This window comes from Sipha flava, unplaced genomic scaffold, assembly GCF_003268045.1.
Source record: "Sipha flava isolate LNK unplaced genomic scaffold, YSA_version1 220_pilon_pilon, whole genome shotgun sequence".
Taxonomy (NCBI): domain Eukaryota; kingdom Metazoa; phylum Arthropoda; class Insecta; order Hemiptera; family Aphididae; genus Sipha; species Sipha flava.
Window position 1 is genome coordinate 1 of NW_020272849.1, and position 72,089 is coordinate 72,089.

Below are 72,089 nucleotides of genomic sequence, written 5' to 3' on the forward strand. Positions count from 1 at the left end.
CCCCCCCCCCCCCCCGTCGGCTCAAACGTCGTTGGTGTCGGGATCTTTTAGACTGAAAATGTGCTAGTTTAGCAGTCACGTCATGGGTCCTATCACTGGATAGGTTCCCAAATCTTTGTTTCTTGTCCGTCATATATTGTTAACATATTTGCTTATTGTATTTTTTCTTTTTATACAGATTGTAAATTTTATATATTTTAAAATAAAAAATAAAAAAAAAAAAAAACTTAATTTACAAATCAAATAATGAATATTAATTAATTTACTTAACTTTTATATTATATTCAATTATATTTTTCTATTATACATATATTAGTATGATATCAATCAAAATTGTTTGTATACTTTTTGATAACTTAAAAACTATATTCATTATCCTTTTGAAATGTTAAGTACTTTAATGAAAAAAAAAAAAAATCATTTTTCTATAAATGCATCATTCATTATGTACATATTAAATAGTTTTGGTATAACGATAGTCATAGAAAAATAAATCAAAGTATGTTTTATAAAAAAATATTAATATTTTGTTCACAAAATACTAAATATTAATAATCTTTTATAAAAAAAAAAAAATGGTAATATATTGATTATATATATATTTATTTCCGTGGTAAAAGTTATTAGTTGTGGATGGGCAATAGGTTTACATGTTTGTCCGTTTAATGTGACACTCAAAACGTTATAAGTATCGTTATTATATTTAATTATTCATTCTTGGTAAAGGTCATATATATGCACACATAGACAAACTTAACGCTGCACGTTTAACATAAATGATTCCTTTTTCTATAGACCATTCTACAATTCAACCCTAATGTTGGACCAAATCTTCCATGTTATATAAGCCAGTTGAAAGGCGATTCGAATTTAATAATCGGACTTGGGATACCACCTTATGGAATACTTATAAAGAACACATGTGGTAAAAATTAATGTTTTTATACAATGCTTCTTTTATGGAAATATGAGTTACACTACGATTATATAATTGAAAAACATTCCGTGAAATAAGTTTTGTGTGTAGCACAAAAACAAGAATCCTCTTAATTGGAACAAATGTATCTGGAAAATGTGCTTTCACTTTATTGTACAAGTTTCACAATAATTCTTTTAATGAAAACGAATTTGATTTTTTATCTAGACAAAATATATGAAAGTTATAAGTCAATTATGTATTATATTGTTTATTATTAATAAATGTAAATTAATTATTTTGTAATGATTTATATCGCGGAGTGTTATTCACAGTGTGTTGCGGATTGTACTCACGGACTGACTGAATGAACGTCTGACCAGCCGGTATATATATATCGGCGTCGATTGTCTAGAACATTCTCGAAATTACCTTAACGAGATAATCATCGCATATTCTAGAACATGGGATTTCCCCTTATCCACTGACAATATTGTAAACAACTTAAACGATTCGCGGTGCGTTGTTTACGTCACCACAGATTTTTAATATTACCTCTCCGATGATTGTGTCGGTCTGCCTCTTGACAACCGTAATTGACTCTTCAAGTGTGGAATAAGGTGACCAATTTATATTTTAAAATTACAATAACTTTCTTTTTTAACTCACTTATATTAATTTTATTTAAATTACTTATACACTCATTAATACACTTATTTTAAACTTTTATAGAATGTTTTACAATTTATTTTATTTATATTATCAGATTAGACGATCTGCGTATTCTTTTACGCTCGCCTTTGACCGTCTATACAAAAGAATAAGAAGAACGCATCTCCTTTGTGTTTTAAAATGTTGCTCCTTATATTTAATGTCCCCTGTGTGTGTGCGCGTGTATGTGTTTACGTGTGTGTGTGTGTGTCATATTTTATCTTTAGTACTTATGACCTATTCTTATATTTAATGTGTATTGATTATTATAATTATAATTATTTAATTGTACATTCAATTTTTTTAAAACAATATGAATGCTTAGGTGCATATCATTACAATTTACAATGTATTATTTGACCTGGTAAGCGTTAAAAATGTAATAAAATAAATTAATTTAAAATAAGAAATAATCATCATCCAGTATATCATTTGGAGTTGTTTTGTTTAACATTTAGGATTGATAATTTACAAAAAAATCCATAAAACTTTTTATTTTAGCATATAACTTTGCTGAGTTGAATTCCATTGTTGATTTTTACTACGTTGAATCAAGGAGAATAAATCCATGTTTACCTGACGTATTCAACGGCGTAGTCCCCGTTGGAAAAACCGAACACGGCACAAATTATTATTTGGGACTGGTAACAATTATTAACTCAATATTTAAATACATTTAATAATAATTTAAAATATTTTAAACCATAAAAGCAATTTTTGTTTTTTTATTAACAAATAGGATTTTGATAAAACAAAATTGTGGTTTTTAGATTCAATTGTTATTGTGTATATCTTTTGATTCATTTTTATTTTTATTTCATTTCTGTTTATATGATTGTACTGGCTCTGATAATTCACTTTTTGAGATGCTACATCTGGCATGTCTTTATTTTAGTTTTTATCAGTTGTTAAAACATTTATAAAAAGAGAAGAAAAATTAAACAAAAAATATCAAGTATAATTATAATAGATTAGACTAGGTTTTCGAAGAAAATTAATTTTGTTCAACATACCTAACTAAAAAAAATAATAAAACATTAAAGATCTATGAAATTGTTATGTTTTCTACACTTTTTTTCGTATAAAATTGATAACATTATAATTATATCTGGACAAATCATATTGAAAATCTTTAAAATTTAAAGTACACAGTTGTTCATACATACTTGAAAAACAAATAATGTATATTTGCAGCATTTATATAATTAGGAGTTTTTATGACTTTTAATTTTAACACCTCATACATTTAATATAAGATTATTTTACTTGATGTATTGTTTTAGATGGAAGAAAAAAAAGTTTCATGACATCTTTGGAATAATAATTATTGAATAATAATTATCCATCATTATCAACCATCTATTTATATATACATCCGAATCTTGTACATTGGCGTAACTAGGTCTAAATTATTGGGGGCTGAAGCCCTACAAATAAATTTAATCAATATGAGCAATGGGGAGCTTTGCCCCCATACCCCCAATTACCGTAGCCACAGAACAATAATTATTAACTGAAATAATAACAATCATAAAATATTATTACCATGCTATATTATCAAAAATCATGTACCTACTTCTATGTAGTATATTTTACATAAAATATGACATAATACCACCGTAGTATTCCATCATCATCCGTCACATTTATTAGATAACAATATTATTATTAATTATGTAGAATTGTATGAATTACAAAATAAACTATAATAATAATATTTTATATTTATACAATTTACTTTTGAATAATTCTCTGCGTCATATAGGTACTTATATTATTTAGAATGCATCTCACTATCCCATGCTTAAATTATCATTAAATTTTAAATAATAAAAAAAAATTAGAGGAGCTATAATATATTTGAGGGGGCTAAGCCCCTCTAAGTCCCTTCTTAGTTGCGCCAATGATCCTATATCTTACATGATTTCTTATCACGATATGTTTCTAATTAACAGAGTATTCAAGTAAAACTCAATAGCAAAATCTTTGCAGATTAATGTTTCGCTGACTTCCTGTAAACATGTTATTATTCACAGGAAGAAATCAGTGAAATCCTTTCAGAAACACAAATAGATAAGAAAAAACTCGTATACGTTCTTCAATTCGGTCCCTATGAAAAAGATGTCCCAAAAATGAAATCGTATCATCATGTAATGATCATTATCATGCATCATTACATATTTGGGCACTTTTTTTTAAAACTCGATATTACTCATGTTCTAGGTGTGTACAAATCAATATAATTGCTCCACGTGGTGTATTGAAAATACAAAGAATTTTTTTTCGAAGGTAAATAGTAATGTTTATTAGTTATGCAAAAATATTTTTAAAAACTAAGTATGGAAATTGGAATTTCACTTGAATAAACTATATAAATACTGAATAAATACTATTAAATATTTAATAAACATAATTTTTTTTTTTTTTTGTAATTAAATAAGCACCTTTTTTTCAATAAACATAATTTTTTTTTAAATTTTTTTTTTTTTTAAATTTAATTAGACTATATTTTCAAATGCATGGGTTTGTTAAACAGCATCAGTAAATCTGAACCAAATTGTTTACATTTTAATTGGCACTAAATATTCATGAAAAATTATATTAAGAAGTGTTTGATGAAAAAAAAATTGCATTGCCATTTGAATGCAGGAGCCGATATGTCTTGGTATACTTCTGTCTGTAGTGAGCTGTCTTAGAAAAAAATCATTCAGTACGTTTTGTGACGAAGTCTATGTTTGTCGCAAATTCCTTTTCAATGGTACAATGTAGATAACTGTTAAAGAAAATAAATTAAATACATTTGAATGCTCAAGGTTTATTTATTTACTGATACAGACGAAACTTACTAGTGGCAACTGCGTTGTAAATTGCTAATATATATGCATTACGTATATCAGTGCTTAGTGCAATTATTTCTTTATTGTAATTAACTTAGATTATTAATTGAAATAACGCTAAGTTAACTATAAGTTCATTTTTAAGTTAATTGATGTAATTCTCATATGAATTAACTTAATTGTTAACTTTATTGAACATAAACTCAATTCACTTGACTTAACTGAGTTAAAAAATATCATTAACTTGACTATCCATCTAATTTTGTAACACAATATTATTTGAGTATAATTACGCTATTCCCCATCTTTACTTAATGGGAAGGGGAGGCAATTTTTTCTTTTTTTATATATAAATTTGGCATAGCATTGAAAACGTATATTTTATATTGCATAGGAATTTGTACCTGTTATTTTATTTTTTAAAATTATGTTAATGTTTTCTTATAATCAGGGCTTTGCATCCGAATTAATCCGAATCCTGTAACACCCCTAAAAACCCTTAAATAATCAAACACCCAAAACCCATATAACCCAAATGATTTTTTTTTTTTAAACACCCGAATTAACCGAAACCCGAATAATGTTTTATTTTACAATCTTTATGTGATATATCATTTTGTATGTATTTTTGTGATTATTTCAGTTCGTCATTTGTTGTTCAATAGTAAAATTGTTATTCACAAGTATAGTTTCACAAATAATATACAAAATTGTTAATTAATCTAAATGTATCTAAATAAAGAATATAGCAATACATCATATTTACAGTTGTGCATCAATGGTATATTATGTTGAATATTCAAGTGTGAACAACTGGGATACTATTTTTAAAATCATCCCAAGCGGATACGTCGTATTATTATAATTTAATAGGTAATAGCATGGGGTAGACACAACACGGCGGCAACGAAATCAGCGGCTATTTTAATTGAGGTACTTTTGTTATCAGATTATAATCAGTGATAACTGATATTCGTTATTAATTTTAATTTCAACTATGGTAATTGTTCAATATGTGATCTACCAAACAATGTGAAACAAGGTGACCAACTGGGTACCAAGAAGTTTTTACTTGTGGATCACTTTTTAGATAGTATGTCTACCATAATACAGGCCCATGTCCAGGATTTCAGAATGGGAAGTGTTTAAAAAAAAAAAAATGTATAAAATAGATTCATCGATGATTAAATAGTATTATACAGATATTTATATAAATTCTTTTAGTATATTAAAAACGTTTATATCGATATAATACTATAAAATGCAAATCATTGTTGTAGTAAATTTACAAATACAATTGTAATACATTTACAAAAATACAATTTATATTTTTTTGATAATGATAGAAGGTTGGGGGTTGATCCATGGTCATACCATAGTATAAGACTTATAAGCCCCCCAAATCTCAAACTCTTATTGCACCTAATACCTTGAAAAATAATACTACTATTAGTAACATTTGAAAATGCGCAGTAGCTTATAATGAATATTACTACCGTTTCATGATGGAATAAAATGTTACTAACTTCCTACTGTACCTCAAATAAAATGACTGACTGATTTCATTATTGTCCTATGCTGCCCATGTAATTTGTTATCAGTGTCCATTCTGTTTCATTCTGTGGTAATAGGTATTCTACGAATCACCGAGTTTATTTATTGTAATACTGTAAGTCTGAAATAGAACTGATGTCTCACGTATGATTACCTAAATTGTTGTTCGCGTTATTCGATTTTATTTGTCAGTGTATGGCGTGTAGTACACATGTCTATGTCGTGATGTCGTGAATTGTAAATTTTTGTTGATGTAATAATTTCATCGTATCATTCATAAGTACAAATTATTATTTTATATCCTAGCTAGTGCATTTTAGTGCACACTGTGCATGCACCACAAACCATAAGCGGAAATTTGGTGAAATTTGTGAAGAGGCTGAGCATTATTTGCTTATTATACCTAAGAATACCACTGTGCGCAATTATTTGTTTCAACAAGGCAATTTACGAAGTTTGACAATTTGACATTTTTAATCAACAATTTAAACAAAAAAACAATTAAGTGCCTTATATTAAACATTTTTGGCGTAGGTGTTCTAAACAGATATTATTAATTAATTAAATAAAACAACCTGTACAGGTTTTATTATACATTATTAATATTACATTAATTGTGATCGTTCCAAGTCATGAAAAGAAGTTAGTAAAATTTTACGAATTTGATTTAATTTTTATCACAGAATATTTTTTTTTAATTCAGTTATTAAAAAATGCATTTTACAATTATAATAATTATTGTATTTTTAGTCTCTTAACAATTTTTAGAACTAAAGAGGCTAAGACCTGTACTTTATATTTCTGGGGGGCTTAGTCCCTTCAAGACCCCCCCCAATTCCCACCTATGCCACAAACACAAATGCAGAATACAAAATAGTTTGTTTTTTGTCACATACGATATGCCCACAATAACTAAGAGTAGGACATAGTGTTAGTATTTTAATTTTAATAGATATTATAATTTATAAGTTTTATACACATATAAAATAACCCCCTCTTCCCTGAAAATAAATCGTAGTTACACCATTGCTTGAAATTAACATAATGATAGTTTGGTCTAAAAACTGTTGCATAGTTGTATAAGAAATTTATATTTTATCACATAGGCAGGTAACAAAATATATAAATATTTCATTAGTGTAGGGGGGCTTACCACCCTCCACCAATGAAAAATAATATTTTTCCTTGACTACTTAACACCCGTATTAACTAAACGGTTATTAACAACCAAACGTTTGTTTAAATGTTGTATTGCGGTGTTTGAACACGAATATATGCAACACCCGAAACCCGAAACCCAAAAAAATTATTCGGGTGCACAGCCTTGCTTGTAATACGTTTATTGATAAATAAATAAATTTTTATTCTTTTTATTTATATTTAAATAAAATATAGCATACTTTCACCTCGTGTTTTTATTGATTAGTTATATGAATCTATAGAATAATTTATTTTTCTTAATTTTTTCCAGGGCGTTTTTGTGCGTAAACAAAATGCCGGATGTAGTATCGCATATTTTGAGCTTGATGACATACAGAATGAATGTGGATGTGGTGCTTTTATCGGAGTGAAAAACATTGTGGCAGGTTACCGTGGAGGGGAAATGCAACCATGCGCAAAATTTGACGTCAAAAGTTCGACACTGATATAAACCAAGCCTTATCATTTTTAATTATGTTTTAAATTTTCATCATCATGAACGCACTTTATATATTTATTTATGTCATTGAAATAATATTTATCAAAATATACAGAAATATTTCTTAACGGTTCGTGTTGTATCAAATCAATATGACAAATTTTTACTTAATTTTTTTTTTGTTTCTGAGTAAAATAAAGAATAAATTGGTATTATCGTGGTGATGTATTTTTTTTTCTGTATTTCTATACACGATTTCGACCGAAAGATTTAATTTGATTATTACGGCTAGGGATATTTCTGATAGGAAATTATTTCAAGTTAGTTCTTTGATGAGAATTAATTTTACAATGAAAAATTTACAAAGTTCTATAAATTCTATTATATACATTTTAAACTGTAACAAAATACCCTATTTTTTGTGAATATGTTGATACCAAAAACTCATTTATCGATATTTTGTGGTATACCTACCCACTTTTAATTAAACACCATCGATATCACAGAAAAAAACACATTTATTTATAGTTTATACAATCTGTGAATGCCAGTTCATGTCATGTATTTACATTGGTATTGACAAAAGTCTTGACTCACATTTAGTTTTAGAGATCATGACCCCGAAAAAAGACTACCTATAGATGATTAGTATTGCAATATGTCACATATTACCAGTTAAAATAATAAAAATGTAACACGTAGAAATCGAACGATATGTAATATATTATGCCGTATGCTAACAAATACGAAATATTATTAATGTAATTGTAAAATAATAAAATGTAACACATCGTAAAATTCACACTCGTAAAATATAGAAATCTAAATATGAACAGAAATAAAAAACCGTGTGCACGCGCAAGCGTATGAGTCACTCTTTCTACCGAATTTCGTTGAACAGTTAATAATAAATACATGAATACAAATTTATGTAAGTATATATGTATTTAATATTAATTCATTCCAATTTATTTAATAATTGAAAATTTTCTTTGCGTAACACCTTATAAGCTTTCCGCGTACCATACGTTGAGAAGCGCTGCGATCGTTGGTTTATTATTCGTTAGCTGGTTTATTATTCATTAGTTGTTTTATTAATCAATAGTTAGTAGTTAAACCGACTTATTTTCTTATCATTTACTACTGACTAAGTCGTTAGTCGTTACTGGGTGGTCTCAACAATCTGCTTAAATTAAATCAATTTAATTAGTGATGGGTTGAACTGTTCGAATTTTGAACCGAATCAAACCGAACCCTTGATGTTCAGTTCGGTTCAAAATTCGAACTCGGCATGAAAATAAATTGAACCGAACTATCAAGCATCTTTTTCTGTTCAAAAACCAAATATTTGAAATATTTGTATAATTCTTCAAAAGTTATTTTTGAAAAATAAAAATTGATAATGATTATTTAGAAAAAATAATTAGACCATTGGCGGTAGAAAGTGATAATCTCTAGCGGGCACGTTATGCATTATTTATAATAATAATGCTATTATTATGATAATAATGTTATTTTTCCAGTGGCATGTTTTTATCCACCCTCCGTCGACCAAAACATTAATAAGTTGTATATCGCCAATATAGGCATTGTATCTACATTCATAAATTAGCTATTTTTGTTATTATTATATTTATTGTAGAGGTTAAAATCTTTTTTGGGTTGATCCATGGTAATATTCCAATAACGCGACTGTGTTGTTAATAAAAACATGTTTACAACTCACGTCTTGCATTATAAATTGTACTAATCATTCTATATTTATGAATTATAGGTATTATTGCTATTTTTTTTATATTTTATTAAAATGTACTGATTGTATTGTCATAACACTCAATACTCAATACTCAATGAATATTTTATAAGCTACAAGACAACGTGAGTTTCACGTTGAGAAGCACAATCCTAAGTAACAATCAAGTATTCAATAAATAATACACAAATATTTATTTTCTAATATTGTGAAAATTAAATAAATATTCAACATTAGTTTTTGATTGATTAAAAGTTTTTTTTTATATTTGCCCAATATTGAATAATCATTGAATGAACCAACCCAGACAGTAAAAGAACATTTAAATAAAAAATAACAATAAAATATTAATAAATTAATATTGAAATTACTATAACGTTTCCATTTAATTCCAAAAAAAATATTAAATGTTAATTTAACATTTTCAAAACATTTTTTGGCCACAAAAATAATGTTTGAACAATGTTAAAATCAATAATTTTGTTTTAATTTAATTTAATGTTAATATATCGATTATACAATATTATTAGTACTCTAAAATATTATGAAAACCTTGATATTAAACTATTACAATATTTAATTTACAATATTATTTTAAAAACTTTCTGGAATATATTTATTCATTATGTTATCAATGTTTGTTTAAAAAAGTATATTTATTAAATATACAATGAAACCTCTGAATAATATAATAATAATATAATAAAATAAGAAAATAATTTGCCACTGTACCCCAAAAAACCTTCTTCATTTGAAGATATCTGTTAAAGGATAGGGTTCACTGTATATACTGCATACAACATTGCCATGTTTAATAGTATTGTGCAGACCACACTTCAGAACATTAGATGGAAGGTACCTCAAATTCTTGTTAAGTTTTTTTAATAATATCGAAAAAAAGTTGTTGTATAATTTAAAATTATAACTTTTTATTAAATTTATATTGTTAGGAGTTAAGATAAATAAATAATATGCATGTTAGTTAATGAAAAAAAAAAAATGAATATAATTTATCATGATACATTTATAACACTTTCAATTTAGATAGCAATATATACTTTTTATTATTTTATTGCTAAAACTTATTAGCAAAATACATTTTTTTTTTTTTGATAGACATAAGCAATATACACTTTTATTTATTTATTTATTATTTTTTTTTTTTTTTTGCTAAGACTTTTTAGTATAAAAAAATGAAATTAATGAAACTATCAAATAAATACATAATAATATATAATCATAACATATTGTAATACATAATCATAACATTGTTAAATAACATATTAATTTTCTTCTTTTTTCTTTTTTCCCCTGAAAGAGGCATGAGATAACCTAATTGCCAATGGTGTATCTATTTCTTTTTCGGTACACATTTTATACTTCCCATAGATTCTTAAAGCATCTGAAACATAGAAGTTATATAATCAATATTGATACTTATACTATACTATTTAAAGTGTACTCGTGTCAAATTACATGAACAATTTATAAATTTAATAAACTAATCATGAGCTTCTAAATAATCTTTAATGCACTATAACTTTTGCGTTCATATATATTTTGTTCAATGAACATTTAATGATTTTTTATGTCTAACCTAAGTAAATCAAATTGTTAATATGAATCATAGACAAATCGTCCTGTTTAATATCAATTCATTTAGATTGATTTAATTTTTTATTGAAATTATGACCCAAATATACCATTTATTATCTATAGCTATAGTAAATATTGACTTACCATTTTATATTAAATATAATATTATTACAAAATATAGAGCAGAAATGTATTTAAAAAAAATATAGGACACAGATGTGTATAAAGACTATGACTATACTTTTAATGAAATATAAAGTGTATAATATAAAAAATATCTACTTTACCTATGACTAAGCGATAACAGGATAAATTGGCAAAAGATATTTTATTTTTTAATCCATATAGGGAATAGTTGACAAGAAACTGATCACTGAACAACCTCATCATAATACGTCGGACACTATTTCCGAGATCTTTATTACCCATTAACAATGAAATTCTATGAACTTATATAAGTATATATAATATTATAGTATGAATAATACAACAATATATTTATGTAAAAATTATCATTATTAATATTAAATAATTACCTATATTCGCCTAAATTCTATGTCTTTTATTTTATTTTCCAATGCTCTTAGTTCATTATCATTTGTTATGGAAAATAATAAATATATGTCAATTTCATCATTAAATGAAGAGATTAAAGAAGATTTATCAATCATCAGTTTTAAAATATTTTCATAATTTGAATGAGCAGTATAAATCAAACTGTTCATTTCATGTTTTAAATGTATTAGTGAACTTAACACCAAACTTTGAAAATCTAATTAAAATGTAAGAAATGTATTTATTTAATTAATTATTTTTTTATATAAATTGAAACTGTTAGTACCTGCAGTAGATGTCAATTTGGGTTAAAAATTATTTGTGTTTGGTTTACTATTTTTAGTTATGATACCTTCGACCTTGTGGCCTTTAAAATTAAACAATAATTTATTATAAATAGGGTTGTAAAATTTCATGAAATTTATTTTCATGAAATATTTCATGAAAATGTCATGAAATATATAACTTGAGTGAAAAATAAAAATTTTGTTTTATTTCAGTAAAAATATAATGCTTTTTGTTTTATTTTTTATGGAATACCTTTTGTATTATTAATTGTACTAAATAGAAATAAAAATTAATTTATATAAATTAACAATTAACACTATATTAGTTTATAGTTATTATAATTTATAAATATTGATTTAAGAGGTAAGAGACCAATAGTCATTGAAACACCTGAAGAAATTTTACAAAATATAAATGAATTTATAAATAAGTTGCCAGTAGTCACATTACTCATCAGCTATCACATTATTTCAGATGTTTCTCATCAAAAAAATATATCGGTACCTAGTGAGTTTAAAAGTTAAGCACATATTTATAAAATTTATTGTGAATATTGTGAAACACGCAATATTATATCAGCATCTGGAAATGTTTTTAAAGAAAGATGAAAATTACAATTCAATATTGGAGTACAATATTAAATTATATTTATATACAAATAATAAATAAAATAAATATATATATATATATATATATATATATATATATATATATATATATATATATAGACAATATTTCGATCATATTGGAATTTATTGGAATATTTTGAGGGATTAGGTTTAAAGAATCTTGTGAAAAATTTATTGATGAAGAGACAGGATGAGTCTCAATTTCCTGATATCCTAATACATATGTATTTTCTTCATCTAATATTCTGGATACACCAATTTCCTGGAGTATATCCAGTTCATTTTTAATTTTCCTTCTCTTAGTTCGTGTACTTTTAATCATTTTAATAAAAATTAATATTTACCTATACGCCTAAAATTTAATAATTATTTATTTCAAATATTAAGTTAATAAAGCAACTAGGTGTATAAGAAAAAGAATTGAATATAATATTTTACATAGGTAGAGTAATTTTTAATAACTATTATTCTTAGTTTGATACTTTCAGGATACCACTATTACTTTAATAACTGTGTTCGATTACTATCTTAATCTATATATAATTATATATGTTCAAAGTACTCTACACTTAATAATGTTTAGATGTTAATTTATTTTATTTTATTTCTAAGCTTTTTATGTTGGTTTTTAAATTAAGAGTAGGTGCATAATATTTATTTTTAAATTGAAGTTGAGTTATTATTGCAATAAATTATGAATTACAGCCTACAGGCAATCCCTAAAACACTATTAAGTAAGTATAAATACCTAAATATTATTATTTTGGATATTGGAATTTTAAATAATTAATCTTTGTAATATTATATAAATGCAGATATCATGTAAACTATACCTACAATTGAGAAAAATACGTTATCTAAAGCCAGTAGGTATTGTACTAATTTAACATCAGTTGGTCAAAAAACCATACTAATAGAAATTTTTTTGTACCAGTATAATACCTGAACTAGTCTTAGCATCTATTATTCAATTTTGTGTAGCAAACACCTGGAAGTACCATTATTTTAAATGTTATCATATATTAAAAGTTGCAACTCCAGTTTTACCCAATTGATAATAATAGATTTAAGAGGAATAATCTAATTTTTCAATAAATTAAAAAATTGAAAATAATATTATGTGAGTAATTTTTTATTTTTGCAAATTAGAAAATTTCAACTTTAAATTAAGTAAAAAAGTAACTTAACTTTAAATTAAGTTAAGTTATTTTTTTCGAAATTAACTTTTAACTTAACGAGTTAACGAAAAAATATAAGTAACTTTTAATTTAACTTAACTTTATTATTTTAAAATAACTTAACATAACGAGTTAAAAAAAATCATTAACTTGCCCAACCTTGCTTAGTTGTACATCACATATTGAAGAATGAATTTTGTTAATAAAAATGATTCAAATGATAACAAATTACGTCTTAGCACTTAAATAATATTTGTATTGCATACTTACCTAATTAATATATTTTATAGTAGGTAATTAAATGACAATTCAATTAATGCGGTTTATTACTTTAGTTGTTTCGAGCGGTCATATTCCACAGTTCTACACGCAGGAAATATAATATAACTTGTAAATATGCCCGACCCCCTGCGTTCGCTGCTTATTATTTGCGTCATTTGGTTTATTCACTTACGTGGATGACACCTTATTGCATTTTCTCAATATTTTTTTTTCAATTGGTTATAATTCAACCTGAGTTGGGTAATAAGCTTATTTTTTTCTACGTACATGTCCCCAACCCACCCATTTAATTTTTCGCACTTTTTTCTGTGCCAAAATTTAGTGCTCTATTCCTGCGAATTCCTGCGACCACTTTCGAAATTCCTGCCCCGAAATCCCCGCCGAAAAATCCATTTTTGTATAGGTGGGGCTGGAGACACGTGTCCCCAGCCCCACTCGGGTTAAGTGTTCATGTTTTTGCACTTTTTTTTTGTGCCAAAATTTAGTGCTCTATTCCTATGAATTCCTGTAACCACTTTTAAAATTCCTTCCCCGAAATCCCTGCCTATAATTTAGATATAGTTTTTTTTTAATTAAAATAGTTTATATTTTTCGTTTTAAATCAATTCAGTGTGTAAACTGGAATACATTTATTATTAAATAAAGGTATGAGGTTTATTAGTTGTCAGCCTACTTCAATTTAGATATTATGTTGTATTCACCGCTTTTTTTCGTCGTATTTTTTATTTATCACTTACAGTATAAATCACTATTTTTTCCCCAGGCAATGCCAGGTAATTCAGCTATCTATTTATATGTATAAAAATATACTGCTAGCGTAATCACAGATAAGTAACGAATTTAAAACACAGTTTGAAACATATAAGAGTATAGGTCCCAACACTGATGTTTATGAGTCATAAACAACAACAAAATTTCTAACACTGAATTCCGAAAGTTTCTTGAAAAGTACACACTACACGCTGTTCCTAGTGAAAGTACTTTAAGAAAGACATACATAAATGACTGCTATGACGAATGTATGTCGGAAATAAGGCAAAATATTACAGGAAACAAAATATGGGTGTCAATCGACGAAACAACTGATGTGGAAGGGAGGTATATCGCTAACGTAGTTGTGGGAACATTGTTGTCAGATGGTCCTGGTAAAATTTTTCTTTTGACAACGGAAGTACATGAAAAAGCCAATTACTCTACAATTACAAAACTATTTGATAATGCAATGCTTTTACTGTGGCCTAATGGTATACGCCACAAGGATGTATTGTTATTTTTGTCTGATGCAGCACCTTACATGAAAAAGGCAGGTGACACTATAAAAGTTCTCTATCCTAAAATAATACACATAACATGTTTAGCGCATGGATTGCACAGAGTTGCTGAGGAAGTTCGTGTAAATTACCCTAAAGTGGATAAATTAGAGTCAAGTGTAAAACAAATTTTTTTAAAAGCCCTTCACGAACTATACTATTTAAAACTGTAAATCCTGGAATACCTCTTCCTCCAGGGCCGATCTTAACTCATTGGAGAACTTGGATTGAGGCCACATCTTACTATTGCAAATACTTCAGTAAAATTCGTGATGTAGTGAGACAGCTATTGATGCTGTATTAATAAAAAAAGCGCAAATCCTTGTCAACCAGCGTTCAATGGAACCTAATTTAATTTTTATAGATTCAAACTACGGATTTTTATAGGCAAAAATTAAGCCACTAGAAACTCAAGGGGTCAAGTTATCTGAAATAATAAAAGAAATTACACAAACTAAAAAAAAAATAGAAGAGGTATCTAGTGATGTAGGAGTGGCCATTCAGAAGAAGTTAAGATATGTATTGGAAAAAAACCGCGGTTTCGAGACAATGATGAAGATTTCTATGATACTAACGGGAGATAGTAAATCAATGGATGGACTTCCGGAAGAGTTGACAGGCGATGACTTAAAATTTTATACATATGGTCCGATGACTTCAACTGACGTTGAAAGATCGTTTATAAAAAATATTATTAATTTTATTTTCAGCTCAATCAGATGTCAAAATGCCAACCAGTTATACTTTTTTTTTAGTTATAAATAATTTTTATGTATATAATTAATTTGTAAACAACATCTGATGTATTTAATTTTTGGAATTCAGAATAATATTTTTGCATATTTAACATTTTTAATACATATTTTGCAATTTTTTCGTGCATATTTTACCTTTTTTAGCTCCTATAACTTCCGAGCCCTAATAATTACGCACATGGAACGCAGTTTTCAAATCGGTGGACTGAGCTCCTCTACTTAATTTTTCCCAATTCGAGTACTAGTTGTAAGTGTACAACTCGTCGACATACGAATAATACTGCTGCAATACAAGTAGGTAAATGCTATTTTATTTGGCTCACCAGACTGCCCAGTTGCGCTGATCGGCTGTCGAACCTTTGTAACCCCGAGAGCCTTCCCTTAAACAAGGAGGAAGGTACAACCCATAATATATTATACCTAACCACTGTATTTCGTTACATCTCTACTTTATTATATTTTTTCCTTTTATTTTATATTTTTATTTTCGGGTTATTACAAATATAATGTTTACATTTTTCATAAATATCCCATTTCAATGCTTATTTCTTTAATGCAAATTTGACTAAACCCCGAGTACTATGCTCATTAAAAATTAAAACGTATTTTAAATATGAAATCAATAAAACTAAAATTTAGGACTAATTTTAGAAAAGCTTCAGAAAACTAATATATTATTCTTTTCTTGGCACACCAAATAATGTTTTTTAAATGTACAGTAAATAAGCACAGTCATTTTTTCATATGTATTACACTATTGTATACTAAACTATAGTATATATAAAAAAATTCATTATATTTTTTATTATGTAATTTTTATCCATTTAAAATAAATCATATCAGTTCATTTCTCACTTCACCTATTTCAATCGTTAAAATTTAATAAAGAAAATTAAATATTAATTTAAATTTAGAAATATCACTATATTATATAGAAATAGTTCTCTGGCGTTTTTTTTTTTCAATACCAGGGAAAATTTCATATAAATAAATACTCTAGATCATTGTTTCTCAACCTTTTTAGTGTCGCGACCCCCAAAATAGGTATAAAATATGGTCAATCACTTCGCGACCCCCCTCTCCATTTATAGGTAAAAATTTGATTTGAATTTATATTTTGTAAATCAGCGTTTTATTATTTTTGACCTTCGCGACCCCCTTGGGGGTCACGACCCCCTGGTTAAGAAAAGCTGCACTAGATCACTGGATAACTATTTAACTTCATATGATTTTAAACGATTGGAATTTATAAGTCTCCGTTTGCATTATTATAAAAAAAAATTATATAGATTCTTAAACGTTTTAGTTTCCAACAAAACCTTAAAATCCTACGTCCTTGAATACCATTATAATAATTATAGTTATCATTATTGTTTAATTTATTTATACTCCATAACAATCATAAAGAATCAAATTACTGGTATAGGAAGAACCACAAAATGAGCCACTAACGCAAACTATAATTTAAATAGATAACTGTACGTGCACAGCAGTGCCGCCGTACCGTGATCAATCTCATAGTCATCGGTTTATTTCGGTTCACTACCGATACTCGAAACACACGTACACGCACACACATATTATTGTTTATACTTTTAATTATTATCGGTTATTGTCTGCTGTCTATATGTGTGCGAGTTATATAATTGTAAAAGGCCCGGTGCTCTTATTATTGTTGTCGCCTGTGTGTCGTACGAACTGTCATTGGGTTCACATCGACCGTTTTTTAATTACATTTTTGTGCAGCCGCTATAGGCACATTTTTCTTTGTATTAATATTGCCGTCATAGGCCAAATTAGTATTATATTTTTTATTATGACATTTTATTAATTTTGTTAATACAATTGTGTTATGCCGCCATAGGCGAAATTATTATTATTGTTATTTTATTGAGCGAAAATCGCCAGTTTTTATTATTTTGTTTTAATTGTTTTGCAGGCGCAAATCGCCGATTTTTATTATTTTATATATTATTATAGTAGTTAAATACGTAGTTGCAGTTGGCCAGTCCGCGCTCCATCAATTAGTGAGTTTTTTTTTTATTTATTTATATTTATTGTTATATTTGTACTTGTGTAATTTATTCAAACGATTATTGATCCAAAGAGGCTATTTATTTATTTCGGTTGCTGTGAATTATTTATTTATTTGTCTTTTTTATTATTATTGTTTTATAACGATTAAACAGCAACAGAGTTACCATATACCTTCGCATAATTTATTAGTTACCTCCCGTTTTCCTTAGTTTATAGCAACACACCAACACAAAAATACACACACACACCACCTCACCTCGTCAGTTTTGTGCGGCGAACCCAACCATTCTGATGAAGCTACACACAATTATATACACATACACATTATAGTCGGTCGGTGGTGCAATCACATTTAGTGTACGCATTATCAGAGGTATTCCCATTAATTTTTTTGAGAGTATACTACAGGGGTGACCAAACCGCGGCCATACTATGACCTTTTTTTTTTTTTTACATTTTGGCTCTTCCATATTTCTCTTCTCGCTTCTCACCTGTCACCCCTGGTATACTATACTCGTATCATCAAATATAAACATTTAATACAATAAAAATATTTTTCTTATGGTTTATAAGAGTAAAACCGATAAATAGCGTGTTAATAATATGGAAAAAATTTTAAACCAAATTTTTTATATATCATCTTTATATTACGTATTTTATTTCGTCAATCTTTACAAATATTAAAAAGATTAAGAAAATACATTGGTAAAAAACATTTTCTACAACTTATTTTCATCGTTTGATTCTTATCGTTCCTTACCTCGTGGAGCTGAAACTGCTGAACGGTGATCTTTCAACCAAATCTTCACATAAGGTCGTTGATTGAAATCTGCAACTGAAGGGCAATTAGTAGAGTGAACATCAAATCTGACACATTTTCGATTTTTAAACTAGTCCTCAAATCAGTTATTGTCAAGTTCATATCTGAAAATCCTCGTTCGCAATCAGCTGTTGAAGTCGGGAGTATGGTTAACGCCTTCATGAAACTTGAAGCATTTCTTAAACGGAAGTCAACTACACTTTCAAATTCGGATAAACCTAATTTCTGTAATACTATTTTAATTTCATCTTCTCCCTTGGCATCATTAGTTGCTGTTTTGAACACTTCATCAAACACCTAAAAAACATTTAATTTAAATGCCATTTATGCTGTTTAAATAATTGTAAAATTTAAATTTAATATTATTATAATTTGCAATTTTCATTACCTGAAGATCTTCTAGCATTGTGCTATCTTTTGAGTCATCAAATAAGCGATACCGCATTCTGTAAACTAGATTCTGCAAAAATTGTAGCCTGTTGATTCCTCCTGATTTTTTTATAATAATATTGACATCTTTATGAATTCCTTTCCGAATAGCTTCTATAATTTCCTTTTCTTTTTGTCCAGGTTCAGCTTTCAGACTTTCTAAAATTCTAATGGTTCTATTTATATCCGATTGGGCACGCATTAAGGTTGTTTTTCTGGACTGTAATATGCATGATAATATTGCAAGCTCAGAAAGAACATCGTAAAAGAGTCCAAGTTCTTCTAAAAAAAAGAGGATTCTAATTTACTTCGTATGCCATTTGATATCGCATCATGTTCTTTACTAACATGTAAATATATTCCAGGATAATTATTCCATACGGCCTTTATAGTTCTAAAACTGCTTGCAAGCCAACGTACGTTCAAGACGCGACCGATTTTTTTCATTTCTATGCCTATTTCAACACAAGATTTATCCAAGCCCCTTAAATTATTGAGACTTTGATGATAGTAAGCATATAGTTTGTCCATTAAGCTTTGGAAACGGGATACTCAAGTACAATCTTTTATAACATCGTATACTGAGAGTTCGAGTCGATGACATAAACAATGCCAGGTAAATAGATTGGGAATTTTCTCACACAGTTTAGTAGCAACTCCACCTTTCTTACTTGTCATCACACTTAAGCCGTCGTTGGCAAACGAAATCCAATTATTTAATGCAAACGATGATGATATTCCATTACATTTTAAACTTGACCTAAGAGCTTTCTCAATACTTTCAGCATCTTGTCTATTTAACTCAATCAGGTCTAAAAATGCTACAATTGGCATTTCTGCATCGATATATGATAAAATATACACAATTAGTGTGCATTTGGTACTCAGCGCTGTCGACTCGTCCACCATTATGGTAAATTTCGAATTCGACTGTATGAGATGTGAAATAAATGGTTTGCGCATCTCCTTTGCAATGACATTTACCATTCGAGTGGCAGTTAGTCTGCTATGTAAGGAAGAGCCTAAGTCTAATCCATTGCTTTCTTGTAATTATACTAGTTCTTCAAACTGGATAAGGGGACGGTGATTTTTTGCTAAGCAATATACTGTTTTAAAAAGCCAAGTCGTGGAATCCATTTCTGTTTCAGATATACGTTCGAACATCTTATCTCATACTTTGTTTGAGCTTTTCATTAATATGTTTTCTGCTAACACATGAGCTTTGCTTTCTAAATGTTGTTTAATTTAATTTCTCAATGAAGCCAATTGATTTTTTCTACTATTCCCAGCTGCTACTATTTCAAAGCCTACCCACTCAGTTGAAATTCGAACTTTATTATCTGAGTTAGATTTTTGAAACTGATTACTATTTTTAGCTTGAATACAAGTATTACATCCTAGTTTCCTATTTTTACTATTTAACCATGGATTTTTTCCATGAAACTATCACCTGTTCTTTTTTCCATAATGTCGGCCAAATGTTGGATAATTTCAATACATCTTGAATTTGACTATCAACAGAAAAATCAAAACTATCTTCATTGGGTGTTACTAAAAATGAACTAGTACCAGAAATATCAATATTAGTAGTACTTTTAGTTTTTTTTCTCGTGGTATAAAAAACTTATTAAATGTGCCGCCTGCGCATTTAGAATTTGAAGTCATATTTTAATAAAAAGAAAGTCAGTACTATTTCTATATAGTTATACGTCGTTATATTGTATAGGATAATTTATTAAACTAAATGTTGAGTTTAATAAAACTTCTCAAATACAAATATTACTTTAGTAAATTATAATTAATATTACAATTTATAACTTACTTATTTACGTTTAAGTTAAACGTTAAACAGTAGGTCGCACAAAGTGCAATCGTATTATAAATTTTATCTGTCGGTGGTAAACTGGTAACGGATAAACGGATTAATGATTAATTGTGTACACCACTTATTTCACCGTACGCGATACGACATTTCCTGATATCTGAATATCTAACGATTATGAGCTATGACTATAGACTATAGTGTTTATTCCAGTTATAAATTTAGGGAACTGGTTTGTTATAGCCCCGCAATCACCATTCTGGTGTGTTATCGCCCAGCCATTCATATAACAATAAATACATCGTAAAAATAATCTAAAGATTCGACGGAAAAAACGTACCATTATTACTATGAAGTACCTATCATATATATATATATATATATATATATATATATATCACAAAATATGGATCGATATAATCATATAATATCGATTGTGATTGAGAGTATACGCAGTATACCCATAATATTGAAAAAAATCTTGAGAGTATACAGCGTATATGTAGTTACCCTATGGGAACACCCCTGCGCATTATATAACAGGTAACCGGTGTGAGCTTAATATTATTTTACGTTATTGGCCCCAACAATAACAGTTACCGATGTATACGGTAGACATCTTACTGGGCCACAAACTGAATATAAAATTGACTCAAAATTTCTAAAACTAGAAACCAAACAACAATCAAGTGTCATTGCACTGCTGGGACAATTTCACGCGGACTTCTCTTCGAAACAGACAACGGTATTTATTATCAAGGTAAATTATCTGACCACTAGACAACATAAAACGGCTGCATCCAAATTGGGTCCCGAATTTAAAATTACTACACTTGTTGGGTCCTGAATTATTTTAGGTTTACACTAATTTCTGAATATTTTTTGGTAAGCACTACATTATACTAACATGTTCCTTCCCATTTCAACAGACTTAGGACTGTCTATGGTATGATTTATTTAGATAACAGGTACACATTTTTTTAAAATTGTATAATTTATATAATAATATTAAGTATTATTAAGTAATCAAAGTATTAAAAATAAAATATTAGTAATATTAAGTAATAAAAATATTATACAATAATAGTAATACAATTTAGAGTATTTTTAATATTTTTACCAACACAATTCTAATAATTTATATTTTAATGGAAACTATAAATAAAAAAAACTATAAAACATGTTTAACCATACCTGTGGTTTAAATATATCATAGACAGTCCTAAGTATGTTAAAATGAGAAGAAAAATGTTAATATAATGTAGTACTTACTAAAAAATATTCAAGAATTAGTGTAATAACTAAAATAATTCCGTACTCAACTAGTGTAGTACTTATAAAAATCCGGAACCCAAGTAGTACACTATCTGCGATTAGTCCCTAGTACTCGAGACCCAACTCGGAAGCTCCGCAAATAACAACGGCTGGTACAAACCCGGATGATGGTTATCGAATACATTATGAGTTGTCTTGGTCCTTTGATAGGAGCGGTTGACACATTAAATAGTATCCGAATTGAACGCCGTGCAACGTGCATGAAACGTGAGTTCTATGTTAATATTATATGTGTGATTGAGATTAGGACAATATGCTCGGCACAGTATTATAATAATATAATAATAGACGACTGGACACTATAAGGATGAATCACTTTTGAATAATAATAACAAAAACTAGAAAACAGCTGGTCACGAATATTTGTAAGATGTCTAGTTAAAATCGTGTTTTCGACTTGTGATGGATTGAATAGTAATTATTTAAGTATAAATTACGTTTATTGGTATTTTAATGGTACCGGTTATCAGTTCTTAAAATATTTATATGTGATTCATACACATAAACAAGTCAACGTGTTAAAGCACAATAACAAAACCAATTAAATTCCTGTGATAAAATTTAAAATTAAATACATTTAATATATATTTGGTATCTGAGTGTCTTTAAGGTACTTATGAAAATTTATTTACCCTACAGTACTCGTCTTTGACTTTGGTCGCTGTCTCGCTGTCTTAAACTTTTTCCTGTTAAAGGACTTAATGATTTTATCTTTTGTGATGATATCCAAAAATATTTTCACTATGATTGTTGTCCTCTAATATTTATGTATGTTTAAGACAATGATCTAAATAAGATTAGCCACTTTCACTTTCAAAACGTTCACCATGGTCTCTCATACAAAATGACTTATTACTGATGGCATCTATTTTCTGGGTCCTGAATAAATTAAAATGATGAAAAGTCTCATCATTCCCATTTCATTACGTTTATTAGATTTATAAATTACTTGAATGCATTCAGCAGAGTATAATCAAAGTATTCTAAATAAGCAAACCTCTGCTGAGTGAAAATCACAACCAATTGTATTTTCAATATTAGTATTCTGTAAAATCCAAAAAGTGACCGCTGATTTTAAAATAATGTCTTGTTGAGTACACGATTAAACCACTGACAATACAGATATCACATTGTTACCCAGTTGGTTCGAGTAAAGAACGAGCCAGACGATTTGTGGTGGTATAAGATTAATTTATGTGCAACACTTATTTATTTTTCAAGAACTTTTTTATAACGAGTGAATCAAACTAAAGCATATACATTTTTAATATATTTTACATAATATATTGATTTTTGTTTTTAATATACCAATTTGTATGTCTACAATTATTAATGCGACTATAAAAATTATTAATGAGTTTATTGTACAATTTTCAAACAATTAAACCTTAAAAATTTGTTCGATACAATCGTGATTTATCAATTTATATAAAAATATTCTCATCAAGAAGAATCTAAATTTAAAAAAAATTATTGGTTTTAAAGTCGAATTTTATGGTTGAAAAATGTGTGTTTGGGATCCTAAACAACTTGAAAAATATATTGGTTCTGGTTTTGGTTTTGAGTTTCTTTTACGTCCATAAACAATTAATTGTAAGTAATTAGACTTGCATCAATTAATGTCAAAGGCGATTCAAATATTGTTCTGTTATTATGGTTAACTGAATAGAATGTATATTTAACCGATTTAGATTTTTTATTTGTTAAAAAATAATTGTAAATTTATGACTATTCAAAAAATTATATTTAACAATCACGTAGCGTGGTCTGTCAACGCCGAAAACCCCGACAAAGCAGGATCATTGATGCGCGTGTCTTACAAGTATGCTAATTTATATGCACATTTTCCCGTTGTTTTTTAAATGTTTACTACAACTATATAACCTATATTACAGTTGTTGTTCTCTCATTTATTTGTTGGATCGTCCTTTAATAAGCCCCTCGAACAGCTCGGAACACACTATTTTGATGATTGCTTTCAAGGCACTTTAAAAACCAAAAAGTAAAGTACGGGGAAAAACACCCCCGTTACCGTAAGACCCGGATTAAAGGTAAAACTCCGGAGCGTGTGTTGTGACTGAGGCCATTAATATTGTCGTATACTCCGCGGTGCCGTTTATAGAGACCGGACGGGCGGACGGATGAACGGACGCGTTCCCACCCCTTCCAACTACCTGTCTCATCCGTCGAGGGGCGAAAAAAAAAGGAAAAAAAGAGATTTAATGTCGTTCGTGAAAGTTTAACAGGGACTCTCGTGTTTCGTTCACACGGCGGTATGTCGACGTCACGCGGAATCATCATTACGAAGATACTAAAACTAAGCAAATCCCCGAGACCGCTTATCGAACGAAAGCTCGATTACAGCGAACCCGGTGATCATATCCGTGTACATAGAAGGTACAGTGTACACGCACTCAACAGCGCCGACATATACCGCCAGCTGTCGAATCTAGTCCACCACAACTCCTAGTCCGGTATGACTGGGGTGCGTGTAAAGATACGGTTTCCAAGCTGCGAATGAACGTTGAGTGTCTACTGATTTCTAACAATACGACTGAACTGCTATAATGCTAGAACTGGCAACTATTTAGTGTAGCTCGATATTTCATTATGTACACACGTATTTTTTTTATAGATTGTCATTAATAGATCACGGAAAATAGAACAAGTGATTATAAATAATAATAAAATAATGATACATTTATTAAAAGAGAAGAAAAAAAAAGAAATATTGTATACTTCAAAAATATATATCTATATATATATATATATATAGAAAGCCAATAAGTAATTTGTTTAAAACGAGAGCAAAAGAAGGCTTGTTTTAATAAATAGCCACTTAAGATAAAATAAAAACAAATTTAGAGAATTTTTTCAGTTAAATTATGATCAGTTTCATTTTATATTGGCATTAATAAAAAATTATATAAAATTACCTGCTTCAAACAGAATAAGATATCTAATTTTGCCAGATGAGAAATTATCTATTACTTCAAAGTAAATGCATATTTTTCTATTAAATAATATTAGTAATTATTATAATTATAATCAATATATCGATGGTGTTTTAATAAAATGTCTAAAAGATCAAATTCCATTAATGCCCAACAACGGAAGATATATTTAATATTATTATTTTATATTATTCCAAATTCCATCTTTAAAATTTATATCTTTATGTTTTTCATACAATACACGATTTTTGCTAACTTCTTCAACTAAAATCTCATCATGAGTTGTAGTAAATTGAGTTTTGGACATTTTTAGATTCGAAATCGTAATAATAATGTAAATACTAATAATATCAACTAACGCAATATTATAAATCGCAATGCGATGCAATGCTTCCATAGTACTGCTATATTCGAACGCAACGACTATTGTTGACTCGCACACTGAAAACCACGATAGTGCATTTATTTACAGATCAGTCTTAAACACAGTCGCAGCTTGGAAACCGTACACGAAGATGGATACGCAAACGACAGAACGCGGTCATGCTCACGGTCACGTTTATTAAGTTATGACGACTTAATCATAAAATAATGGACCTCGGGACCAAGAAGAAGAAAGATAATGTATGCTAAAGTATATGTCACATGCTAAGCAGCTCAGTTGCTACCAGTTGTCCAGTATTACGGTTAATCGCGTTGTATTTGTGTATGTGTTTAATATTCAATTTTTTTTGTTTTAAAACAAACGATTACGGTTCATCAGTTAAAATAATTAAGCATATCTAGGTATAACCTATCCATTATATAACTATAAAATATTATACAATGTCATTTGGTATTTACACATGTTTTACATTTGAATTTTAATAAACAACAATAATAGCAACAATATTTTATAATAAAAAAATATTAATATGATGGTAAGGATAACAATGCTATTCAACATTTATATTAAGAATTCGTATTGAGATTCTTTAAAAGGGTGGAAGGGAAAACAATCAAAGAAGTCAAAAAAGTTTTAAATTCGTGCAGATAAACGAACATCGAATTGAAAATATTGAATATCGGTTAAGCCTTAAGTGTTTGTCAGGCTGGCATAGATTGGACCGGAAGTGACTGTATTGAAGTCGTATCAATGAAAGGAAAGTTTGAAGTTCTATACATTGGGGGGCAAAAAATAGTTATCGAATAAATAAAAACAAATTGTACAAACGTACAATGTGTTTACTATGACGTCTAAGATATTACGAAATTTCGAAAACATTATGTTCTTATGTAAACTATAATATTAAAATTAAATATTTTTGTGTTTTGTTGTTTAAAAATATAAAAATAAAGATAATTAAAATAACCAATATTTATTATCAGTGTAAACATGATTTTCGTCATACATGACTATAATAATATGACGGAAATCACTCTTATAACAATGATATTTCTTACGGCCTCAGTAAGTGTAAAATATTTGTTACGATAAACCTACTCATCCTCAACAAAACTCACTTAATGTTAATTTCGTTATTAAAATACTACTGTACTATAAAAATATTAAAAGTACCATTTAAGATAAACACAGTGCTATCGAGCTATTGTTCTTTCGAATTGCATTCCATAATTATTCATAAATATGCAATATCATTTAATTTTATAGATATCATTCATGAAATCCTCTCATCTTGTAAGTTGCTATTGTTGGTTGCGAATACATACCCATCAAACATTTATTGTCAAAGTACGATATTCCAAAAAATACCTAAGATATAATTTTGCTAAACATATAATTTTATTTCCTATGTTTGAAATTCTCTAAAATTATAAAAATACTGTAATATCTATCTACCATACAGTAATATAATTTAAACAGCACAACAGTACGTTATATAATATTTTAACGTTAAGCGAAAGACTGAAACTGGCACGAAATAGTTAAAAAATTACAAACGTATAGTTGTAATGCGTTGACCAATGCAATGAACACGGTAGAAAACCGTTTGACTATTAACTTTTTAACTTATCTAATTTTACTTAACTAAGATTTGATGCCTAACAATCTCAGGCCTGACATAAAAATATATAAATCATATTGTTGATGTTGTCAAAATATACTCCATTATAGAAACAGTCACGAATTATAAAAGTATTACTTTTTTTCCTTCTGAGACCGGAATCATTTGGCATGGTTAAACTGTTCTATTTAAAGGTAATTAAATATTTGATATCATATAATTGGGAATTTTAAAAAAAAGATTATATCTGAAAATTAAATTTTTTCATGAAACTCAAGAAACTGATTTTATTCATAATTATTTTCTTTATTTAAGCATTTTCTTCGAAAAAAATGTCAAACTTTTATTATGTATACTATCTTTTTTGTAATATTGTATCTATGTAATATAATATTGTTGAAGTGAAATTTGATTGGAAAGTGATTAATTAAGTTTTCTATGATGTTTTCTATGAGTCTTTTTGAAAATTCTTCCGAGGATAAAAGTGATCTAAAATTTAAACTACTCGTATTATTAAAAAAAATAAATATAAAAATATCTCTTATGTATGTAATTTTATTTTTATCACTTTTTATTACAAGAAAAAAATTATAAAATTAAAAAATTTAAAAAAATCTTTCGAGATCGATGATGGTTTAATATTTAAAACAGTCATGTAATTGAAATAAATAATACAAAACTATTCTTTTAATTTAAATTTAATTTTTATGACTTGAAGCAGAAAATTATTTCCTCAAAATTAAAAAAAATAAAGTTGAATAAATTAAGTTTTCGTGTGCTTAAAAATTCAACTTTTAAGTCCAGCTGTGATGATACATCTGTTAGCCACTTCAGAATTCTATCAAAAAAATTTACAAAATCTTTAGCTATATATTATTTTAACTTCTTTAGATCGTTCATTTTTAAGATATTTATCGTAAAATTAATGGAGTAGCGTGGGAGTACTTCAATTATAGGAATGTTTGCACATCGTCCTTTTGTTTTTGATAGAACAAAAATAGCATTACTTATTTTATTGCCAATAATAGAACGACACAAGGCTTCGCCAGGTTAACGTAGTATTAATGAACAAATATAAATTATAATTTATATTTTTTATAATATATTTATTATGATTTATAAATGACTTCATGAGTAGATATAATATTATTTTTGTAAACGTTATGATCGCGATGAATAACGATGAATATCGACGGGTAGCAGCGGTAGTCAATAAGATATCATACATCAAATATTTTCGAAAAAGGCTCGTATCACTGAGATAAGTCCTTTTCGATATTTTGTTAAAAAAAAAAAAAAAAGAAGTTTTTCATCACAATAGAAAACCAATATTATATTCTAACTCATAAAATATCGGTCTGTATGGGTAAATGAAAAAAATGGGGAAAAGTCTATTTTAATAAAAACTTCTGTTGGGTCCTTTCTGAAATACCCAATTCAATTGTATATCATGGTATATTATTTTCCATTATCGTAAGTGACGTTTGTACATCTTTATTACACTACTTAAATGCCTGTGAAATAAAAATGGTTGAACGTGAAACAAAAAATGTATTGGTTTGACAAAGATGATATTGGATTTAGTCTTATAAGCGGAACCAGCGCCAAATTTTTCCAGGTTCTCGAAACATTTTTTAAGAGTCTTTGATCACTTATTGAGCAAAAACATTAATCACATTTTATATTGGTGATATTTTTGGTGAAATACATAATAGGATATTTAGAATAAATATATGCCATAAGTAATTACCTTAATATTTTTTTTTCAAATTCTATATTCATTATACTCATTACTTACTTCTAAGAAAAATATGCTCTGTTAAGGGAATAAACATTGGCCATTTTCAGCTTAATCTTATGAGACAATGGACGTATGCCTGGTTCGCCATCCTTTAGTGTCAGCCATGTTTATGAACAAGGCGGGCAAGTAAACGATTTTTTTTTAACTCGTTAAGTTGTTATTTTAAAATAATAAAGTTAAGTTAAATTAAAACTTACTTATATTTTTTTCGTTGACACGTTAAGTCAAAAGTTAACTTTGAAAAAAAGTATTTGAAGTCAAGTTACTTTTTTACTTAATTTAAAGTTAAAATTTTCTAATTTGCAAAAATAAAAAATTGTACACATAATATTAGTTTTTTTTACGCTCAAGAAACTTACTGGAGGAATTCAAAATGATACATAAAAGTATTAACTATCTATAAAAAAAACCTACTTTTCTAAAATAAATCTTAGTCCTGAATTCATACTCAAATCAATTTACCTATGTGGTACATCCAAAAATCAAAAAAAAAAAAAACACCATTCATAGTTTTCTCCTAATTGCTAAGATACCAATATTTTTAATTGATTCACACAAATTTTAAATATCAAACAGGCAGTACCTACTACCAAAATATATTTTCTATACTGAGTAGACAATATGCAGCCACCGTGTAGTTCAAAAGACTAGACTCAGCACAATATGAACAATTATTATCAGTCAAAATATAATTACCTTGTATTGTATTTTTAGATAAAACTAAAACAAATGTTAATTTGAACTTATAGAAGTTAATATCAATTTTATTTTTGGCATGCATAGCATACATTTGAATATAAAATTCGATTTTTTTCGATTTTATCTGATGTTCATATTTGTTGTTCGAAATAAGTTTTTAAATAGTAATGTCATTAATAAAAAATTAATTCTTTTAAGAAAAAGGTTTTTGAAAAATAATTGGTCGTATTATAAGTGCGATAAACCAGACATGGAAAATGGCATTAAAATATTTTTAATATATAATAGTAAATACCAAGTTCAGTTTTACTGATTGTTCCTCGAATCGTTAATAGATATGAGAGCAACAAACGTATTAGATATAAGATTGAATTAATTACAAGTATTATTAAAAATTATCAACAATTTATTCAGAAAATGTTCAATAAAATAAAAAATTTACATCATAGGTAATGTTCTCGTACTTAAAAAAAAATGGAAATTTAACTATGGAATTACATTATTGAATCATCTAAATAGTTTTTTCCTGTACAATATCGGGGTTTTTTTTTCGAAAATATCGTAAATTAATGATTATTTTATTTATAGATCTATTTTATTTTTGGAAACGACAACTATACGAGTCACGCACTTGGTTGTATGCGCCCATACTATAGCCTCGTATCGTATGGAACGTTAAACTCAGGCCACATTTTTGAGTATCACGTTTTCTTCAATGCGATGAATTCAATGATTAGGAATCAGATGTACTGATTAGATAATAACGGTTTATCAGCCAATATAGAACACTTTTAGATCCGTAGACGGAATATTATGTAGTCGATGTTGATCTTGAAATCAAATCAATGACGTTTTTCTTACCATACACCATTGTCAAAGTTTCGATTTCAATCTGTTCGGTAATGCCATCGGAGCTGGTTGCTCTGCATGAACCACGTATAATATACAACGAATAGTTATAATATTAATTTCATAATTCATTTTTGAAAATGTACAGCTATTCATATTTAAACGGTTAAACCAAAATTTATGTTTTACAAACACGAATCTTAACCCTGTACTTGGTAATAATGTTATTATTCAAGCTGAAGATTTCCCCAGTATACGATTCTTCTCAAATTGGTTATTTTTTCAATTTCTTTTTTAATGTGCACATTTATCAGCTTGTTGTACATATTTTATGTACAAAACTTGCTACTAAAAATTTGAAATGTCAATTTTCCGTTCGAACGAGCTTCATGAATGAAACGTCATTACAAGTCATCCATAATAAATAGCAAACATTAAAGAATGAAACAAAAATATTAACAGCATTCGAAAAAATGTTTACGAGTCACAAATGTAGAGTCTTATGAATTAAAAATCCATTTTTCGTACATTGTTCTTACGTAGATGAAATATTTAAGCGTAAAAAAAAAATTATCTCATGTATTTCACTATCACGTAGATTACATCAAATTCAGTAATTATATGTGTGGTCCAAAAAATAAAATTATTATTATACTAACATATGGCATAGGATATGCTTAGGAATAAGGTAAAAATAAATAAAAAAATAGATATGTGAAAATAAATAAGTACAGAAAAGTTTTTGGTATTTAAAAATGATAACTTACAGTCGGACATCTAAGTTGGTTAACCATTCAGTTACGATGATTTTACTTAAGTGAATTCCAAGCACCCCTCCATCATATTTTTTTAGTGGACAGAATTCTGCGATGTGTTTTACCGTTTGAAGTTTTCCGCAGTCACAAAGCGAAAACACATTCATCTCCCATTTATGAAGCATGTAATTGCATCTAATTTGTTCAGTTCTAAGTAGTTGTTGTCTTAATTGTGCATAAATGTTCAAAACCTGGAAGTTACTTAGTAGGATCTTTGATGTGTATTGAGTTGTTGACTATCACTTCTGTCCACTGCTTTAACACTGATTCTCCATGTCAAATTCAATAACAAGAAATGTTGAAACCTTCTTGATTTCAGCCTTTTAGCGGGATGATTGAAAATATCAACGTGATCTGAGAGGTAAGGGTTTGTTTTTAACCTAAATAGGAAGAAATATATTAATACTTGTATTATTAAATTAGTCGGTGCAATGTATTCTAGAATTGGTAACCAATGTGTTTGTGTACTTTTTACAGTCCAATCTGTTGATTTAATTTTTACCATCCATGTTGCTAACATATCTTCCACTCCTGGTTTACACGTCCTAATTCTGGCTATGTCTTGGTTTTTCATGCAATATTTTAACATCTCACCACATAGTATGTAATTCAGTAATTATATTTTTAACAAATTCTGTCTCGTTATCGTTACATTTCCTGAAGTTTCACCATTGCCGATAACATACGAGGTGTGATAAAAAAATACCGGGATTTTTTTTTTTATTTATTTAAATATACAAATAATATTTCAAATATTAGTCTCCTTCAAAGTATTCACCACCCGATGTTATACACTTGTCCCATCTCTCCTGCCACTTTTTGAAGCAGTGTTGGAAGTCTTCAACTTTAAGTTGTTTGGGTTGATCTACCGCATTCTTTTTTATTGTCTCAATATCATCAAATCTTTGTCCTTTGAGGTCAGTTTTAATTTTTGGAAATAAAAAAAAAATCACAAGGGGCGAGGTCTGGTGAGTAAGGGGGGTGAGGTACAACTGGAATTTGTTTATCAGCTAGAAACTCACGGATTGATAAGGCAGAATGAGCAGGCGCGTTGTCGTGGTGTAACAACCCCGATCGATTTTGGAACTGATCTGGACGTTTCTTACGGATTTTTTCTCGTAATTTAATTAAAACTTCTTTGTAGTAAATCTGATTTACCGTTTGACCAGTTGGAACAAATTCGTAATAAATAAGGTTTTTAATATCGAAAAAAGTAATCAACATGGTTTTCACGTTAGAACGAACTTGCCGAGCTTTTTTGGGTCTTGGTGAAGTTACTGATTTCCATTGTGATGACTGTCATTTAGTTTCTATGTCATAACCATAGACCCAAGTTTCATTACTAGTTATTACATTTTTAATGAATCCTGGGCAGTGGCGTAGCTAGGATTTTCTGAAGGGGGGTGTTAATTATAATTATTAAATATTATATATTATACGTACAAACTAAAACTTTTATTTTAATTAATTAATATGTATACATAATGTCTGTAATAGAGATGTAATGTAAATTCGAATTCGGATAGCTTTACCATAAATCATTCGAATATTTAATTATTCGAATATCAGTATTCGATGCTACAATACCTATTATTATTAAACGTTTTGTGTTGCACGAAAACGTAAACGAATAATTTTCGTCACGTATTGTCGCAATCGCGATAATGTTAACCTGTATATATGTAATTAGTATTGTGCATTATTTTATATTTCATATTGTATTATCGATTTACCTATATTCCTATAATAATATAATATATGATACGGCTCAAGGGGGGTGTCATATCTACCAAACACCCCCCTTGTATACGCCACTGACCCTAGGTCATTTTGTGTTCGTTCTTTCAAACTTTGACAAACTTCAATTCGATGATTTTTTTGATCTTGAGACAACAATTTCGGGACCATTTTTCACAGACTCGTTTCATGCCTAAATCTTCAGTCAAAATAGTTTGACACGATCCAAAAGAAATGTTACACTCACTAGAAAGTTCTCTTATCGTCATTTGTCGATCTGATCGAATAATTTTTCGTACTTTTGCCACCATTTCCAAACTTCTTGATGTTGAAGGTCGCCCAGCACGAGAGTCATCATTAATGTCTTCGCTTTTTATGAATATAAGGAATAAAATTTTGACATTTAATGCAGATAATTTAAAAGTTTTCAAAAATGTTTGTAAAATTGTTAGATTACAAACAGATATAATTTAAGAACAATTAATTATTTTTTCAACTTTACAAGATTTGGTAGTAATATCACTAGAAAGTGAAATACATTTGAACGATTAAGAAAAATTTGAAGTGACTGATAACGATGAAGAATTATTATGAAAAAATCAATCAATGATAGATGTTTTAAAATATTCACCGAATCCAATTGAATATAAAATTTCAACTTGTTATAAATGTACCATGTACCATGAAATTATTTTACAAGTATAACTTCCTATCACTATTTATAGTTGACATATAAATGTTTATATTTAATGCACACAAGTACATTGTGAATGATTGTTTTCTAAACTAAAAATAATATTAGCAAAATAAAGATCATCAATAAGTTAAGAACTATTAGAACCTCTATTACTAATTATCATTGAAAGTACGTTTGTAACTTCAACATTTTTAACAAAGATAATTTGACAGTATTTTCGCTATAAATATTGACATTTGAAAGCAAAATAATACCGTCGATATTTTATTCTTCCAGAGCCTTTTCGGTCGAGCGTCGATTTTTTTAAAAATTGGTCGTTAAAATTGCGTTTTATTTATTAGAGTTGACTGTTGTGTTTTGTAACACATACAATTATATTAACAAAAATCAAGTACTCACACAAAATCGGACTTGGAAAAACAAGTTTTGTACAATAAAAGATCCTTATTTTGCATTATGTGTACCTTATATTTACATTATAAATTTATAGTATTTGAAAAAATGCAAACTTTTTATGTTTCAACTCGTTTCTACACTTTTTACATATTTTTTTTTTTATTAAAGTTAAGGTACAAAATTACTTACCTTCAAGTTATAAATTGTTAAATTAATTATGTTAAAGTATGTGGTACTATTATAAGTTTTAAAAGTTAATGTTTAAATCACGGTTAAACTTGTTATTGGTTTTTTTTTTTTGAGATTTTTTAAACATAATACAATCTGTCAAAATCTTAATATAAGATACCTTATTTATAGATAATATATATTATATACTTTGTATATGGAATTCAATCAAACCCTTCTTAAAGTTTAAAAATCATGAATACTCATTAAAATTTAAATCAATGTTATAGATTTGGAGTTCATAAATGTTTAATTGTAATACAATTTAATTATTTAGTTTTGGTCATTATTCACATTTAAACTAAATTTTTATTAAAATATTTAACGATACTGATAAAGGGAAAGTTAATTAGTAATTTTACTTTAAAGTTGATTTTCATATGATTTCACTGAGTATAAAATGGTTAGTGGAACTAAGTATTTTGTATGTAACAAATTGAAGGGCTGAAGACTCTAAAAAGTGTTGATACAAAAAAAAATAATCTAATGTAAAAAAATTAATAATATTAATAATTCGATAAAAAATTAAGGAATATAAAGAGCGACTTGGTTAACATCTTTAGCTGAACTATGTATGAAGTCCTAAATATAGAATTCTATACTCCTGTTCAAAAAGAAAATCAAATCTTTGTAAAATTATATCTTTTTATTCGAAGACTGTAATTTTATGACTTTTCAACTCTCACCATTTATCTGAATAATTTTGTAATATTTATGCACTAAAAACGAAATAAATAATCTTTTATACTTTATGTAACTTATCGATTTGTCTAAAATTATTCTTAGATGCACAACAAATAAAAATAACAGTGGATTTTCTCTTTATAATATTATACTCCAGTTCGTGTTTGACTTCCGACCGAGCATCACGTGTGATAGCCTTATCACAACCGTATTTACATCTACCAATATTAGTGTTCTTATACTGCTCTACGAAAAATATACATAATCTAATTTACATAATTAGAAACATATTGTTATACAACCAGGTTCATTCGCAATGAACACCAATATGCCCAAAACATTGGGCAGTTTAAACTCAAATAAACTGTCTCTTAAAGAAAAATTATTAGCAGCTAACCATTCAACTCAAATCCATTCCTCTAAAACCCCCTCAATCCATGTCAATCACCCAACCAATAATATCAACAAAACTCAATCAATTTCAATTCATTCAACAAACAACACGCAAGTAAAAATCTTCGCTAAAACAACATCTAACTCTCTCACACCAAAAATGAAGCTATCGTAATAAACTCACTAGACGGAATTAAACAAATCCAGTATATAATTGAATCGCTTATTACAGAAACCCCGTAAGAGACAAAAATTTCGAAACATATTATATTCCACTTGCTTATATCTTTTTAGTAGACACATCGATTTTTGCAGAAGCCCCATCTTATTTACGTGGCCAATTCGCGTCTTTGAAATTTTTGTTTGGAGCAGAAACCCCTAAGTAATGTCATGTAATACAAAAAATACAAACAAGTGGAAAATAATATGTTTCGAAATTTTTGTCTCTTATGGGGTTTCTGTAATAAGCGATTCAATTGCGCCTCAGTAAAATTACTGACGCAATCAACATTATCTCCGCGTCACGCATATCTAATAATAGGTTTTGCGTTTTTCTCAAAAACCAACAGATAACTAATGACATAATTGATAAGCACTCTGCTATATTTATCGATAACATCGAGGTACCGATACGCAAACTAATCAACCCGGCCAAACGTATTATATTATTAAATGTATATCCTGTTATACCAAACAACTCCATTATCGAAGCGCTTATGACACTTGGTGTAAAACAACATCTCCAATCACGGCGCTTAAAGCTGGCCTCCCACTCGACCAATTTGCGCACATCACTAGCTTTCGCAGGCAACTTTATATAAATCCCGACGATTTCACTAAACTTCCAGGATCAATTGCTATTGCTTTAGACAATACCTCATATAGTATATTTATTACGGACGACACTGTAACTTGCTTTTTATGCAAAAAAACTGGCCACGTATCATCTTCTTGTAAGACGATATATACTACCCCACCTGTGACAGAAAATATGGTCACCTCTAATGAACAACCACCAATATCTCCTCCCAGCATATCACTGAAAAAACTAATAATTCAAACACGATTCCTCACCTTCTTTTAGTAAATACAACGCGCCTAAAAGTCGAAAAAACTCCAAATACTAGCGAGATATCTAATAATAATAATGAACAAATCATTCAAGATTAAAATTTCACAGATATAATAAGCCCACAGACACACCAAACTATTTTCAAAAGGCTAGCTCCCGAATCCCGTCAGCGCCATCCTCCCCCACGTCGACCCCTCATATTTTTGAGTTAGGTAAGGATGTACTTGCTGTTAAAAACACAAATTCAAAAAACCAAACCACAAAAAAAATTAAATTCAGATCGAGATAAAACTCCTCAATCAGGACCACTAAAGAGTTAGATGACCCTCTTGAACCAGCCATGGCTATATTTCAAAACAATGACTCTTCCATTGACCTAATCTCGTTCAAATATATTCTTGAAAACTTCTCGAACAAAAACTTAAACATACACGATCTATGCAATAATATTGGATCCAAAGCTACTGCAGTCCTCGATATGGCCAAAAAAGTAATACCATTAATGATGGATAAAAAAACTAAATCCAAAATAAACAGATTAACTAAACTCCTATTTCAATCAATACCCCACTCTGAAGAACCAACTCTTCAGACTTCAAACATAAACCAAACCAACCAATAAAACATTACCCAAAATCTAACTCCATTATTTAAACATGATCACATTTATCCAATGGAACATCAATGGTTTCTACAGACGTTCAGTTGATATTAACCGTATTATCTATAATTTTCAACCCCAAATTGTCTGCTTACAAGAAACTAACCTTAAGGACATCCATACAGCTCAAAAAATTACTCTGGTTATTTTAAAAACAGATCTGTCGCCAACAGGGCAAGCGAAGGTGTAGCTACTTTCGTTAACAATTCTCTTGAAAGCGAAAATATCCCTATTCTCTCTAATCTTGAGGTAGTAGCTACGCTTGTTAAATTTCAAAAACACTTATGTGTATGCAATATTTATATTCTGAACAGTAAATCTTTTACAAAACAAAACCTCATAGATATTATACGGCAACTCCCCAAACCCTTCATATTTTTAGGCGATTTTAATAGCCGCAATATATCCCACACCGACGTCCGTGGTAAAATGGTTGAAGAATTTCTCGACAATGAGAACCTCTTCCTCCTTAACAATAATGATCCTACAAGGTATAACACAGCCAACGGTATCTTCTCTGCGATCGATCTCTCCATCACAAATTCTAACATTGCACCCCTTTTCGAGTGGCAAGTACTACCATCATATAACAACAGCGATCACTGGCCAATATCAATCCAATACTCCAACCATTCTCCCCCCACCCAATCAAGAACTTATTGGAACCTTCTGAACCCCAACTGGGAACTATTCTCCGAATTAATCGAGCAAGACCTTAGCAATAATCCAATAGACTTCAACCAGTGTGATAACCAGTACAAAATTGACTTAATAGTAGAACATTTCACAGACAACATTCTAGAAGCGGTCAAAAAATCAATCGAATTAAAGACCAACCTATCCTCCAGGAAAAAAAAATGTCCCTTGGTGAAATAAAAATTGTCACGAGGCCATACAAAACTACAAAAAGAAACTTAATCACTTTAAAAAAACTATATCATGCCAAGACCACATACTTTTAAAAAGTGCAAGGGCCAGCGCTCGTTTCATTACTAAGAATAGCAAAACCCTCTCTTGGCAAAAATTCACGCCCTCAATAAACACAAAAACATCTCCAAAAATAATAGGGAACAAAATAAATTCCATTAAAGGAAACAATCTCAAAACAATTCCTGATATATTACATTACAACCAGAATAAAATAGTTTCCACTTCAAATGCCACTGAATCTTTCGCTCATTTTTTTCAAAAGAACAACAGCGACGAAAATTACTACCTTGACTTCATTACATACAGAAATTCCAACAAAGTGTTCTCTCGAATAAACTAAGAAACATCAAACCTTCCATCCAAAAATGGAATTCTCTCTGTAACCTAAAAATAAGGGACAATGTCATTATAACTAGAGTCAGAATAGGCCACACTCACCTCACCCATTCCTTTCTCATAACTAAGGAACCTGCTTCACTATGCAATACATGCGACGAGAACTTTTCGATCGACCATATTATCACCAGATGCCCAAAATACGCCGATGCACGAAAAATTTTCAAAATCTCAACATGCCTCCGACTTGCCCTCAATGAAGAAAACACAGATGCAATCTGCAAATTTTTCCAATACACTTATCTTTACCATAAATTGTAAATTATAAATATCTGTTAATGTATATTCTGTTCTCATTGTTACATAGTCACATTGTAGGTTAATAACCATAAGATGTTGAAGACTTTATTTTAAATAAAAAAAAAAATAAAAATATTATACTCATAATATTGACATTGGATTTAGATTTAAAATTAGGTTTATGATTATAATAATTTTTTTTTAAATATTTTTGTTAAAATCAGTTTAATTTAAAATATAATGTGCATTTGAATGAAGTAGGAAACGTTTCTTTCAGCTATAATAAATATAAGGCTAAAAAATGCAGAACCTGAATTGTATAAATAAGAAAACAGTCTTAAATTATGTTTACATGAAAATCGATTTGAATGCTTTTCTATTGTGTTTTATAAATATACAAATTAATTATACTCAATGAGTTAAAGAAAGAACTTATAATAAGTATAATTTGTTTTTGTAAACACTTGTATAAAAGTACAGCCAATGTATGCACATCTAGTTTATTATAAATAAAATAATAAGCTTTTGAGAAATCCCAAATATTTAATCAGCGGTATTATTTCTTATATATAAAAAAAAAAATCGGATTTGTCTTAAAATCTTCCATTATAAATAAAGAAAATATAAATATTTTTTTTTTACGAACAAAATATGATCGTAAAATAATAATATTTGGATTTCATTAAATCTGAAGTATATATTTTTGGATTGAATGTAATTGGTACATATAATTTTATATAATATACCAAACCTTCAAGGTAATATTTTAAGAATTCTATACTTCCTTGAATTATTTACATTAATATGATTTTTATTATTTATCAGTATATATTGTAGTATTTAAATTTGAATACATTTGTTTTATAAATAGCTCAAATAAATAATCTTGATTGAAAAATTCTTTATTTTATTACAGAAAGTAATAATATTTTGAAAATTAATTTTTGCCAGAGTCAAGTTAGTCAAAATAGTCTATAATTTTAGTTAAATTATATGAAAAACATTATAATTATTTATAAATTATAGTGAATTGTTATTATGTTAATACGATAAAAAAAAAATAGTATTATTATTCGTTAACTGTACATGGGTAACCTACAATTCGTTGTATATTAACATATACCAATTCAAACTATGATCGAATTTTCTCCAATGCATTGTAATCGATACATTTTATTTCTGAATTAAAACTTTTTACATCAGGGCAGGTGTGTTTACCCCTCCCCACCACCACACCCCCCCTACCTAGGGGTTACCTCGAGACAAACAATATTAGCATTGCCAAGTTTTGGGCCGAAGGTCCGCTTATGAGCACGCCGCCGGTGACACCGCGGTGTCTCGATTGACCGCGCGGCCACGACGTTCGGAGCGTTCCGGTCGACCGTGACCGGCTTCGGGCGAGAAATCACACCGCGGCTTGCCGTTTGCCACGCGTCATCGTCGGCCGTTGCCCTGCGCGTGGTAGAAACCGCAACGCGACGGCGACAAGTCGCGTGTTGTTCGACTGGCGCGCACCGACCTGGGTGGACGTCGTTGTGCTTATTGCATGCGCGCGTCTTACAACGACGACGATCGCGGACGTTTCAGCGACGTATAATTTATTATACAGCGATATCCGTCCGACAACGTTTTTCGTTGAGTGTTTTTCTACATACGGCCGTGGGCACGAACACGGGTTATTAGATCAGAGAACATTGGCGGACATCGGGTAAACAGCGAATACCAGCGAGATCCCTCAGCCAGTCGGTCGATTTTCTCCTCGTGGTGTACCGTTCGATTTTGTTGTGCCGCGGAAAACATAATCTGCTCACGGGTATTAATTGTCGCCTTCTTCATTAATCATAACTTGCCGAATGACTGAGAATCGAGTCCAGTGAGTATAATCATAATACATAAATATATATATGAGCTAAAATTATATATGTACTGCAACGTGCACTTTACATTTTATAAAGAGTAAAGGTGCGTGTACGCGAAATATTTGAAAGTACATAATACGAAATTGTATTAATTGGACTCACAAAAACGGTTAATGATGTTAACACAAATATCGTGTTATTGATTTATGCGATTACTTTAAGTACAAAGATATTAAAGTAATTTTTAAATGGTACTAAGTGATAGGTTCATATTTAACTGCAGTTCACGTCACAGGCCTAAGAGCATTTATTAAAAATACGTTTTGTATATTACAAAAATAATTGTAATTATCGGCGCTGTACAAGGCTGCCATCTACTTTTAAAGGTCGTCGTAGGAAGGAACAGCTCTTTTTCGGCATCGTACCTGTCTTTTAGATACTAAGAGCAACTTTGTACATCATTGGACAATTCCTCTCATAAATACCATAAGCAGTACATATTGTATATTACGAACTATATTGCTTAAGGATTTTATTCGTGTGTATTATCCAACGAAAATTTTAAAAATTTGTTCAATAATTATGTAGAATATTGTTCGTACGTAATCTTAATACCCTTTTAAAAGCAATTATATTAAAATTCTAAATTCGAAAACTAAAATAACGCAATGTGTATATTACAGGAGTACACCGTTATTATGTCATTTATATAAGTTTTTTTAATCTCATCTTGGTTTTTTTTTTTAATTTTACATTTTGCATTTTGGAACATGATAAAGAGGTACTGCATTCCAAACGTGGAACATGTTCAGAAAATATCGAAATTTACTGGTGTTTTATTATCTTTTATAGTGTTATTCGGCAGTAGTTTCATTTTCCTAGTTCGACTTTTCACTTCGTTGCACGTGTACACTAGGTCATGGTTTTTACGAACCTGACTGGCATCACATTCGTTATATTTTTCGCGCTTACAGTGAAATTAAATATAATGCAATTGCTCGTTTTCATTAAGAATACTAATTATATCTTTAGATTTTTTTCTAAGATATTAAAAGTTTTTAATCAAGACGATACTAATTATATTTGACCCACTGAAATTATGACGCTTCTTACCGTGGGTTGAACAAATTTCAATGAATAATTATTATTAAAAACAAGAAGTGTACGTGCGACAGCAGTTCGTTAAGAATCAAGTTGCGAATAAGAAAACATTAGTTTGTGTCAGCAGTTTTACAAGCGATATTTAATTAACATTTTTTATTTTGATGTGTAACATCTAATATGGCGAGTCAGACTGACTGACTGTTGACGTGCTGACACTTCGCAACGCACTCTACAATTGGCACGGCGATCCCCCTCTTCCTTATCACGTTGGCTATTTGAGTGCTATAGGCTGTGTTTTTAGCGCAGGGTGGTTAATTAATATGGTACCTAAAATGCTTGGGGCAATACCTATTCAACCAATATATTTTTAGAAAATGCATTATAACTAAAAATTATGTGGTTAACAGTAATAACCATAATGCCGGAAAGAGTTATTACATTGTTTTATTTAACACTTTCAACAACAACCGAATTTTTGAAGATAATGCCGTGACGTCGTGTCAAAAATTCCGTGAAACTTTTATGTGTCGATAGCATTAAAAGTACAACTTAATTGATTTAAAAAAATGTATTAAATATTGTTATTAGTTTTTACAGATTTTTAGATCCTTGATAGGCTTTATGTATATTGAATACTTGTATTAATACTAATTACTAGATATTGGTAGATATGTAATAAATAATAATTAAACCGAAATCAAATCACTTACCTTAATAATAGAGTGTCCTTCTTGTGCATAACACAAAATATATTTAAGGAAATAAATCGTCAAAACCAATAATAAAATTGGCATATACAATGTCATAGCTAAGGGGAGGGGGTTTAATGGGACTATAGTCCTCCCTTATGAGTCATGTTGATGTGTGGTAACATACTATACTACTATTTGGTATTTAAGTGTTTTAGAAATTTAGTGCTAAATTTTGACGAATAACGGGTGCTTGTCTATGGTATATAAGCGTAATACTTCTACAATGATTAATACTATATTTTTGGCGGTTATCATGCATGTTGTGGTAACTATTATCCAACACTAAAATTGTATAAACATTATAGTTTTTTATACCATGTTATATCATCACGATGACCACAGTTAATTTATAAATTTTATTTTAATCAATATTATTAACACTATTTTAAAAGGCTGGAAATACATTTATAAACTTAAGGGGGACGGCGAAGGATGAACCGATCCTTTCTTATCTCACCAGCCCAAACCCAAGGGGTGTAACCAGTAGGTAGGCATGGTAGACCCGAGCCTATCCAGATTTTTTCTAGAATAAAACCAATAATATTTAGAAAGAAAAATAAGTGACAATTTATGGATAACCCATCAGCTGTTATTATCGAGTTTGCTGTCAAGAAGATTAGAATTTTTACTTCAAGAATAAATTAAAAATGCGTATATTAATCAATATTCATAATTGTATTTCATAAAACTCTCATATTTAGGTACTTAAATAAAAATTGCATCTTTTGAAACTATCTATTTATTTTTTCGTTCAATTTGTTATTTATTGTTATTTGTTATTTCAAGTTGTTTATTATTCAATTATTTATAAGAATTGACAGATAAATAAGAATCATTGACAACTTTGAAATTATGGTAGGCTAATAAAAAAATCGGAAAAATTCCCATTTCCGTTGGTGAGTAGTTTTATAGTGGGCCTACCCAACAGAAATATCCTACGCCCCTGCCAAAACCATTTTTAGCCCCTCCAATTCAATAATTCTGGTTTCGTCATGAATATACGAGTACACAATATGTTATAAATAGTTCTAAATTTGTACATTTTGAAATATTTGTGTCATAAAAACTAAAACCAACAATTAAATTAAATTTAGATTTGAATGTCTTTTGCATATGTAAGGTTCAGGATTTAATAAAATAAAAATGACTGCATTATAGCAGATTCAAACAGATAGGTTTCTGACGAGTAATTTTTAATTTTTTAATTTTGGTATTAGATTAGTATATATCTTGCAAATAAAGAATAATTTTTCAAAAACAAATCTAAATATTATATTTTTATTTATGCTATATTTGTTTCCTTTAATGTATTAATGCATATTTTTTATACGAAATACTTTCGATGTTACATACCTGCCAAGTATCTCGTGATAGTTCTAGTTATATTTTTTTTTTTTTTTTGATCTTAAAAATTATAACTTTGACATTATTAAGTATACTGACATAGGTATTGTACGAGTATATCTGTTCATGTGACTATGAATAAGTAAATAAGTATATGTATTCGAAACATTTGAGGTATGGAATTTATATAATATAATACTAGTATACAATGTATTTCAACGAATTTTGATTTGTTCGATTACAAAATTATGGAAATATTACTACGATTTGTTTTTTTTTTTTTACTATTACAGAATTATTTAATATTGAATCGCGTTAACTCATAACAAGACGATAAATTTAATTTTTTTGTTTGAAATAGTCTCAAATCAATTATCAATCAATTTTTCGAACCATACCTAAAATGAAGACGAAGTAACTAAAATTAGTAATTTGTTTATAACTGGAGAATAATATTATCTAGAAAAGTATTACTATCAGTATTCAATTTTAGATGGGCATTCAAATATTACTATGATCAAGAGGAAAATAACGTATTTATGAACAAATCTAGAAACATCAAAAACAATGCAGTATATGACTGAGAAATAAACGAGCATAATAATAAAGTACCTATATAAATACCAGACTGACTATTACATATTTATAACATCATAAATTGTATTAGGAAAATATGTTTTTTGTCTAGGACTTCGTTAGTTTGTTTCTAAGTCATTAAATTCTTACATTAATTTGTCTTTAGTTATAAGATAACCTTCTTACTTTCCAAAGGAATCGTTGTTTGTAAACAAATTTTTTTTCCGATAGCAAATTGTATTTTAACTATATTATTTTATTTTAAAAATAATTTTGATGACATAAGCAAAGTTTAATCCCGTTTAATTTAAAAAGATACGTTTAAATATATATCTCATAATGTTATAACTATACTTACTTCTATTTTTACAGTTAGGAGGTTTATACATTTTTATTCAGAATTCACTAAATCATCTTCCCCTTATATGCTCTAGATTGATTGATTAATAGTTTAGAAAACAAAAACAAATTATCGAAATAAAACTTAACATAATTTTATACCTTAATCCGTACCGGTGTCCAAATATGTTTGAACGGTTATTATTATGAAGGTAATTTATAATTCAATATAATAACAATTATTCACAACTCATGATGCATTTGCCTCCCACTGTACAAAATAATGTTTCAGTTACATAAAAATTACGTTCCAAAAAAACATTGAAACGTTCCTATGGAACATACATAAGAATTCCAAAAACAGCATAGAAACGCCTTATGCCATGTTTTTTGTAACATGATGTGAAACATTATTTAACTGTTATCAGATATTTATGACATAAATAGTGTTTTAGAAACACTCCAAAAATGTTCTTCTAATAACTATTCCTGGGACGTTTTTAGGTACTATCAAATAATAGTTCCTTATATATATTATTATATAATTATATATTATTAATATAATATGTTCCTTTGTGACTTAAAATGAACATACAGTTAGGATCCCCCTACCTTCCCCTATGAAATATATTCATAAATAATTTTTATTTCAAGCAAATTAAATGCGATTACACTAATTGTAAATACTTAACTCACCTAATCCTTTTAACACTTGTCAATATATATTTTATACAAACTATAGAATAAATTAACTCTCAAAGTTCACCCTGCTTACTATAAAATAAGAATTTATAATAGATATAAAACATTAAGTAAAACAATTGGTATTGAAAAATATTTTATTTACTGTAGTAAATTTAATAAAACAACAAAATAAATACCTAGTACATTAGTATTATAGTTACATTTGTATTTGTATTACAATGCATAAAAAGTAAAAATAATAAATACAATATAGTCATAACAGATAAAATAGTAAATATATCAAAATTAATTAAATATTACAAAGGTATACATTTAAATAATATTTCAATTTTTCAAACAAAATAAACAAATTAAAATTGTACATCATGACATAATGTAACCATTATTGATGAAGTGCCATACATTCAGAAATAGAACATTTTATACTTAATACTTGAAATATTTATTAAATAACTATTAGATAGTTCATTAATGTTGACTATGTAAAAGCCTACATCTATGGATGAAAATGGGTTTTCAGTAAACTCTTTAAAATTTAAAAATTTTCTTATAAGTAAATTTAAGTTATGACTTATATTTTTTTTAATAATTTTATCAACAACTAAAGAGTTATCCTTTAATAACAAATATCTATTTTTTTCTTTAGAAATATCTATCGCTAATCTTGAATAGTTAAAAATTATTTTTTCATAGAGTTTATCATTTATACAATAAAATTGAGAAAATGTATTGTGCTCTATTTCATTGGATGGGGTGTACATTGTAAGAATCTTATATTTTTGGGATAGTTCTAAATTTTGTTTTTCTATTAATCTGTTATGAATTTCTTGAAGTGGGTATTTATTTGATTTTAAGGAATTTTTTATGGTCTGTAAATAATTTTCATAACGAAAACAACTAAAATTATCCAATGACCCATGAGTTCTAACAAATTTAGGAAGATGGATTAAACTATGTACATTATAAGATATGCAATGTTTGCCATATAATATAGAATATTCCTGAACAAATTTTTTTAGTAAAAATTCTGCTTTTTCATTTAATATAAAACAAGTTTCAGTACATAATAAAATCCTAATGGCAAAAACTAGTAGTAAATAATGAGAATATTAGTTTTTTTTAAGTTTGCCTTTTAAAACAATAGGACCAGAGTATAATAAAAAAAATCTTAATTCTGTAGTTTTCCAGAATTCAATATCATTAAGTGGTCGAGGTAGACGACAGAATTCAGATGGTACATAATCTCTTATATTTAATAATGCATTATTCACTTCTTGAATATTACTATCAACCATTCGAATATCCTTTTTACCTTTTACCAAAATTCAATTTATCTTTTTGTTACACCTAAACATACATTATGCATATAATCAAGACAAACAGTATCTACTATATCAATTGGCAATAATTCCAATGGACTAAGTCCTTTTTGATAATCTTCATTAAGTCTATTTCGAAAAGAATAGTCAGTTCTTAATGTTGAATCTACTTCAGGAAACACTATTCTATGGCTTACATATGCACCTTCTTCTAGCTGAAGTACACCCAAAATATGCATTATGAGACTTCACATTTAAAAGGAAACTTTTAGCTGGAGAATCACATACAAAATTACTTATTTCTAATTTCATAAGAGTTCCATTAACATTCAAACCAGAATTCATAATACTTAAGAGGTCTAAAATAAATGGATTCATGAATTCTTCAATAGAATTAGGTTTTGTATATCCATGATAAATTCCTACAGCTATAACATTATTAATAAGCTCTTTAAAATTTAAAATGGAAATTGGTATTGGCCACAATTGTGATTTAGAACTCCTAGAAATAGGAAGGCCATCAATATTAATGCCTATCTTTAAAATATGATAAGGTATATAAATATTAGCATTATTTTTGTTCAGAATAGGTAGCAACATATTTTTTATGTACAGCGCACGCTTATATATATATATATATATATGTCATATTAATAGCAAAAGTAATAATAAAAATAATAATAATAATAATAATAATAACCATTTTGATGTCTTACCGTTTTATCGCCAGCAGTCGACGACGACACATTTGCCCGATCCGTTAGCGTTATGATAGCGATATCACTAAAGCCGGCGCAGAATTGTGCTGTTTATTTATAATGTATCATTGGGCGATTTTGCGCAGCTTTCGCGACCGTTTTTTCCGTACATGGCCGAAACGTTGTAAAGATGAAAAGCCCAGGTGCTGCACTCGGTTCTCGATTCAATTTACTGAACATCGTAAGGGACGAGCAATGGCAAATATATTATAATACAGTTCAGAACATTCATGCGGTATTACCATGGTTCATTATGGTCTTGAAACTCCGCCATATCATATAAAATAATTGTCTCCAATTGGTTGAATCACGGGATCACATTTAGGTGAACCCGGTAGTGTATGCTGTATACGGAATTCATTACACGTTACCAAAGTAATCATAATACGTTACCGCGAAATTAGTTTGAACGTGTGGTTACCGATTATAATTGATTATTTACGATTAAATAATATAATATGTAATGAAGATTTTATTTTAAAAAGTATAAGATAGGTACTGTAAAAGTACGTGGCACGGCATAGTACAAATCGACTTTTCTACGACACGAAAGAAAGCGGATAAGTGGCTTCATATTTTTACTGCCAGGGACTGGAACCTATTAGGATTTTTTGTTTCAGTCTAGGTTTTCAAAAAAAAAAAAAAAATGGTTTTAAAGTCGGTTAATACTGAAAAATACCATTTATTTTTAGTTATTAGAAAAAAGATAAATACTTTTATAGGCAGTAATGTGCCCATCAATATTTTTTAAAATTTACTAAGCTATGAGAGCTACAGAAATTAATTAATTACTCCATTTTAAAACTTAAAAATAAAATATTCATACAAAAGTAATATATAAATTAATTTTTATTCTCAGGGTAAAGTGTAAATGTATTTATTTTAAATAATTTGAGCACACCAATGATTGTATATGTATACACTGTAGCGTTTTTATTAACCAACAGTATTTACTGAGAAAAATGCACATCTTCACTACACTCAGAATTTAAAACATTTACAAATCGTACAAATTTGAATTAATATTATTATTTATTATACTTAATATTTAATTTATTTAAGTTTTTTGAACTTACAAGATATTATTATAATTACTATTAAAAATTAAGCATTGTTTAACTAAGATTATAGTTAAAATAATGGTTTTTAATTTGTTTGAAATATAGGATCCGATTAAAGTTAAGGTTTCCAAATTTTTAAGTTAACCAATTCCAGAACAGGTTGATTTTTATTTCAGTTACTATATTAATAAAAATATATTGGTGGTGAGTAAGTTTTTTCTGTGAACAAAAATAAACTTACGGCACGTAAAAAAGTATAAATATGAAATTTCCTATGTGACGATAAAATTACGCACTTAACTTTCTGAGTCGAAACATTGATAATAAATCGTTTAAAAAAACTTCAAATTTATTATATATTTTATATGTATGTACGTAATTTCTTACATAATTTCAGTTGTCAATTTTAAGTCTGAATAAAGTGAGAGCTTTCTTATTATAGATGTATTTTTTTTTCATGAAGGAACTTATGTACCGGTACATTTTTTTAGAACTTATTAGCACACCCATGTGGGTGATTTCCACTCGCTTCATATCACGTGGGAAATATATAACACTCAGTGTCATTGCTGAAAACGTGCCCATTTTTTCGGCTGAATGTCTCGAATCAATAATATTATTTTAATGTTACAAAATGCGTAGTTCTAAATTATAAGGTCACAATAACATTCGTGATCTTGGACGGTTAAGTTTTTTTTACCGTTTAACCGCACTGGCTTTTAATTTCGATGTATTTATTTGTAAAATTTAACCAAGGTATTATACTAATAATTAGGACTAGGAAGTTGATTACCTTAAAAACATTAAAAAATGACCTAAAAATATATGCAAATATGAAATAAAAATGAAAAAAAATGTCCTTTGAAAATTACAAATATTTGTTTTAAATTAATAAAAATACATTTTTTTAAACATTTTTGAAAATATTATGTGAAAAAATAATAAAATTTAGATATAATAGGTACTATTCACTACAAAACAACAATGATACAACGACTGTAATCGACAAGATAAAATTGGATACTAATCGAATATTAGGAATAAATAATAAGATTTATGTATATCACTACAACGACAAATGTAATTGGTAATATAAAATCGGATGTCTGAAGTTATCGACATAATGATCAACAAGTAACGATAAGAAGTGAACTAGTGTGAAATCTGTAAAAATGACTAAACATGTGGGAAAATGACATAAAAATGTCAAAAAATTATTTAAAAAGTAATAAACAACAAAAAATTAAAAAAAAAATACAAAATAAAAATTAGTTATTCGGATTTACATGCTAATGAAACACATTTATGGCCAGAAGATAATCGTATAAAAAGTTTCAAAAAAAAAAAATGCAAAATGCATCAACTTACGAGCCCTATTAATCATCAACATTACAATATTACATACCATATTTTCCAATTGAATTAAATCTTTGAATATACTATTTAATCTAAACAAATATAAACATGCCAATACACATTTGTTATAATATAATAAAATTAAAAAAGGTTTATTATAATTAAATTATATTTAATTGTTAGTGAGTTATAATGTACAACTGTTGATATACATGTATTTTTTAAACATAAATTTGAAAATTATTCGAATTCAAATAAAAAGTATTCTCAAATAACTTCACATCTCAGAATATGAAATTTGTTCCAGTAGAATTTAAATCTGACAGTAGGATATTTATTACGAATACTATATATTTTAATAATTTATGATTTGTGATCAATATATTGTAAGTGTAATAACAATAATATGTCACTCGACAAGTGGATGAAATTTGATTCATTGTTTTTAGTAACCATTTTCATCGATATTATAATATATATATATTTTTTCAGACATTTTTCTTTTATTTAATTATATATAAATATATTTAAATATAATTTATATTATAATACAATATATTTTTTTAATGTAAGACGTAAATAAAATGTGTAAAAAAGTCTTATAAAATAAATAACTCTACAGTACATCAAAGTTCTGTTATTTATTTAATTGGTTTTTTATTTTCTTTTATTATTATTATTATTTATTTATTTATTTATTTATTATTATTATTACTGTTATTTACGAATGCTTCAATGGCATTTAAGATTTTTGAACCGATGGTACATTAGAAATTACGAAAAATTGTAACAATAGTATGTTATTTTATTTAATTTTTTATTCAAGAAAGTCGCAATATTTCAAATTATTTGTCTTAAAGAGTGTCAAAAATGAGTATAATTGCATTTTGGATCGTGCAAATTGTAATAAAAACGGTCCCGTGATCTGTATTATCTGTTCTTCATATATTACGCGTTATTTTAATTAAATGTTACCTTTAAAATTTTGTCATTGTCAAAAATCTCTACACTACGAATTTTATTTTTATTTTTTTTTCGAAACATGATATTTTCATTGAAAAAGGATTACTATTTAACGGATAAATTATTTATTATTAATTTACAATAAAGTTTAAACCATTGTCGTAAATAAAGTATAAAATTGTAATGATGATTGTTAAAAAAAAAAAAAAACGAGCTATGTAACACGGACGCATATCACAAAATATGTGTACCATCATACTACTTTTAATACGATAACTAATTTATTACTGTTACTGCGCCATGTTATTATCTAAGGTTGTATCATATTGGCTTCGGAGTCATTAAACCCATCACTGGATTGATTATGTCTCGACATGCCTCCATATCCAATGATAGCTTTTCTCCATTTCTGATTCTTATAAATTTCAGATCATCTTTGACACAGTCACTCCACCATTGTCTTGGTTGTCCTTTTGGTCTTATTCGATCTGTCTTTCACATCAGTGGCGATCTCACGAATTTTCAATGGGGAGAGCTCTGAAAATTTACTAGAATACAAAAGTGAGAGGCTATGCTCGCCACACCCCCCATAGTCATAATAATTACACATTTTGTACTGTTTTAAAAAACCACATTATCACAAATTGTCACCAAATTGTTAAATTGATAGCGCGGTCGTGTCATAAAACATGTTCTATGGTCGTGTTCCAATCCAACTTGATAACCGTGATACTGCTAACTAATGACGTATAAACCACTAAATTATAATCAATAAAATCAATAATTAATTATTATTAAACTATTGGAATAATTTTAAAAAAATACGGCCAATGTTCAAACTCCCCTACCCCCCCCCCCCGTTTGTATGCCACTGTTTCACATTGTGATCTTGTTTACCATTCCATCATTCGCTCTCCACACATGTCCTGCTCAACTAAGTCTTCAGCTTTATAGAACACCTACTATATCGGTTTCAGTACACAATTATTTTATTTCTGCGTACGTTGGTCGTTCGTATTCTTTATTTACAATATTATTTTAAGGCCTTATGATTCTCCTTAATCCTAACCTTTCAAAGATCATCAATCTTTCTTTGTTTATATGTCATACATATAAACAACATCGGCCGGTATGATTGCATTTTTATTCTTAAATATAATTTGACACAATTTTGGAATAAATAATTATTTATAACAGACATTATTTTTCGCCGATTTCATATTTTTTAATAAATCACACTTATGGCATTCTCCTAACAAATTGCGTATTATTCCACACGTTTGCGATGAATAATAAGTTTTACAATCAAACCATGGATAAATAATTATTATTTTTGCCGATCATTATGCTTAACATAAAATAAAAGTAATAATGTACATTAATTAAAAATTAATAAAATAATAAAAACTAAATAAAAAATCAAATTAGTAAATGGTCAGTGCACATTTAAGAGTCAGCTACTAAAGAGGGCCAGACATGTTTGGAGGGCCAAAGTCCAACTTATACGGAATGTGACGAAGTAGAAACCTAATAAAAGTCAACCGAGGGGTAGGCCAAGGTAACATAGTGAAGACCGAGTTAAAGAAGACCTTAAAAGTCAGGGAGAACTGAATGGAGAAGAAAATGATAAAGATGCGAGATTGCGGAAGTGGCGATGGGCCTAAATGGTCTGAAAAAGCGAAAAAAAAAATAGTTAATAGTTAATTCCCGTAAATTAATTTATAAATAAATAAATGAGCAAATGTTTAGCTTGGATTATTATTATATTTGTAAAGTACGACCAGTTTTTAATTAAAAATTCATCGTCAGGTATATACTAAAATAATATAAAAATTAATGCATTAACTCGCGATTTTATAGATTTTTTTATATACCCTATGATGAATTTTTAATTTAAAATCGGTCGTACTTTACAAGTATAATAATACTACAGGCTAAGTATTTATTTATTGCTATATAATATATATTTATATATTATATTATAGGCTATTTGTTTATTTATTAATATATTTTTTAGAAATTAAAACATTAAAACTAAAGTGAATAAATATTTGAACTTAGATAAAAAACCGAAGCAATATAATTTGTATGTATTTATTTCAATTGATTTAATTTGAGATACTGGAGAATAAGACTGTTAAAAAATAATGCGTGGTAGTCGGCAACTATTTATAACGTGCAATAAACGTCGTAAATGTTATTATAATTATTTTTATTTTTTTTAAAAGTAACATAGAAAATTAAATTATTATACAAATAAAATAATATTAAATAAAGATACAAAAAAATTAGCTAAAGAATATATGTATAAGGTATTATAAATGAAAAGAGTTACAAAAAACCTACATAATAATATCGAGGAATCATGATAATAATCAAAATTATTAATTTTATTACATAATTTCAGCATTCGACTTATCGGCGACTTTTTTTCTATAGTTCTGTGTATGAGTTGACATATAAAACATTGGATAAGAACGAAGTGATATTTGAGGAACGTTTAATGATATTAAGTTTAAAATTTCTGGAAAATCAATTTTATTATTTAGTAGATTATAAATCAATTTTATATTGAAACTATTTCTTCTACATAAAAGACTTTGTATTTTTAAATTATCAAGTAACTTACCATGTTTAGTTTTATTATTTTTGATTTTATAGGAGATTAAATTTAAAAAAACGATGTTGAATGGATTCAATATTATTTATAACACATATGGTGACCATATAATAGAACGTTATGACGGTTATATTTAAAAAAGACAAAACTAACATATTGTACATCCAATTAGTGTATAATTTATTCTGTAGTATAATATATGTTTGTTTAATAATTATTCAGCAAGACGTTCGATCCGTTATAAAGCCATCTCGGATATCAGATGCATTTGTAAATTGTACATTATGACAGTATTTTTGTAATAAAATATATTATTGCTGCTAAAGTATTATGGCTATTGGTAATACTGTATACTTGTATTATATTCATACAGTTGAAGTTGTCATTTGAAAGGACCCATATGAACCGATGTCGATAAAACAATATTTTGTGTGCAGATAACTTTAGGTAAAAAAAAAAAAACGCTCATATGTTATATTATAGCCAGAAATGGATATTAATTTGACGTTTCTTCTACCTGTCCATAACCGTAATTTGTATATGACAGAAAAAATAATACTAAAATATTTGAACAAATTGGTGTTATAGTTGATATAATTTCAATAAGAAATGTCAACTTATAAATTCCTACACTTCCAGGTGATTATTCATACATTTTAAAATGAAGCATAAGCGTTTAGGTCGTCCGTTATTATTATACATTATCAGATGTATAAAAATATATTTCAATCTGTAATTGATACTATTTATATTTTTTTAAAAGGTTGTAAAAACAATATGTGGGAGGTAAAAGTACATTTCGGAAATGAATTTCCACAATTCACGCTGTAAAGTATTATAATGTCGCAAATATTAATTTTTATTTGAAATAAAAACAAATTACTGTATTTCTGCAGTAATTTACTTTTGATTTTATTGTTGGACCATGATAAATAATTATTCAAAGCATTATAAAATATCTGAGGTAAAAAGTTCCCTGAAAATCAGTATTATATTTACTCAGCAAATACTGCCAGATTAACCTACATAAAACGATGCCTGAAATTTATCATTTTTATTTGGTAAAAGTTAGAATGGAGTTAATTTCCAAAAGTGCTATAATAAGATATCTTAAACTATTCATGCCTTCATTTCATAAGTAAATATAAAAAAATTATACATTTTTATTGCCGTTAAAGCAAACTTATAAATCGACAGAAGCAGTAGCGATAAATCGATAATTTGTAATAATAAAAAAAAAGTTTCACAATTTATGTGTTATTTATAAGTCAGTCGACACCACGAACACACCGTTATAATATGATATAATATTAAGTTTAAACATAAGCAAATACACACGCGCACACACACAGACACACACTTCAATGTTAAACACCTAATATATAACAAATGTGTGTGCGTGTGTTCTATTGTATGCATAGAGCTTTTTATTTTACAAGATTATTGTTTAAATGTATTTAATGAATACATAAAGTATAAATTAATTACGACGATGTACTCGTGAAATGCGAATTCAATGTTTTCGATCAGGCGTGTAGCCAGGGTTTCTTTTGAAGGTATCGAAATAAATATTAGTACAATTTTCATACATAATTGAAATATAAAACCTTTTTTTTTTTCTTATAAACTGATAAATATTTATAAGAAATCTCAATCTATAATTATTTAGTATTTTCAATTGTCTATAGTACTTATATATTTTCTGTTTTTTGAGCTATTATATCCAAAACTTTGTCTATAAATATAGACAATTCCAATGTACTGATAGAAGAACAAGTCCCGTTAAACGCTCATTTTCTATTACTAGCAATGTTTTTAAGCACTTTTGTGATGAAAATTAACGTTCGACTGCTGTTGTAGAAACTGGTAATGTAGCCAAAATCTTCAGTAATATATTTTATATCAAATTTTGCATCGTATATATCCTAAATATCCATAATTTCAAAAGGTATTTATTCTAAATTTACCCATTTTTCACACCATATAGCTTAGTTGGTAAATGTGTAGCTATTTTTAATGTATTCTTAATGAAATAATTAACTTTTTTTTATCATGTAATTGTAATTAATTTTTGGCTGAAATAAAATAAATAAATAAAAATGTCGGCCCTAGCAATTTTTTAGATTTACAATATTTGTACAATATGTTTAGTATTTTAAGTTTCTAAACATCGACTATCCTCAATAAAATAATATTCGAAATTTGATCATTCTATAGTGGTTTATTTTTGTACTAAAAAATATACGATAAAATATTTTTGAATAACATTTATTTAATAACAAAGTATTTTATTTTAATTTAAATTATAAGGATTATGATTTTATATGCCAGTAAATAAAAATTTCAGGGAGGTTCAGAACTTATGGACCCCCTGGATATGTTTTTGTTTTTATTGTTTTAGTTGTGGGGTAGTATGGAAAATATTTCTTCTTCTTCCATGTTTGGAAAGGTCTTTCGAGAGTAGCTCATCTCACAACCAGTCTTTTCTTATCCATTTTTCCTTCTTTCTAACTTACGTCTCCACTTAGCGATTGCCCATCCTTTTTAACTAAGTTAAATTGAAACATCTTGATTTTGGTCTTGCGAGTGGTATTTTCCCACGCGGGTTTTGTTCCATCCCTGAAAAACATTTATAATACGCAAATACGGATGCTTATAAGTCATATGGATACAGTCAAATCAGCTATTTAACTAATTGCCCTGATGAACGTCTAAAAATTGTATTTTTATGTAAGTTTACTATTTATCTATATTAATTAAACTAAATGCAAGATAAATAAATCATAGAAAAATTAAATATTTTCATTTTCTTTGAAACTATATTTTCTTATTACTTAATTATTTTTTATTGTTATTCTGTATTCTATAAATTAGATTGTTATTAGTCAATATATCGTGTTCAATATAGATAAAGACCATATACAACAAAATGAATAGCTCCTTTACATTTCGAAGGAGAAAATGTATAGGTGTTTTATTTTTATATCGTTGAATTATGAGTTAGATTTATTATATATAGGTTATTATATGAATACCTATATTTGAATCATAAAAACAATAAACACTCAATAATACAATATTAACAAGAAAATATTTTTTAGAATATTATAAAAAAGTTTTACTTTTTTTACTACCAGCTTAACTCGTAATAAGCATTCAGTAAAATAGCAAGGAAATAAATTAATTTGCCTAAACCTTTAGTAAAATTTTCGATTTAACTTTATGCCTACGTATAATTTAACCTTTTCAAAATTTTAATGAGGTTCTATATAATTACCCTATTTACTACATCTATATACTACCCGAATGAAAACACCAGTCGATACTACAGCTGCAAAGTAGGATTGATGTTCCGAATAGCGTGTGTGTCTTTAATTTTTTTTACGTAACCAACGATTATTCCTGGAACAGAGGTCTTAAAAAAAAAAAAAAAACCAATACAGCAACGAGGGCAATATCGCCCCAGCCGTAGACACCGCCGACACGATAGTGATTGATAATACTCGGGCGTTTTCAATTTGGACAAAAATAATCCGAAGTTGACCGATCGCAAGTGAATAAAAGAAACATCACGCGGCGTAACAATAAAATAGAAGCCAAATTATTCTTTGCTCCGATGTGTGGCGTAATTCTCTGGTTTTCAATAAAGTGTGTATATAAAATAACATATGGGTTTTCCTCTATTGAATGTGCATCATAGTCACCAAACATTGCCCCTTATTCAACTGTAATACACACACCACCCTGCTTTGTCTCCTTTTCTTCTGTTTTCCTTTTTACAACACTACAACAGCTCACCACCTCTTTATTTTTTTCCTTCTATCCATTTCTTTTTTGCCCCCCTTTTATTTTTTTTTTTCCATCCTGCATGGAAAGGGGGGGGGGAGAAATCGGAAATGCGCTGCAGAAACCATATTTGTTAACGGCAATAATTGTTGTTTTATTTGCGGCAAACAGTGGCAATCTGTAGGTGCGGAACCGCTTTGACATGTGCGCGCACCCGTCAGATTCGCTTGCAACGGACAGTGAAGCCTGCATGAGCGCGAGAAAAGGAAACGAACAACCTCACAATTATTACGGTTGATCAGTTCTAATAGCTATTAATCTCAACGGTAGGCGTGCGTGAGTGCGTCCACGTAATGTTCGATTTATCGTTCACATACACACGCGCGTTTATTGTACAAAAATGCTCGTGTGAATACATAATAAATATATATCGTTTACTTTACATCTCGGTGAGTTTTTGGATATTTCACACTGTGACAGCCTGTGAACTGCTGTTTAAGCAATGACGACGAGCTGTGCCAGAACGCGAACAATCGCGTTCACCGATAACATAACAGAAAGGTAAAATTAATTTTCCTACCTTCAGGCATCCATCTCGCATTATAATCTGATCACAAGTTAACCAAGCATTTTTTTATCGTGTCCACTAAGCAGCTATAATTTTCCACGTCATTCACACTGACACCCATGTCATACCGTATTATATGATAAAAGTAAGTACATTTTTATTTTTTAACATCGTTTTATGACATAAACAATTTACAAAAAATTTTTCCTTCAATTAAGATATCTCCAAATGATTAATCATTTGATGATGAAATTTCAATTCGTCATAGCTATAATATTATCATGGAGCGATAATTGTAAATTGAAAATTATTAAAATTTTATTAAAAATGTATTGTGCAATAAAATAATAATTTATATATATATGAATCTGCTAACTTCACAAATTGCATTCTCTCCATATAATTTGAATTATTGTATTGTTTCAATTTTATAATATACGTTCCAGTAAAGAAAATTTTAGAAGATTGTTAGATTGCATTTCCACATATTTTATTCGTGTTCTACATCATGATCGACTGCTGTTCTCGCTATCATATTTAAGTGTTTAATGGGAGGAATAAATTAATTACCCATTATATAATCAATGATATAAATGAAAAAGATAAAATAGTTAAAAAAAAGTAAAATTCAAAACCTAAAATCATCTTGGTCACGCAATTGTTAAACACGTAAAGTTTAACTCGCATATAATATTAGAAACTTCACTTCATTTGAATATGATTCATGCACACACTCAAAAATAAATAGAACTAGTATATTGAATGGAAAATACAACCCACCCATCAAGTCACTTCCAAAACCAAACCCACAGGGAATTCCTCCCACATTTCATTAAATATAATTTTAAAACCATGTTAATAATTATAACTATAATTTTAATAATATATTAAATAAAATTTTCAATTTTTTTAAGTTTATCTTCAACATAATATTAAATTATTGAATATTGATTTAAATAAAATATAGATTCTAGGCTAGTTATTAAATCGTACTATAAATCCGGGTAAGAACTTTTATACTTTTCATTTTATAAGTGATTTAATACTTGATTTTTAGTAAAAGTATTGAGTGTATAAATCACCACGTACTATCTAAATTCAGGTGACAACGATGAACGTTACATTATATTTAGTTGCATATGTTAAAAAACACCTTCATTTATATAAGGTTTTATTTACTATTTTATATTTTTTTGTTGTTTATTTATTTATCTATTTTTTATATATTTTTTCAATTCATCCAAACAACCAGGCCTAGGAGGAAAAAATGTTAAAAAAAAAAAGTCATAAATAACTAACCTTGCTACAAAGATACAGATTTATTAATTTATATCATCTGGTTGTTTTATTTATATAAAAATATTTGTAAAATAATAAAATTATTAATTCATAACTTGTATGTATTTTTTAGAATAATTTTTACCCACTCCGACCATAAAAAACTTGTAAATACATCACTGAAGACCATAATACCATTATAAGGTATTCTAGTAGAGTGCCAATATCTTATAAATCATAAAACTTTGTTTATCCACTTGTTGCTTGAAAAAAATATATTTAATACAGTATTAATATAGAGCACAATCAAATTCATCAACTTACAATACTGATTACAATCAATGTGGTGTTTCTCGAACTATTTTAATTTCATACATTTGCCACTTTACTGTTTAGTCTTAATTTTACAATATGTATTGACAATATTTTATATCGTCAAAACATAACACAAAAACTGAGCACATTAAGAATGACTGATGAGGGTATTTGAAAATTGTTTAAAGGCTAATAGTACTCAATTGCCGACAGTAATGCTGAATGAAGGATGACTACTTGCCTGATCAAGTTAAATATATTTTTTGTCTATCGCTAATTAAAATAATCACCGGTCGGTTAAAAATTCAATGAGCCTGTAATTAAATATTAATTAAATATTTAGTAAAAAAAATTACTATAAAACAGATATTATGATAATCGACTTAATATAATAGATACACGATAGAAAAATTTGATTTAATTTATATTTAATTAAACGATTATCACATTTTAAATTTATAATATTTATCAAGACATTTCGATTATCGAAAATAGTCTTCCCAAGTCTAAGTATGATGACAGTCTTTAATAAAGATCAAACGGATCTTTTGAGGTGGGATTTATGACAATAAGAGGAATAGAGCGCTTTAGACGATGACCGCAGATATAAATATAAAAACTACAACCATTTATTTCATCAATTCAATGTATTTCATAAACATTACTGACATATTCATTGTTTAATATCTGAAAATTCAAAAATATGAAAAGTAAAAAAGTTAGTAAACTGAAGAAGTAATATATTTTTTTATCGTTAAGTAGAAAAATTAGGAAAAAAAGTAGGAAAGTAGAAAATCAATATTAATTTCGAAATCCGATTGGGTGTACGATATTTTTTGTCAGTCCATCATTAATCACGACAAATATATTGATTTCTCCACGTGAGATCTTGCGTATTATTGTATTAATGTCCGTATGAAAAACATGGTATATTAAATTCTAAGACGCAAACAGACATCGTTTGGCCTTATTACTTATTGTTTGTCATAGCGAATGCCAATCTAATAAGAAATTGAACAGGTTCAAACACAAAATTTGAAATTCAATATGAAATTTCAAATTTAAATTCAATTGCCACGTCTGAAGAAATTATTGGAATGCGTAGCATCAAAATATTGTGTCTGAATTATTTTGAATATTCAAAGGCAGTCTACATTTTGAATGAACTGTTCTACCTCCATCAAATAAAATTGCTGCAATACTAAATTATATAACGCCAATACGATGTCATTACTCGATCGTATTTCAATGAGAAATGAGAATAATTTTTCTAGTTCCTCCTAATGCATCAGAAAAAAAAAAAAGAAAAGGAAACCTCCTTGTCCCGTCGAAACTTCCAGCATAATGCGGTCGTAAATAGTTTTTTGTTTATGAATCAATAGTAGGACATTGCATCTAATTAACATTGCATCTTTATACGTTAGTTTTGTTAGATATATTTACATTGTTTATATCTTGAAATTACAATGGACTGGTTACATAATTTACATATTACAAACAACAATCGCAGAAAGGATCACTTAGTCTGCCTTAGATTGACTGTATATTAGGGGTGGTTACTAGTTGCGTCCCGAGGTAAAAATTTCTTTCGAATTGCGGCCCGAAATTTAAAATTAAATTCATTAATGTAAATTTAAATTTAAAAAGCTTAATTTTTCTTCACATTTATTAGGTACTGTAGGTAAGTTAAAAATTATGATTTTTATTTAAACATTTTGGCACTGGTAAAAACATATATGATATGTTTTAAGGTTAAAAAGTTTTTTTTGACATTAAAATCTGATATTAAAATGTTTTGTTTTTATTAAAAAATTTCAGCACTGGTAAAAATGTATATGATATTTATTGAAGTTAAAAATGTTAGTATAATTTAGTAAAATTCTTAGGTATTATGGCACTGGTAAAGACTTGTTTACGATTTTACTTGGAAATCTGAATTCTTTGAGTATATTTACTAGGCTTTCCCTATGAATAGAATCATAAGCTTTTTTAAAATCCACAAACAATATGTGTACATCCTTGTTATATTTCCAGCTTTTTTGGAGGATCTGTCTTATAACGAAAATCTGATCTGTTGTAGATCTATTGGGCCTAAATCCTCCCTGGTAGTCACCTAGTAAATTATCTGCTATAGGTCTTACTCTATCCAGTATACAATATGCTAAAACTTTGCACGTTGTATCTAGTAATGCTATACCCCAACACACATTACACAAGAATGTAGCGTCACTACACTCTTGTGGATCATTTTTTTTATGAATAGGACAGATTAATGAGGTGCCCCTGTCCTTAGGAAGTCTTTCTTTATGCCAAACGCTCTCTATAATACTTTGTATTTTATTTATCGTTAATTCATCTAAGTTTTTTAGCACTTCTCCTTGGATTCCGTCCTCCCCAGGAGTCTTATAATTTTTAGCCTATTAAGTTGTTGTAATATTTCATCTTTGCTTGGAGGCGGACATTCAGTGTCATTAGGTTCCGTTGGCATCCATGCAAATGTCTCCACTGGGTTTTCACAGTTAAGTAATCGTTCAAAATAGTGTTTCCATTTTTCAAGTATTTTATCCTGTTCTGTTACTAGAGAACCATCGTCATTTTTTAGGAACTTATTATGTTTTTTGTATTTTCCTCTAATTGAATTTATCTTCTGGTATAGTTGTCTAGTCTTATTTCCTCTATGATCAATATTTCCGTTATTTATATCTAAATATATTACTTGTTTCTTTTTGGCGTTCTTTGTATACCATAGCTTTCTCTCTATTAGTGGGATCGTTGACCAATTGAGTCCTGGCTTCTTTTCTTCTATTAAATGCTTCCTTACAGGAGTTGTTGAACCACGGTTTCCTTGTTCTCTTTTGTTTTCCTATTACCGTGTCTGTAACCGTTTGTATAGTATCCTTTAACATTTTCCATTTGATATCAATTGTCTCTTCTTGATTTATATTTAAGCTTAAGCTGTTTATTGTATCATGTAATTGTTGCTTGAAAAATTCACATATATCGGTGTTCTTTAACTTATTCACATCAAATCTATCCACTAATGTTCCTTTACTATGTATTAGTTTCTTGAGTTTAACTTTCAGCTTTCCTTTAACTAGGTAATGGTCTGAATCACAGTCAGCACCTCTTACACTTTTAACATCATGTATACAATTTTTGAACCTAGTATTTATCAGAACATGGTCTATCTGACTGACATATCTACCATTTGGTGCCTTTCATGTACCCTTATAAATATCTTTATGCGGAAACATCGTGCTCTTTACAATAAGCCCTCCACCACTTGCAAAATCTATAAGCCTAAATCCATTCTCACTAGTTACATCGTGAAGGCTATGGATACCAACCGTTGACCGAAATATGTTCTCCTTTCCTAGCTTGGCATTGAAGTCCTCTAAAACTATTGTAGCGGCCTAACAAATAAAATTGCAATAAATTTATTATTGTTCACCGGCCGAACATCAATTACGCAACGTCGACGTGCACGACAACGATAAGCACTTTATCTCAGTCCTCCTTCCAAATGCATTTATGATTTGCTATTATGATAATTAATTTAATAATAATTTGCGGGCGGACGGGTCGTTGTGGTGGTTCGGCGGCGACATCGACGAGAGCAAAAATTTTGTCGTCGTATTATTTTTGATGTAATATTTTTTCATGGGCACGCATAAAGCACTCACTTTTAATATTTTTAATTATTATTAAATGCTGTATATTATGTTAATGTGAATTTTTTTTTTTATATTATTATTATTGTTGTTTGTGTGTGTGAGTTGTTTCATTATATAGGTTTTGGTTGCAGCTGGCCAGGTGTACACCGCATTCTGTTCAAACTGTGAGTTTTATTATAATCAATTTTTGTTTGTATTATTATATCTATTAGTAATTTATCAAATTTATTTTGTGACCAACTGGCACATATTTATATTCAGTTACCACACATTTACATTTATTACATCATTCATATTTATACTTAGTCACCACACATTTACATTTATTATATCATTCAAATTTATATTTAGTTACCGTACATATTTTTACTTTATTATATTATTTATTCTCACAGATTATTATAATCTATTAAAAAAACCGCATCCACACATTATTATTATTATTATTATTATTATTATTATCATATCAAAAAATTAGGTTTGTTGTCATTTACTTGATCTCCATTTCCTCATTCTCATACCCTAATTAATTCCAGACAAGCGCAGGCGATCCCTCCCTTGTCTGGGGCAATTAATATAGGTACTTTCCAATTTCCGGTCATTTATAATATACAGTCCACTCAACTATTTTAGGTGCCGAGGTAAGCGGCATATTGCTTTCCGCACTCGCACGTACAACTATTCTAATTCTATTTCGTGGAATTTCGTTTAGTGTGTGCTCCAGGTTACCATAGAACTCGTCCTTCTCCTCTTGCGGTTTTTCTTCCGTGGGTGCATGCCCATTCACGAATGAGATGTTGAAATATTGTGCTTCTATTGTTAACACTGATATTCTTGGATTAATGCTTTTGAATTCTCTTACTGGAGGTACTAAGTTTTATGTATTACGAAGCCCGTTCCAAATTGACGATGTTTATTACATTCGCCGTAGAAAATCATTGTATCCTGAATCTCTATCGTCCCTTTACCATCCCACCTTATTTCTTGTAGGCCTACCACTCCTAGTTTATATCTTTCTATCTCCTCAACTAAGCATTGTACTGCTCCAGGTTTAAAAAGTGTGCGAATGTTCCATGTTCCAAAAGATAATCCATTTTTTCCATTTTCCATTTTTATTTTCCAAAGCTCCACGGTTCCGAGGCAAGTTTGTTGTTAGTTCCTGAACAATATTTTTTTTTCTAAGGCAGGATTGTTAGCTCTGCGCTTAACCCCCAACCTAGAGGACCAGTTTACTCCAACCAATTAAGATCAGAGTAGGGCTATTGCAGTGTACTTACTAAGCACCAATTCTTTACCCACCAAATATACAAAAAAAAATTCATTCAAATCGGTTGAGCCATTTTGAAGGAGTGCGACTATACACACCATGACACAATAATTTTATATACTAGAGACTATAGATGGGCAAAAACATCGATTTGTTAAAACATCGTTGTTTTGGGTCGATATATCGATGTTTCAACATCGATGATTTGTTTTCGATTAATCGATTAAAAATCGATGTTTATGTTCGAAAAGTTAGAATTTTTTTTTTGTTAGTATTATTTTAGTATGCAGTATATAAAAATTGTTATACAATATACACTATACAGTTATAATCAAGGCTCATAAGTCCATGCACTAAAAAAAGCATAAATAAGTATGCAATAATGTACTAAAATTTAATCAAATATGCATTAAAAAAAACGTTTAAGGATTTTTTTAAAATAATAAGAATTATCAATTTATATTTTTTCTTCGGTTTCATTTTATTAAAATTATAATTAATGAACACACGTTGCGACGAAATTGGAATGGACACGTCATTAAGAGGAGAGTGGTAGTGGTGCGCAATAACATTGTTTTTGTAGTACTATTTTTAACTTATAAAATTTAATGTCGTAAAAAAAATAAAAATATTGATAAAATACTAAGATTTTATAAAAAATTCGGAAAAGTAAATAAGAATAAATTCAAACATTTATTGATCTAATTTTTTTTTTGACTTCCACAAAAAACGATTTCGCTGAATTTACATAAAATAATATACTCTAATAATTAAAAAAAAAAATCAACTATATGCCAAATATGCCATAAAACATGCAAAAACATGCTCTATTAAGCTTTAGATTCTTATTACCATTGTTAAGAAACGGATTTTTATCTCAATCATCATATTTTTCGATGTAGCAAAAAAAAAAACATGCAAATGCATGAACTTACGAGACCTGAATTTAAGTATTTAATATGTTTTTAAAAAATAGAAATTAAACAATAGTATTTTAACTCTTAAATATATTATTTAATATTATTATAGGAAATATATAAAACTATATAAATATAACTATATAAAAATATAGGAAGGATAAACAAAATAAAACAAATGGACTAGAAAATGTTAATAGGACATGTTCTTCTAACAAAACAAAACAAAACTGTTAGAGTCGAATATCAAGTTCCTCTAGCCATTTGATCGCCATTGGTCCACAAACGTGCAGTATGGCTACCCCTCCTTCAAATCTTGTTCTTTGGCATTCCTCAACGATATGGCTTGTGGTTTGTGTTAGGCTGCACTCGCATAACGGGGAATAAGTCATGCCCCATTTGTGTAATAGATAGTTACACCTACCTTGCCCAGTTCTTAAACGGTTCAGGGCCGTCCATTGTGTTTGATTTAGCTCGAAGCCTAGGACTCTGTTATCAGGGACGCTAATTAGGGAATGGTTTCGGGCGTTAGAAGTTGACCACCTGTTTGCCCACGTCTCCTCTATTGATTTGTTTGACTGTGACATGCTCCACATAGGGTTTCTGAATATAAGTCTCTCAGGTGGATGGTTTACTATGTCTATTTGTACTGGTAAGTCTGGGTAGTTGCTCAGTTTCGATAACATTAACTCAGTCTGGACTTGTCTCCGTAGGTCTAGAGGGGCTATATTGGACAGGACCGGCAGTCAATCTAGTTGAGTAAATCTCACGGTACCTGTTATTATTCTCATAGTTTTATTCAACTGTACGTCAACCTTCTTGCAGTGCGCACTTCTGGCCCATACAGGCACGCAGTATTCTGCCACACTATACACTAGAGCAGAGGCGGCCAAACTTTTTTCGGCCACAATCTACTAAAAATATACTTCACCTTTGAAGATCGACTTTCTTGGAAAAATATTTTTATTATTAAATAATTATAATTATTAAGAAACATACTTGCTTAAAATATATATAAACATACATAAAGTATTATAAACTAATTATTAATTACTAAAAATAATATAATAATTTCTAAAATCTAAATACTTAAATCTAATTAACATTTTAATATTTATTTTGTTGATCTGGACACTGTCGAATTGCACGTGGCCTAAAAATAAATTCTAACATGATCGGCTCTGTAATCGTCCGTGATCGACTGGTCGATCGCGATCGACCGTTTGGCCGCCCCTGCACTAGAGCTAAAGCTGAAGTACGGAGCACAATTGGACGACAACCCTAAATTGTGCCTAATAGCTTGGCAATAATGTTGTTACGTGTTTTTATTTTCTCTTTTACACTTTCGAGATGCTGTTTGAAGGTTAGGGTTCTGTCTAACCTTACCCCTAGGTATTTAGGTGCTCCTTCAGTGGTGATTTTTTGGTCATCGGCTACAATACTTAGTGTTCTATTGGCTTATTACTGATGCATGGAAAATGCATATTACTGATTTGTTTGGGTTCAGTTTGAGGTGCCATTTCTGGAAGACATTTTTTAATCTTGCAACGTCTGCATTCAGTACACTTTCGATTTATTCAAATGATGTGGCTTGTGTAACTAGTGCTACGTCATTCGCATATATGAATTTCCTCGAAACTTTGTCAGTCATATCTGCTGTGTATATGTTAAAAAGCATTGGGGAAAGAACAGCTCCTTGTGGAAGGCCATAATGCCAAATTTTGTATCGGCTCGTTTTCCCTCCATGAGTTACACTGAATTTTCGATTTGATATCATTTTCTCTAGAAGTAATAGGGTGGCTTTACATCTTACGATCTTTGCCATTTTAAGAAGGAGACCTCTAGTCCAGACTGTATCGTAAGCCGATGATAAGTCAAGAAAAAACTGCACCCGATTTTGCTTTTTGTTGGAAACCGTTTTCCACGTGTGTCGTAAGCGCCAAAACTTGATCGCAATAGTTTATATTTTGTCTGAATCCGGCTTGTTTAAATGGTAGGGACTTCTCTACTATTGGTTGCAGGCGAGCTAGGAGTAGTCTTTCGAAATTCTGGTCTAAGAATTATATACTCGCGGCGTTGTGGCTGTAACAAAGTCCGCGACGAGTAATAATTTATTAATAAAGGAAATGCCCAGTATAACACTGTCTATTAGGTACCTAATCAATTAATTAATTAATTATTAGGTACCTATTAACTACCTGTATACTACTGAATAATGCTAAATGCTCAACCCGTATTTATACAAGTTCTAATGACGTCAAAGTGGTATAATTCTATTATTACTTTATTTTACTGTCGATTTAGCATTATTATGTTAAGAGGTGAAAACTACTTGTTGTTTTCACCTTTGCTCTGGATTTCCAGCAAATAGGTATATTTATTTAAAACTACTTGTTATTTTCACCCATGCCCTGGATTTCCTGCACGTAGGCATATTTATTAATATTTATACTAAATTATATTGATTATTAAATTATGCTTAGCCTTGGGCTTACTACAAAGATCCAAAAATATGACTGATTGTCTATTTAAAATGATACGTTCTGAAATTACAAAGAATAGTTTTGGCACATTAGATAACAATGATCTTAAATTAATTCATAATAGAATGTACTTTTGTAGAAATATGCAAAAAAATATTCTAAAAAATATTCTAAAAAATATTGTTGAAGTTTAAGAATATTTAAGAAATCTAAAGGCAAATCAATGTTTGCAATTAATGATATAAAAAAAATATTGTAATTTCTATAGGTACTACAAATTTATAATTTTTGAGTTTAGTTAACACTATAATACTAGAATTTACCTAGTACTAGAAATGTTAATCTTCTTGTGACGTTGCCAAGTTTATGTATTGTAGGCGCGAAAAAGTATTATTACATTTTATTAAGTGCAAACAAGATTTTTCTATAAATGCGCAAATACGGTATTTTGGCGCAAACACGGACCCTCTAATTTTCATCGAAATTAGTAAAACCAACATAACTGACATAAAAGTTGAAACTTGGCATTTGGACTTTTTCGATATCCAATATTTACTTATTTGTGACAATTTATACTTACACCTAGAAGAATTAATACAATTTGGCATACTAATTCCATGTCTTTTACTGGAATCTCTACTTTTCATTGAAAAATATTCAAACTTACGCCATTTAGTTGAAGTATTTTTTTTAATTTAATTTAGACATTACATTTATAGTTCATAGTTAATTAACAATATATTATTTTTATGCATTGGGTCGAACCATAAAATATAAATGAATAATCAAGTTATAAAAATATCAAGCATGTGTAAGCTCGTCATATTTTCAAAATAGAATACAATTTTATGTAATTGACGCAATTATTAAGGGCACTAGGATAATTTATATAAAAAAAAAAAAAAACTGTATTACGAAAAAGAGTATTTCTAGTCTCTATAATTATATGTAAATCATTTAGCACTGCAAAAGAAAAATATATAAAACACAAAACAACAATTTGCATTATAATTTATATACATTTATTATGGTAGTGTTCTCATATCAGAATATTTTACTGTTATCGGAATAGCGTCTGTTAGCTTTTTTGAAAATCATATAGTAATTAAGTGTGTGAACAATTAAACTGGCATTGTTTGAATTTATACTAATCGATATCTGATTACCAGGAAACACTGAAGGTTCTTTCCAAACTTTATCATTATTCAAAAGGCAAATTGTTGCTTAAAATAAATGTAAGATCAAATATCGATTTTTCTAAGAAAGTTCAGATGCAGATTTATTTCACTTTATTTCATAAAGAACAAATAACCCTTATTATAATCTTATATGTTAAAGAGGTGAAATTAATATATGTTTGTGTTTAAAAAGTTTCAAACACAATCGAAAACCTGAAAATTTATTTCTAAGTATTATATAGTATATAGGTAAAAATATTTTTTTCTAGTTGAGAAGCTAAAAGAAAAATTAATTTTTTTTTTTTATTGAAGAAATGTATGTTAATAGTCAAAAAAAATAGTAGCGCAAAATTACAGAAAAATAATTTTTAACCGATAGATTGTTATTTTCAATGACGGTTAGCGAATTATAATCATACTGTAGTTGATATTTGGTTTAGATCACACTAAGTATTTATAGTTTGTCAATACGGTAATTGAACACCGCTATTATCCACCATTGGCAGTGGCGTACCTGTGAAACATTTTGGGAGGGGGGCATAAATTAATTGCAGAATTTTCTATGGTTATAATATAATCTAAAACTTTATTATATATTATTACTAAATACTTAAAACTCATGTTGATCACTTGATATCAATGATAACCACATTATAAGAGCGTCCAAACACAGGAATGCACCTTATGCATTCTGCGCATGTGCGTAATTTATTTATCACTATCATGTTAGGCTGTTATCAATATATTATATCAAATCACTATAATACGATAATAATATGAGTTTTGAATCAAACTATTCAAAATTCGAACATACTACTTATGTATTTTACATTTGTTTTTTTGCTTCGACCATTTCAGTAAATAAATCATTATACATACCAGAAACATTTGAAAAAAAAAAATCAAAACAGCAATAACTATCTAATATGTTGAGATGGCTCTTAATAATATTTATTTATATCTACATTTACCCAATTACCTATTTGAACATTTCATAAGCCAGACTTTATCAAAATTTATTACACAAAGGCTATTAACTAAATGTTGTATTGAATATTAACAATACAATTCACAAACATCTTAAACATAAAAAATGCAATATTATCTAATAACTATATAAATGACATTATCCTAATAGTAAGTACAAGTACGAATTATTAAAACCAACTAGTGTAGTGTGCCGAGTTATGAGTTCGACATGGTGACACAATATTAGGATGTAAGGATTTTATAGTTAAATTAATAACTTTATCAAGAATACTTATTACGGTATTACTGATATTTTATTTAACACTTTTTAATTTAATATCAACATAGACAAAGTAAATGATAGTAACAAATATAAGCGGAGCGTATATACTGGATGGCTGGATATATTTGGTTGCTAATACTGTTTTGCAACTTTTTCCTATTCGAGATTTTGCGATTCGCACGAGGTTCATATTACTTCTATTAATTTGTTTATGGTTATAATTGTAAATTGTAATTACGTAGTAACCATAAAATACGTATAAAAAATATAATGTATACATAGTACATTACACTGAGTTGAAACTAAACATCTCAATAATATACTACTACAAAAAAAAAAAATTATAACGAAACTGAACATTATTATTTAACAACTAAAATAAAATGACAATATATTATTTATATAGGAAGTATGTAGTTAAATTTTGAATAGTTTGATTCATAACTCATATAATTATTATCGTATTATAATGATTTGATATGATATATTGATAACAGCCCATAGAGTAACTCTATGTAACAGCCTAACATTATAATAGTGGTGAATAAATTACGCGCATGCGCAGAATGCTTAAGGTGCATTCCTGTGTTTAGACGCTCTTTACATTATAAAATAGTGATTATATGTGACCATCACTCCAAATCCTAATTCGGTCGAATTGTTCGTTAATTGTGTTGTAGTTTTGAGTTCTTGAAGAATGAAAATCCAGTGATGAAAGGATACCATTTTTTAATTAGATTTTTTTTTTTAAGAAAACATTATCATAGTTTTAAGGCCAAAAATTATTATACTTTATTCATTATTTATATACTTGTAATTCTTACTTTTTATTATTATTAATAATTTTCTTTTAATAAACTTTATTTTTTTAAAAAATTTTGAAGTATATATCGATTACAAAAAGTTTATCTTTTTATTAATTTTATCTTGCCTTTATATTATTTCTCATAAAATAAGATTTTTAATGTCATTATTAAAGCACGATATTACTTCTAATGGCAAATTTTACTTCCTATTTTATATGCTTATTTTAATGTTAAAAAATATATTTTATTTTAAGTTTCAAATATATCTTGATAAAGAATATAATTTGAAGGAAAAAAAGTTTTTTTTGTTTGCATATCATGAATCATTTTTATTTAATATTTTAGACCGTCTCTGTAGAACAAAGTGATTTCGTAACATTTAACTCGAATATTATACAGAAGTAATAAATCATTCAGTTTATATGTTATTATCTTATGCAAACATTTTGAATAAATTGAGAAATCATTTAGCATTTATCAACTATATTTAAATATTTTGGTTTTAATATTTTAAAATGAACACATCTAACTTCACTTCAATCTTAATAATTACCGTCGTAACTCTACACGTGAATACCATTTTTTATTACTCGCATGTATTGTATCCAGGGCCGCAGCCACACATTATTCTAAGAGGGGCAAGTTCTAAGTTTGTCGCTCCTTTTTCCATCACTCAGCCCCAATCATTTACATATAAATTTCAGTGTTGTTATTACAGTATAAGTTTGAGAAAAATTATAAAATATTTAATATTTTATTGGATGTTAAGTAACAAATATTCTATTATACTGTTGTCAAATGATAA

At 28.4% G+C, this 72,089-nt stretch overlaps 3 protein-coding genes and 3 pseudogenes across 6 annotated transcripts in view; 2 read left to right on the plus strand and 4 right to left on the minus strand.

The window, feature by feature from the left end:
• Window positions 1–799: 799 nt before the first annotated feature.
• Window positions 800–7,824, plus strand: LOC112683137 (the record flags this gene model as incomplete). The annotated part of the gene is given in 5 exon segments (XM_025554037.1): window positions 800–925; window positions 2,129–2,271; window positions 3,664–3,777; window positions 3,851–3,916; window positions 7,490–7,824. Coding segments are annotated over 5 exon segments (629 nt in total), but the record flags the coding sequence as incomplete, so codon positions are not given.
• A 2,875-nt stretch (window positions 7,825–10,699) lies between these two features.
• On the minus strand, window positions 10,700–11,731 carry LOC112683122 (annotated as a pseudogene).
• Window positions 11,732–15,666: 3,935 nt separating this feature from the next.
• On the minus strand, window positions 15,667–19,305 carry LOC112683146 (annotated as a pseudogene).
• A 21,096-nt stretch (window positions 19,306–40,401) lies between these two features.
• LOC112683134 (neuropeptide CCHamide-1 receptor-like) overlaps window positions 40,402–72,089 on the plus strand; it is a 169,475-nt gene continuing 137,787 nt past the window's right edge. For all 4 annotated transcript variants that reach the window (XM_025554029.1, XM_025554032.1, XM_025554031.1 and 1 more), the window contains exon 1: window positions 40,402–40,877. The gene's annotated coding sequence lies outside the window, so the exon portion shown is untranslated. The remainder of the gene's footprint in view (window positions 40,878–72,089) is intronic.
• LOC112683147 lies at window positions 47,014–47,605 on the minus strand (annotated as a pseudogene).
• On the minus strand, window positions 61,597–64,491 carry LOC112683148. Its single transcript, XM_025554051.1, has 5 exons — window positions 64,350–64,491; window positions 63,995–64,251; window positions 62,974–63,120; window positions 62,424–62,922; window positions 61,597–62,027 (listed from the first exon to the last, which is right to left on the minus strand). Exons 1-5 carry the CDS (start codon window positions 64,489–64,491, stop codon window positions 61,597–61,599), a joined length of 1,476 nt encoding a protein of 491 aa, XP_025409836.1.

What these genes read in the sequence shown, in the direction of transcription:
- LOC112683148 (XM_025554051.1), bottom strand. Translation starts at nt 64,491, where the DNA reads ATGGAAAATGGAAAAAATGGATTATCTTTTGGAACATGGAACATTCGC. An exon ending in CTAAAATAGTTGAGTGGACT is followed by an intron (nt 63,121 to 63,994) that starts GTATATTATAAA and finishes TTTATTTGTTAG; the next exon opens with GCCGCTACAATAGTTTTAGA. An exon ending in AGAACGCCAAAAAGAAACAA is followed by an intron (nt 62,028 to 62,423) that starts GTAATATATTTA and finishes AAAGTATTATAG; the next exon opens with AGAGCGTTTGGCATAAAGAA.